This window comes from Clinocottus analis, unplaced genomic scaffold (genome assembly GCF_023055335.1).
Source record: "Clinocottus analis isolate CAN_PGR_092001 unplaced genomic scaffold, fCliAna1.0.p SCAF_11, whole genome shotgun sequence".
NCBI lineage: Eukaryota > Metazoa > Chordata > Actinopteri > Perciformes > Cottidae > Clinocottus > Clinocottus analis.
In genome coordinates this window covers 1,716,323-1,787,544 of record NW_027175832.1, presented here as the reverse complement: position 1 = coordinate 1,787,544, position 71,222 = coordinate 1,716,323, and the positions used below count along the sequence as shown (strand labels likewise).

The following is a 71,222-nucleotide window of genomic DNA, read 5'->3' as shown; positions in this document are numbered from 1 at the left end:
TGCTGCCCGCCTCGGCATCGTGTCCTCCTCCTCCTCCTCTTCCTCCTCCATCATTCCGGGGCGAGAGGAAGCCCCCTTGGCTGCGAAGTGCTCGGCGTCAGTTCGTACTTTCGGTTCTCTAGCTTTATGAAATTAAAACTCATACAGCTAGATAACCAAAGACACAAACTAACCCGTTGTCTCTTAAAGGGGCCGCCTCTCGGATACAAACAGAGAGGAGAGGAGAGAGAGAGGAGAGGAGAGAGAGAGAGGAGAGAGAGGAAAGAGGAGAGAGGAGAGGAGGGAGCAGCAATACTGGAAGCTTGTATATGTTATACTTTATAACACGTTTCTGTTTTTCCCCCATGTGTCACGAGATGGAGGTGAAATAAACACGTATGGTTCTTTTGGCTTCCATTAATAGTTTGAGAAACACACACACACACACATTATTATTTTTGAGTCCGAGTTGCCTTTGGCTGAACACACACGCAAAGTTCCCATGAACTGCCTTCACTAATGTCACTGCTATTCTGAGAATCACACAGAACAACACAACAACACACAAGAAGCATATCAAGGCTATTCCGACGCCAATACCAGTCTCATGAGGCCAGCATCACTTACTTACATATCAGGCTGACTCCTCTCCACTAGACAGTCAAATATCCTCCAACAAATCAAATCCCGAGCCTGAAGTCTGATGAACCCGACGAGAGAAACGGAGCAAAAGAGCAGAACACTGGAGCCACAAAGTGTCTCAAGTCTGCGTGAAGCTGCACGTGTCGCTCCCTCACACATACAAGCTGCTACTGACAAGTGAAGAGAGTCCACACGGCGAGCAGAGGGATAAACTCCGCCTCAGAGAGAGAGAGAGAGAGAGAGAGAGAGAGAGAGAGAGAGAGAGAGAGAGAGAGAGAGAGAGAGGCGGGGGATCCGAAATCATTAAAAAAAAAAGCCAATTTGACCATGAATGCAGGTGTATGTTAGTTATGAGTTTATTCCTCTGTTATCCGCGTGATTCATAACAGAGGAGCGCGTGACACCTTTTTGCAAATGGAGTTTGGTAAAACATGATATTTTGATATTTTGACAACAATGATCCGTATTTGTGAGAAATGAATTCTGCTTTTTTTTTTAAAGCTTCTATCTTTTGGAAGAGGTCAGAAAAGGTTGTTTTACTGTCACGTGTTGAAGCTTTCGCTCCTAAAATAAACGTTATGCTTCTGCACAGACATGAAATATAGGACCACAAACTTTATCGCATCCTTTTTTTTAAACAGCATTTTTATGCAGCAACGATTATTCCAATATTTTGATTAGAAATGAGGATTTATCAGTTAGAAATGATTCGGCCATAAAAGCTCATTTTCATTTGGAAGAGACAATGAGCTGAATTTGATTTTAGTTTCATTAAAGCAAAACAAAACGCAAAAAACTCTTATCAAGACAAAAGGATATTGCTATTTTAATCAGTCAGCTCTCATCTTTTGTGCATGTTTTATACAATGCTAAAAGTTGATTAAATTAAGTGTATGGCGAAATAAAGACAGTCAGTGACCTGCACGTGCTCGTGTCCCCTGATTATGGCTGCTGCTGATTATTGTTTGCTTGTTACATTCCTATAACAGCAATAACTTTGTTAGAGCATTTAACATCCCATAATAAACGCTGTTTATAGGTCGCAGGGAAAGGAGGAGAAGTTGTTGTGTTTTTCAGTTTAATAAGCTATAAACTCAGTGTTAAGCCACCGAGTGCAGGAATCCCAGTTTCTTGGTGCAGAAAGGCCAACGCCTGTAGCCAACCACGATAGCATATGCAGGCAATATGCAGCCTTATCGATTGTGATATTATGATATGAGTAATATCTGGACTGAGGAGACGAGATAGTGCGCGTGATAACGATCACACACTTTGATAATAAACCAGAAACGAGAGCCGAATAGCAACTATAGCAATATCTCCCAAAGTTTGAAAAGATATTTAAAGAGGTGTTGGGATTAGTGTGTGTGTGTGTGTGTGTGTGTGTGTGTGTGTGTGTGTGTGTGTGTGTGTGTGTGTGTGTGTGTGTGTGTGTGTGTGTGTGTGTGTGTAAACCAATAAAAGAGCAGCGAGCTACAGTCTGTGTTTCCAAACGAAGCTTGCATCAGATAACAGTTACATATCTGATTATTGCGCGGGGAATCTGTTCGTATATCATGGGCGTGTGTGTGTGTGTGTGTGTGTGTGTGTGTGTGTGTGTGTGTGTGTGTGTGTGTGTGTGTGTGTGTGTGTGTGTGTGTGTGTGTGTGTGTGTGTGTGTGTGTGGCTATATTGTATATTGTCAGGCTCTACTGTATGGATATTTCTGCATCGTTTATAGATAGATGTAATCATCTGTGGCCTCTGCTGCTGCTGCTGCTGCTGCATCCTGTAAGTGAACCAACACAACATTGTGTTGTTTCCCTGTTCCAGCAGAGCGGGAAGGCCACTGCGTTATTTTAACAAAATGAAAATAAAAATCATTGTTGCAGCATGAGAGCGGTCTTCATTTTGATTGGATGCAGAATCCTCATAGCTCTGAGCATGCGCGACCAGGGCGTGAGGTGCACGTGCATCCTGATGTCGTAGCCTATTTGCTTTGTAAACCATCATTCCACCTAATCAATCATAACGTGAGTATGTCCTCAAAGCGTGAATCAACAGAGTTATCATTTTTTAAATATGTATGTACCAGACTTAGTATTTCCCACGGTGTATCTCTGACATTTGAAGAATTGTTTGGCCCCCAAAAAAACTAAATCTTCTCCAGAGCAGCCATGATGCCCTAAAATAAATAATAATAATTTTAGAATAAAATAAGAGATATTTTTTGGTTTGTTCGTATACATAAGATTCCACGAAATGTAGATTATTAATGCATCGAGATAAACTGCATTCAGTCAACTGTGCTGAAGGCTGACGATCTGTTGAAAGAGGTGCCCGCGTGTGCGCGCGTGTGTGTGTGTGTGTGTGTGTCTGTGTGCGTGTGTGTGTGTGTGTGTCCTCAGATGGATTTTCCCACAATCAAGTGAGAAAAAAATTACACTCTCCTCCCTCCTCCCTTACCCAGTACCCCCCCAAAAAAAAGAAAAGAAAAGAAAAAAAGAAGTCAAAATCAAGTTCAACAACGTGCCGGAGAGACATTTCCATGACAATCAGGTCTGGGATCCTCGAGGTGCCCCCACCCTGAACAACAGAGTCTGGCGTCAGCCCCGCTACACTTTCCCAGGCTCACAACAATATCTCCCTGCTGAACTCTGCACTGCAGCGCTGCCTGGGGCCTCCTCCTCCTCCTCCTCCTCCTCCTCCTCCTCCTCCTCCTCCTCCTCCTCCTCCTCCTCCTCCTCCTCCTCCTCTTCCTACTTCTCCTCCTGCTCCTCTTCCTCCACCACCACCTCCTCCTCCTCCTCCTCTACTACATGAATACTTCTCACATGAGCACATGGCAGCGAAGAAGAGCCTCATTAAGTATTCCGGAGTTTGCGTTAACTCTGATGCTGCTAATTGAAATGCATCGTGAGAAAAATGGGTGCGAGTTTTCTGCTGATTAGAAACGAGTCTAAAATGCTTAAGAGGGAATGTAGTATATATTGTAATATACCATGGTGCTATTATCATATTACAGCTAAAATTTCTCCATGGTTTTGTGAAAAAATATTAGCAGCAGTAATAAAACTAAATACATGAATGGACAGCTTAGAATTTCTAGTTTCTTCTCTCAACATCTTCTACACACACAAACTATTCCCTGTAAATACAATTATTAATATGTCAATAACTGTGCAATTGAAAGGCTATATAATACAGCCCAATTTGACATCTTGTCCTTATTTGTGTAATGTTGTCTAAATATACTTACAATGTGTGTAATGCAATCCAAAAAATACGTCCTTATAGATTTTCTGCATTTTTAAAAATTTTGGAAATTCCATATTTTCTCCCAAAATGTGTCCTTCCTGCTCTCCATCCAAATCACCTGGGCTCGACATTCACAAGGAGATCTGTCTCCTGTCTCGTGGAGGAAAAAGTGCTCCACAGCGCCTGCTGTCACGCGCAACGTCCTTCACATCTTACATGTTGTTTACCTGCAGCATTAACGGAGAGAAATCACTGAATTATTGTAACAAATCCTCTCTTACCGGAAGAAGCAAGACAGGAGAGAGGAGCGGCTGCAGCGACAGAGGCGGGGAGGGATGATGATGATGATGAGGAGGAGGAGGAGGAGGAGGAGGAGGAGGAGGAGGGAATACAGCCGGCACAGGGCCTATCAAACGTGCCAACAAGCCATATATCCATATCTATGTATAAATATATATTTTAATGTTTATTATATTTGTTTGAAGATTTGAAGTGAATTTGAAGTCAGTCTAATGCTCAAAATGCCCTTATAGTATAATATATATATATATATATATATATATATATATATATATATATATATATATATATATATATATATATATACACACACACACATACACATTAGTATTTATATACAGTATATACATATTATTTATGTACAGTGTGTATATTTATAAATATATATGAATATACAGTGTGTAGTATGATTACAATAAGAGTAGATATAACGCGTTAGATCAACAAAACAAACGATGTGCTGCATGCGTTGGTTTAAAGAGGCAGATTCATAAATAAATACAGTTTGCAGTAAAAATATCTCCAGAGGACGAAACAGCGACACCTCTCGGCGAGAAGGAACATGGCGGTTTACGAGAGGCACTAATCTGGTTTTATAAGGATATTACACAATGAACAAAGCATTGTGTGTGTGTGTGTGTGTGTGTGTGTGTGTGTGTGTGTGTGTGTGTGTGTGTGTGTGTGTGTGTGTGTGTGTGTGTGTGTGTGTGTGTGTAATACTTATTGGAAGGTTTATAGATCATTATGAAATCTATGGTGTTAAGAAATTAAAGCCATGATGAGAAACCAGAAACCAGCTTTACTGGATTTATAAAATAAATGAATACATGAATGGGGGAAATTTGTGTTTGATGAATTTTGAATAATACTACTTTAGTCTTGATTTGAGTTTTAATCAGAGGTTATCCTGTTGAAAGTGAAATAAAAGGTTGAAAAGTTAAAAGATTGAATGAAGCAAAGGTTGAAATATTTTACATTACAAAGGCTTCTTTATTATTATGATAGTATAATGATGATTATTATTATTGGGATTATTGTTTCAGATCATAAACTTACAACACGGGTTGCAGGCTGAGAAAACTGTCAGTGTTACAATATGTATATATATATATATATATATATATATATATATATATATATATATATATTTATATGTATATATATATATATGTATATATATATATATATATATATATATATATATATATATATATATATATATATATATATATATATATATATATATATATCTTTAATCTTTATTCCTTTATTCTCAGTATTCCTAACACAGCAGATACAAATATGTTTGGTACTTGATTGTATGAATTAAATAAAAACTTAATTCATAATATAATTTTTCTTTTCCAATATCTGTGAGGCTATGTGTTTTAGATTATTCTTGATTCATAATTGAATATTATTACAAAATGTTGGTGGACATATTCTCTCGTCTTCAATATTAATTTACATTTTATGTTAAATTTGCAATAAAAGGCACATTTCTCTCTTCAACACTCACATTCACCAGCAAACCTCTATTGTAATAATTCAGCTGGCACTGTGAATTAAAAGTGGTTAAATATTATATTTTTAATGATTAGATTCTACATTTTCAACTAATTTTCACATCTTAAAATAAACGTTTTGACAATGATCTGTAGGATTTCATGCAACATGTGTTTTTTTTAGCAGATATCTCCAGAAATGTTCTGATTTAATTATCTTGAGACAGTTATAAATGTCTTCCTGATACAGGATCAGACAAGTTCTCCATAATGTGTAAAAACAGCAAATTATTTAGAGCAGAAGGGAACAAATCTGTTGAATGTACATCAAACATTTGTGCTGAGAGGAGAATATTATATCACGTTTTATTTAAGGTTTCACTCATCATCATTTCAAATAGTGTCTGCTATTTTAAATAAATGATTTGTGACCTAAATATCTAAATGTTTCACTTCTTTATTATCACCACGTCTCTGTCATGAACCCTGTGATGCTTCTTCAACTCACAGGCCTCAAACTCACAAGACTCAAGATGCAGCTTCAGGCTCCAGTCTGGCCTTCAGTGAAGTCATCTGAGAAATAGATGTAACTTTAAAAACATTTATATTATTAGTTATTCTGAGCACCTTCCAATAAAAAACCATTATTATTGTTTTTTTTACATTTATTACAAACTGTTGTAGATGACTTATGAATTAACAATTTATTTTCAAAGTCAATAAGATTATATTGATAGAGATAAATACAAGATTACATTAATACAATATGTTTGTAATATATAGCTCATACTATTAATAATTTACTATAATAGAATATAGTTTTAAAAGAATACACAATTTCTCTGTGTTGTGCAATGGAAATGCTGATAAATCTATTTAAACAATTTAAAGTTATATGGTTGAAACTAAACACTAAATTCACCCTTTTAACAAATAAACAATATTAAAACAAGTCTGTGCATTTATTAATATCTGCATGAGACAGTTAATGACACAGAATTAGAGATTATAATCTAACTGGTGGGGTACAAAAAGTTCTGTTCTTTTTTTAATTTTACAAACATTCCACCAAAAAAAAAACACAATATATTTGCCAAATGTGTTTTTACAAATTATGTGCAAGATAAAAATCACGTTTAAACTTTTAAAACACTTTATATTGAAGCATCTTTACAGGATAAGCTGCATGTTACAAACTTATATGTTTAAATACAATAAACAGAGTAAACTTCTTACCACAGCAGCTTCGTGTTAATTCCTCCTCTCCGCCTGGTGTGAAAGAGAGAGAGAGAGAGAGAGAGAGAGAGAGAGCGAGAGAGAGAGAGAGAGAGAGAGAGAGAGAGAGAGAGAGAGAGAGAGAGAGAGAGAGAGAGAGAGAGAGAGAGAGAGCCTTAATTTGAAGCAGGCTGGGTTTTATGGTAATCAGAGCTGACACCGACCTGTGCGCGTGAAAGCAGAGGGCACCTCCAGCCCGCGTTCCCACGAGCCGCATTCCTGCGGTCAAGTTCAAGCTCAATGCGCGAGCCGCCATTACTATGCGCGGCGCGCCGCGTGGCTAATTCCCCCCAAAAAGGCGCGCGCTCCCCGGCGTGGGAGAGTTCGTCACCTTGTGTTGAAATGCAGCAGCAGATAGATGGATGGACGCGAGAGAAGTGCACACAACACACAACAACAACATGCATTCAGCCTCTTGTTGTTTACTCAAACGAACAAATGGAAAACATTTACTTCTTACAGTTACTGTTTCTAGTGGGATCATTTTGTTGGTGCTACTTTTATTTGGACAACAGGACAGAGAGTTACTCTCAGACTGTTACTCCTGATGGTATTTGTCCTTTTGACTCGTTGCAGCCAACAACAATGAGAATGTACAATCATCAAAGCAATTACTTTATTTTGAAATTCACTGTCTTCAAATAGAAGCAAATGATCTCATGTTTCACAGAAAACAGAAAGAATGCCAAAGTTAATGTTTGTTTTTAAGCACAAGGAAACACGTTCCTGAACACATCTTAAGGAGGGAGAAGGTTTCTATACTGCAGAAGTGTATGGACAGATAATAACAATAATACTTTATCTTTATAAGATGCTTCTTGTCAGCATTGTGCTCTACGGTTTATCATTTCTGGGTAAATGTACTTTCTCCTCCAGTGACCAGAATTTGAACTTGTATGGTTTAGTTACATCATGTTAATGTGATTTGTAGAATATCTTTTACAGGTTGTGTTAGATTTTTTAAAGCTTCTTTTGTTTAAGTTTTTGTGCTTCAAGGTTGCAAGATAAAATTCCTTTTGAGGGTTCAATAAGGAATATATATATATATATATATATATATATATATATATATATATATATATATATATATATATATATATATATATATATATATATATTTGTGTGTGAGAGTTATAAGTTATAAGAGTTATAAGTAATTTCAGGAGAGATCCGTGCTGTTCAGATGATGTCATCTCTTTGGCAGTGAGGGGTTATTAATTTATTCAGTTCTAAAACACAACTTTTACATTTATATTAGTTGCATTAGGTTCAGTTTAAGTTAATTAAAACACACACAAACTGTTATTTTTTTGTCAAACGAAAAACGTAAATCATATTTTCAGCGTGCCTTTTAAAGTCCTATATATACAAAACACACAGGAAACAGCGTGTCATCTTGTCATCTTGCTCAGCTCAATATTTCTGCCTATTTTACGGCATTGAAATAAAATGGAGCGATTCATTTTCACATTCATGTCAAGTCGTCCCAACAAGAAGGAGTCAGTAAAACCAGAGCAGCTCGTGTGAGTCTGAAGTCAGAGGCAGAAGATTCCCACATGTGTGACATGTGAGTGTGATGTGTCTAGCCAGAGTATAATTGGCTGGCTCTCTCCCAGACGCCCCGTCCCACCTCCCCATGTTCCTGCATTTCAGGTCCCATAAAACGGTGTCTGGCTCGCTGATCCCACGACCCCCGAGGGAACAAGCCCTTCACTCATGATGTGGATAGTGCAGTTCTGTCTGTGATCGTGAAGAGAAGAGTTTAACAGATCAGGCAGTGACTCCACCATCGTCCTCACTTCACCTGTTTTCACCACTATGCTTTAATATGTAACTCCAAGAAGTGACTGTCACATCTGCAGCACAACTGTGGCTGTCAGCGCAGTCCTGCAGACAACAAAAACTAAATGAAACCATTGACTAAAGCTCTGAATTGACATGCGTGAATCCACTTTTACAAGCCCCATATACACCTTTTCACATCCCCGTAAAGCTCTGCTTGAAACGCTCCTGCAAAAAGGAACAGATTCATCAGCGGGGAGGGAAACATCTTATTATGTAATGACGACCGAGAGGGCAGGCCGGGTCGGAGGTGAGTCGACCCCCTGACCCCCTCTGAGCCCGCGGAGTGTGCCGGTGACCACGGGGCGGATGATGAACTCCTGGACTCGTGGACGGTGTATTTGCTGACCTTTGGTGTCACTGGCCGGACAGCAGTTGGACTCGTCTTTAACCCGATCGGCACAGATCAGCTGAGCTGCGGAGGCAGGAAACCACGAGGGATCGATGGGGAGGAATCTGATGAAAAGCAAGATGAGCGCCCGGCCGTTTTCCTGCTTTACTCACGTCCAGAACACACACAGACTTTATTTAAACCCCCAGTTGGCATCTGTAGGGACGACAACACGCTATATATGACACACTATGATTTAAAGTTTCTATTTATCAAACACTGAACATATCTCTCCATTTGTTGCACTGACAAATAGCAAAAAGATACAATATAAAGAACAGCAAAGATAGGATAATATGTGCATGCCAATATGAAATATTAGCCCAAATATGGCTCAGCTATAAAGTATAGTACACATAAAGAGATGAAGGGGGATATCATGTATTTATTTAACTCTTTATCAGCTTGGTGAACAGATCTCATCAACAAATTCCTACACAAGTATAAAGCGATTATTCAGACATATACGATTATATACTGGGGGATTTAAAAGTGTTTATGAATGTTTTACAATAGTTTGACTTTTTGTTTTTAACTCAAGGATCACATTCTCTCTTCCAGAGAGTATTTACAGACAAATAAATACACATGAACAGTATGATATGCTCCTTATTTGTTTGTACACAAGTTAACGTCAAGTAGAAGAGTTATAGTTATTGACAAATACCGTCATTCCTTTATTACTACACTGTGTTATGAATGTATTATTTGAGGGGTTGAAATAAAGTGTCACCAAACATATTTTTCCAGGCATTTATTAAGTTATTTATAATCAGTGTTTGTGATTAACGGGGATTGTTTCAGTACTTCTGGAGGGTTGGTCCCTCCACCTGAAGGTCGTCTGTAGAGGACACCGAGTCAGTCAGTGTCACATTCACATTATACATTATAATACTATACATTCATAATCAATGGAGTCCACTATCAACTTTACAAAGGATTTAAGATTTGTACCGAAAATATCGCCATCTTCCAATTTTCCTGGTTTTATCGATGTGTTTTTTACAGACGTTTAGATTTGATAGATATGAACTTGAGTGTCAAATCCTTTTTAATATTTCGCGACTGCATGATGGTCTTAAGCAGGACCGGGCAGATACTGGTGGGCAGACAATACCCACCCCCAACCCACCACACACACACACACACACACACACACACACACACACACACACAGACACACACCGCAGGGCAGTCATTTTTCACCCGGCCCTCCGGGCCCCTGACAGGTCTGGGAGAGGCTCTGCCTCGGTGTGAGGCCGCCTGGCAGGACTGACACCTCCATGTAGCGCGTTAATTATGGGCATCTGCTCGGACGCCCCAGTCTCGGGGTCTTGCAGGGTCCTTGGCTGTTGCCATAGGGACAGTGGAGAACCGTTGGTGGTTTGGGGTGCAGACAGAGACCCCGTTATTCTCCTGAGGGGTGGCCAGACATGACCCCCCCCCACCCTCCCACTCCACCCCCCATCCTCACGACTCACCCCTTTTGATTTGGCTGGGAAACAGCCCGCCAGGAGGGAGACGGATCGCTGCAGCTTCATTTTGTGGACTCTTGTCAGACGCACAAGAAGTGCCGGAAGACACTTTTTTTGTGTGTGTGGATTTTCTGTGAAACTGTTTTACTGTTTGTGGGCTGAACAGGTGCAAAATGTCAATGTCAGGATTTTAAAATACTTTTTCCCTTATATTCACATGAATGCAAAAATAGAAGGCACGAGTTAATTAAACATGCTAACTCATTAATGTACACACACACACACACACACACACACACACACACACACACACACACACACACACACACACTCGTATTCCTTAAATAATTTAAAAAAACAAAAAACATATTCCATCACGGCTCCTGACACACACACGGACACACACACACACACACACGCAGACACACACACAAACACGCGCGCACACACACACACACACACACCCACACACACACACGTACACACACACACACACACACACACACACACACACACACGCACACACGCAGACACACACACAAACACGCGCGCACACACACACACCCACACCCACACCCACACACACACACACACACACACACACACACACGTTGAATGCCTGGATTCTCTTTATTCCCACTTTGCATAAATTAGTGACGTGTCTGCGTCCTCAGATGCATTGTCGTGTTTTCCCGCTCCTCCCCGTTTGATGTCTCTTTTGTGGCCGTGAATAAAAGCAGCGTGATGAATGGAGCTGCAGCTCCACCACAGAGAGAGAGACAGTAAAGAGGCCGCAGAGGCCGCGGGGGCCGCGGGGGCCCCCTGCTGGACGACACGGGAACTGCAGCCTGAACTCTGGTCCTGTTCACCTTTAACCTTCAACATGTCGAGAACACCTGTGTGTTAGTTCATGAATAATATATAAACAAAAGCCGTGGTGAGAGAACTAACACCATAACAATAAGATTGCTTTCATTGTTACATTGTTATATGATTTTCTTAATGTTTTATTCTAATTGATCATTCAAACAAAAACAGCATTTTATCACTGTAGATGATCGAGATGAGTTAAATTGAACTACTTTAGTAATTTAATAGAAAATATTGTCCACCATCAAACAGTGGTGTATAGGAAATATTCAGATAGTTTACTTCTTTAAATAAATGATCTACACCACACTGTACACATAATGAATTAAAAGTCAAAGGGCCGTATTGATAATGTATTATTGGCAAAAACGTTGCTCTTATACATGAAAAAATGCCCCGTATAGTAAAGTAGAAAGTTTTAAATTCATTTTGATGTGCAGGAACGTTTGAGTTAAAGTTTCCACCACTCAATTAAAACAATAAACTATCATTTGATAATGGAAATGAATTGATAATATAAAATAAAAATGTAATACGTCCTCTCTTTTCATTGCTTATTGATATGACAGGATATTACTCCAGGCTCACAATTAAGGATCAACTCCAGTTAATTATCAATAACTGACCAAATGTTTGACTAGTTTTTCTTTGGCTGTCTTTAAATTTCATCTCATACATTTTTAAATCCTTCTTAAAATATCACCACTTGTTGTTTTGACAAGTGCAACGCAGTCACAACCAAGTCTCTCGTGTCACCGGTTATCTCCACTAGATGGCGCTCAAACATCACCATCTGAGCCGCTAACGTCATCTTCTGGAAATTTCTCCTCTTTTCATGTTGCTTTGTTTGAAAGAATGCAAGAGCATAACATATTATGTTTAAATAGAGAGCAGCAACCAAAGCTTTCCATATCTGGACAGCAGATCGGGATTGTCTGACGGTTCTGAACATATTAAATTATATCACCCTGGTCACATTGTCTTCAGTCATTACTAAAGTCAGAGGAGCCTTTTCCTCATCTCTGTCTGCCAGCCGGGTTCAACTGACCCTGAGGTTTGATTTACCAGAGCACCAATAAGGACAAGCAGCAGGAACTTGGTGTCCTTGAAGAACATTCCTCCAAACGTTTATTAGCAAAGAAGTGACAGCAGAGAGCAAGACAGGGAGCTGCGAGTGTGAGGAGACCGTGGTTGCGTTGCAGCGATGAGCCCATTAGCGGCTCAGCGCTGCAGAGGGAGCAGACAGAGGGCAAGAGGAGGTGACCTGAAACCAGGACAGTGAATGTCACAGAGCAGCACAGTTCAGCTCTCCTGAGGATGCAGAGCTTTCAATTAGACTGACCTTTGTACCCCAGAGGTTAAAGACTAGTGAGCAATGAGATTGTTGGACATCTGGCCAAGTGTGTGTGTGTTTGTGTGTGTAGGTATATGTAGAGCTTTGAACCTAAAAATCAATCAAATGTACAAAAATAAAAAATGGAAAGCCTTTGAAAATCTTTTACTTGAAGTTATCTGAATATTCAGTCAAGGACAAAAGGATAAAAGGAAGGTGCAGCATGAATATTGTTGCTACTGAAGGATTAACAGGCCTGTCTGCAAAATCTAAACAACTCGTCATCTTCTCCTTTCCTCTCCTCTCCTCTCCTCTCCTCTCGTCTCGTCTCCTCTCTTCAATAAAGGACGCCCAGGTTCCTCAAAAGGAAGCATGAAGGGTAAATTTGACAGCAAACAGCATTACTTATTCTCTTAGCGCTCATCCTCAGCTCTTCATCTGCAAAAAGTTGTGTCTTAAAGCTAATATTATATGCAGAAAAGGACTTTTTGCTGTGCTGTTACTGTAAATATGCGGCTACAGTCAGAAGCCAGTTAGCGTAGCATAAACAATTAGCTAGGCTAGTGCTATCCAGAGGTGAAAAGAAATCCACGTTGCAGCCACTCTGTAGTTTACCAAATAACATAATATGTGAAAAGCAAAAGTAAAAACATGGGTTTCCAGGCGTACTAACGATTATATTTGCTCAGAGCAGTAACTTCCTGGTGTCTTCGCTTGTCAGCGCTGAGAATTAGCTTAGCATGAAACCCCCATAAAAGGGTTCATTTTGGTTTTTACAGTACAGAGTTTTTTACGGATTCAAAAAGAAGCTGAATTCGTACACTTTTAGAAATGCTGTTGATAGATTTATTTTTCTTCGGACTGAGCCAGGTGAGATGTTTCCTCCATATTTGGTCTTTGTGCTAAGCTAAGCTAATGCTGTGTCTCACTGTACCAGCATGAAAGTCATCCGCCCTGCACCTGCATGGACCTGCCTGCAGACTTCTTACATTCTTCTTACGAGGGCAAACAGACGTTGTTTTGGGGCTTTTCGCTGAAACTACCGATGCTGTCGTGTGTAATCTCCCAAAAATGTTGAACCGTTCCTTTAAGGATATTCCATATTTCCTGTTACGTCGACCTGTCTGTGTAGTTGGTGTGAGACAGTACGGCACTAATTGGTACTTTAACAGTTGTGGGCCTTAAAGATGCACAATATTTCCAGTGGAGTTATGCGTTAAAAAAAAAAATGTTGGACTCACGCTGCGTTAATGCTCTGACAAGCCAAATGCCTTGTAATTAGGAAAAACAAACAGATGGGCATTTTCATTACAGGCGTTAAACGTGAGTTTGTGTGTAAACGAGAGAGAGAGAGAGAGAGAGAGAGAGAGAGAGAGAGAGAGAGAGAGAGAGAGAGAGAGAGCGAGAGTTTATTAAGTTTTCAGAGTTAATTTCCTGATTTTGTGAAAAAAGCTAATTAACACCACCAACCAAAACAGATAAGTTTTTCTGTGAAGCCTTTTTTTTGATTTTCAAAAACATTTTTACAGAAAGAGCCTTTTTTCTCATTGCTAAATAGTGTGAAATTGTCTTTTACATCCAATTTATTGCAGCATTAATCCCTGAGCAGAATATTTAGCCTCCAGAAGCAATCTGAGATGACCTTTATCAATATAATTGCATCAGATTTGCTTTTTTTTCGCTCGTGGGCTAAAGCTAATACCGCCTCACCTCAGCAGGGAATTAAATGCATTTCTGTGCGAAGCGTCCTGTGTTTGCAGTAATTGGAAATATCTCCGGTCCGTGTTTTCCATTTCAATAGGAAGCAGTAGAGAGAAAGCTGATCGGATACAAAGGGCATCATAAAAGGCCTCATGAGAGATGTTTACTCTGTTATGAAATGTAGTCTGGAACAAACGATGATGTCATCGGTGGGCACAGAGAGAAAGTGGAGCATGTTGATGCACGTGATGAAACAGGTTTAAAAGTAAAGTAGGCTAAGTAGTGAGTGTGCAGATCCACGGATCGTTTAGTGATATTCCCTTCAGTCGGGGAGGCAAAGTGAGGCAATGAGAGTGAAACACTTTTGTGTCAGGACAACTAGGGCAAGTCTTACCTGCAGCGATGAGGAGATCAGGAGCTCGACTACTGGTTACGTTCTTTTGTTATGCCGAGATTTAGAAATTATAAATATAGCTGAGTTACACGGGAGAGGAGTAATGATGAGTGGAGGTAGAGCGGAGCGGCAGCTGAATATTATAATGTAGACTGGAGTGAAAATGGAGAAGAGTTAAAGAGACACAAGTTGAATTTACTTGTCACAAAGAATACCGCATGTTGAATTTCATTGTGATTCTGATTTGCAAAGTTTGAAAACCTGGTTTGAAGATTTAATTTCAATATATATATTTCTATGTGTGTGACTTTTCCTGCTGTTTCATTAATCACGCTAATTCCGTTAGCCTTCTCAGTTAGCTTCAGTTTGTCCAACAACTTTGTGGAAAGTTTAAAAAACCAGTGTAATCTTGATTTGATGATTTAATGTTCAGCGTTTGTTGAAACTGTGGTGTCGCTTCAGCTGTGTGACAGAGCGGTGTGTCTGTGTTGTGGTCTTCTATACACTCTCTGTTAACACAACTCACAGCGCCGCAATCTACAGCGTCTAAAGTCCAAACCCGTCGATGCTTTCATGTGTCAGTCGGTCAAAGTTGAAGCAGGAAGTTGGTCTGAAGCTGCGACGTACGTTGTTTATGACGGTTGTGATGGTGGAGATTTAAGAGATTTGCTGGCAGTACTTCTGGTCACCTGACCTCCAATGCTTGTTGTATGGAAGCCCATTTTCACAAAAAGTCAACAAAAAAAAATTCATGACAAAAAAAAAAGTCAACCAAAAAGAAAAAGTCAATTATGACAACAAAATGATTATGAAAACGACAAAAAATGTCAGAATTATGACGACACAAAAAAAAAAGTATGACGAAAACAATAACAAAAAAAAGTCATGACAAAAAAAAAGTCAACCAAAAAGTAACATGATTATGACAACAAAAGTAATGACAAAAAAAAGTTAAAAAAAAAAAAAAAAAGTAAATTATGACCAAAAAAAATCGTTAGTATTTTTTGTCATCATTATTACTTCTTTGTCATAATTGTGTTTTTTAAATTTTTTGTGACGGAAATGGGCTTCCATATGTTGGACCTGCGTCTTAGCAACGTCGCAGCGATTCTTCACATCTTAGGTCTAAAACTGTAGTTTGTCTTTGTGGAACATAAAGTTATCACTGCAGAAGAGTAGAGAGCAGTAAAGTTAAAGTAAAGTAGAATAGAACAAGGAAGAGTGAAGGCCGAGGAGACAACACACCAGAGTATGTCATGTTCTGCTCTTTGAGTGTTAACGTTAAGTTGACTGTCCAGGGCGATGATACACTCTGTGTGTGTGTGTGTGTGTGTGTGTGTGTGTGTGTGTGTGTGTGTGTGTGTGTGTGTGCGTGTGTGTGTGTGTGTGTGTGTGTACTGTAACAGGCGAAGGCGTTTGACAGCACAGCTTCTTCTTTTCAAAGCTCGGTGGTTTTTATTTGCTCCTGTGAAGAGAGCGACGGCCTCAGATACCTGATGAAAGCAGCAGGAGAAGGACGGAGAACGAGGACGACACAGACCACAGATGCTGCACAGGAGAGCTCATTAGACACAAACACACACACACACACACACACACACACACACAAACACATAATTTTAGCGACCACACACCTCAATCATGCCTGAGAATGTAAACAATTGCACTCATAGACACAGGTGAACAAGCCTCAGCAGAACAGACACACACACACACACACACACACAGACAGACAGACACACACACACACACACACACACACAAACACACACACACAGCTGCTCCTCCACACATGACCTGAATTTTAACTGCCAAGGTGGATCAGCAATTAATTGAGCGTGTAAACGTTTTTTTTTCTTCTCATTTTTTCAGCATGTGTGTGTGTGTGTGTGTGTGTGTGTGTGTGTGTGTGTGTGTGTGTGTTATTGGGGGCTTTGGGGCTGTTAAAGCTCTCATTCAGTCTGAATTTCAGTCATCACACGTGAGACAAACTGTGAGACGAGCTCAGATGCACAATCACAGTTTCTGAAAACAAATAATGACAAAAACAAAAGCTTCATTAAAAAATGGTATTGTTCTGTCCCAGAAGCTCGAGCTCAAACATTTGTGTGTTCACTGATTTGGGAGTGTGTCGCTCCTTTTGTTCTCTCCTCCTCCGAACTCTTTCCTTGTTTGCTAATAGTCCCTCTGCTGCTGTCTCATTCTTTCCCTCCTCGTTTCTCTGACAAGACTTCCTTTCTCTTTCATTCCTGAGATATATTTTTCTTCTAAAACACATGAACTTATAAAGCAGCGTTCGGGCCCCGGGCTCAGTCACATGCTCCGTCAAATCTGATCGTGTGAACCTCTTCCGTTAAAACAGAGCAACTGATCTGACAGAAAAAAAATAAAATCATGGTTGTCTTTTTTCCGAAAGCTTTCAAACACGACGATGGTTCAATTCAGGTAACGTCTGACACGAGCTCACTAAACACTGAGTCAGCTGAATCATGGAAACACATTATTTCTCTGTTTATGGATCACATTCAGGCTAAAAACAAGTCGACTAAGAAGCTAAGTAGCCGATCTGACACTCTTATAGTTGAAGACAACTGAACCATCAGGTCGTCGTACATCGGTGGAAGATCGCAGCTCGTCTCTTTTAAATAATATTAGTGCCGTTCGACGTGAGCGGCCTCCTCCATCTTTCTCCATTTCACTCAAAACCAAAGACGTGACTCTCATGGAGAACATCTCTGATCACCAGTAGTTCACCCCTCAGGCGCCATGAGCGCCCCGTTGTTGGACCAACATGGCTGCCCCCATACAGCCGCGCCGCCATGGACATTTTATATAGAGCCTCGCTGATTTAACTTAGGTCAAACCTCGCTGGCTCCTTAAATTCAATATTTTTAAGATCTACTAAATCACAGAAGGACGTCGAACCTTGAAGCTTTCAGCGTGCAGCCGCCACAGATACCAGGAAATATGAAACTGCCGGTAATGGCCACCTATCTGGTCCCATGAATCTTAGAAATGGGGCCAAAGTATGTGCACCCGTGTGGTTAGACAGCGGGGAGGCGTCCCATGTGGTTATCGTCGGTGCCCGCCACGTCTCCTTGACTTCCTCCAGATGGGGCCCGTCGGCTCGCAGACACTTAAACGCAGCGTGGCGGCTAAACCGAGTCTGAACAACTGCTGAGTTTATAAAAATCCAGTTTCGTTCAGACCTCTCTCTACTGGGAGATATTTCCTCTGGTTTTATGGGGCTCGGTTACTGGCCTGTTTGATCTCTTCACATTAACAGCGTGCCCATAAAAACCAACACATGAAGGAAGTCTGCCGCTAAACTCTAAGCCAACACAGGAGCCAAAACACAACGACTCCATCAGCGTGAGGAACTCAAGACGCCGCCCAAAAGCTTCATTACGCCGTCTGATTCCTACTAAAAACCAGCGTGTGTCTCATCTTGCTCCCATTAAGAAGCGATAACAGCTTTCCAGAAGTCATGTTTGTGTCATCGTCCTCTTCCGGCCTCCCTTGTGTATTGTGTGTTCTCCATTGTGCGTGGATGGCTGCTTCCCTCGCCGAGGAGTGATTGACATTGTGTGTCTCTTTGGCGAGGCGCCTGACATTTCTAAAAGTCACAGCTCACATTAAGTCTGAGCCAAGCCTCCTCACATATGAGTGTGTGTGAATTAATTATTGACTATGAGCAGAGCATGTGCAGCACGCTGTAAAGAAGTTTCATTTGGTTGAGCACGAACATGCTCAGATATCCAGGATCACTTCCTGCAGGGAAATATATGTTTAATATTCAGACATTTTCATTTGTCCTCAACCACATGATCAAGACTTTAGCTTTGTTTGGGTCTCCACCGTCTCCTGAGGGAAATATCTGTCTCTTTCATTTCTAGCTGCTCCACTATGTTCACCAGCGAGCTAACTTTGCCTTTTAGCCTCGGTTTCATCAGCAGCTGCCTGCATGTGTACCACGATGACGCTCGGTAATGTTGCAGACTGTAAAACCAGAAAAGAAACACGTTAATAATCTCTGGAGGGCTGATGGGAACAGCAGAGTAATAATACTCAGCGGGTTCATCAGCGAGGGAGATTACGCGCAGTCTTGTCATCTGCTGTTGATATAATCAAACACAGAGCAGCTTGATGGGCAATAATGCTAAAATTGGATGTTAGGGGATATGGGAATCTTTAAAAAAGAAAGTGCTGATGATGGCGCTTCCTGAAGCCTGCAATCTTTTTTGAGACATTCGAAGGCGTAGAAGTAGTTTGAAATGGGATGCAGTGTTTCTTTCATGCACTCAGAAAGAGACAGCAGCTGAAGATGATGATGCATCTTCATACTGTTTGTTTGTTTTTAACTCTGAGGAAGGCAGAGCCGACCGGGTAAACAAGGCTGACTGTCGGTAGGAGGGAAAGACTAGAAATGTGTCCTCTGCAACTGGAGCAGAGGACAGATTGTCTTCCCACGTTGGCATCTCTTTCCACAGAGGTGTGGGCGTTTCCAATAATAAGTATTGATCCAGTCCATTACTGATATTGACGTCGTATCCTTACAGTTTGTGGTCGTCTGACATAAATGTTAAAAAGATTAACGATCACGGTCATTCTTTGTTCTGACAATGAAGAACAAATGTGAATAAGTGCACCTCTGGTCAACAGAAAGGCTTTTTCTTCCTGTCAGCACGTCTGCAGGATGTTGCTGCGTCTCCAGGAGACAACAAGGCACGAGCCAGCTCAACCTCTTCTCAACAAATGTTCGTGCAATCTTCTGAATACTTCTTTCTTTGTTGCACAAAATACCAAAAAACGTTCTTCCCAAAAAAAATCTCCATTTCAAGCGCAGAAATTCAGATTATGCAAATCTGTTTGATGTCTCAGAGAACATAGTTTAGTCATATTTAAATCAAATCCAGTGTGTAAACATAGTTCGCCTCTAATCCTATTGCAACAGTCATTTTTTTGGCCTTCGCTGTTGTTGGCATCCAAAAACAACGGCGCGTTAATACTTTTGTGAGACAGAAAAATATACGTGGGCACAAAACCGTCGGAGCAGAAATTCGAGATGCTGAAGCTTCTGATCCGGTCGGCGTGTCGGTTTTACAAGCAGACATATTTACGGGCGAGTTTTCTGACCCTCGGCGCCGCCGTGAGAGTGATGGGGAAAACAGACACAAACAGGGCAATGGGGGATTCATCCGACTTTTACTGGGTGTCCGATTCCCCCTGAACGCAGCAGGAGGACCAACAGGAGCGATGCCCTGAAGAAAAGCCTCAGGGCATCGCTCCAGGGATTTGGACCTGAACAAAACAACCATGCCGATGGAAATGGAAGTATTATAAATGTCTTGTGTGTGGAGGTGAAGGCTCCAAAGTGGAAGTGAATGTGTAGGTAGATGCAGGTCCAGATTATATCCTCATTAGGGCCAGATTATGTCCGGCACCTTGTTGGCCTCACTCTTTTGTCCTCTTTCATGGCTGCGTTTGGTCGTTGAATCACTTAACATGCACAAACTGTCTTGTTTCACGCTGCACATTCAGTTGATTGTCCTCTGTTTTAGTGTTGATCTGAGGTGTGGGCTGAACATTGTGTGTGTGGTGTCCTGCTTATCGTTTATGGTGAGCCCATGAGTTACTCCTAGAGGTGGTGAGTGTATTGTTTTAGCAGCATGGTGAGCCCTCGTGTCATGATTTGTAGTTTTCTGTTTTATTTTGTAGTCTTGTGTCCTGTGTGTCTCTGCACTTCCTGCCCTGGTGTTTGTGTGTCTGGTTCCTGGTTGTGTGTCCTCTTCAGCTGCGCTGCCCTCATCGTGTCACATGTGTCTCGTTACCTCGCTCTGGTATTTAAACCCTGTTTGTCTCCCTGTTGGTTCGTACTGTGTGAGCCTGTTGGGTTTTTCTTCTTGGTCAGTGTTTGCGAACCCTTTTTGTTTGAATTAAATATTCTTTGTACTTTTCTACAGCATTTCCTACTTCCTCCATCCCCTGATGTCGTAAGCACATTTCTTTTTGGAGGCTCAGCTGCTGCTGTTCTTGTTGTTTTGCCTGTATATCTGTCTTTTCCTTCAGTGAAGCATTGTCAGACCAACTGGGTTTGTTTTATTCTTTTTGTGCTCTCGTTCAATGAAACAGAGCCACGTTGTCGGGAGGCTTTAAGCTCTCAGGATGAAGCTCCTTCACCTTCTGGATTAAAGTAAAACTGCTGGGACACAATGCAGATTGCATTTCAGAGTCCACCAGCGGCATCTGGTCTGTTTCTGCTTAGTTTATAGTGAACTAGTAGCTTTGGAAGCTTAATGCTGTTTCACAGTGAAAATGTATTAAGGTCTTTAAGTTAATGTTTTAATAAAACATTTGTAATCCTTTATTCGGTTTTGGTTATTGATATTCCTGCGTGCCCCACCACTCAGTACCTGCGTGTTTGACTATTTCAATAAAACATTTAGTCCATTCGTGCCAAACGGTAATTCCTATAATTCCCCAAGTGGTTCATCCCTACGTTAAAAGAAACCTTTCACCTTTATTCGAAAAGACCTCGAGTACAAAGGAGTGAAGAGGAATTATCCCCAGAAGTTTGAGTCACTTTGATTCCCATGATAAGCTGCTCGATCAATGTACAAACCCACCCGGCCTCCATTACTCGAGGGAAATACAGGATTACATTACATTTAGCTGAGGCTTTCATCCAAAGCGACTTACAATAAGTGCATTCAACCGTGAGCACGAACTCAGAGCGAGAGCCAAGAAAGTACAATTTCTGCAAGAAGGCAAAACTACAAAGTGCTATAAGAGCCATTTATGCTGCTAAAGTGCTACTTTCTTTATTCAAGGCATAGTCGTAGAATGTGTTTTTAGTTTGCGACGGAAGATGTGGAGACTTCCTGATGTCACAGAGGAGTTTATTCCACCAGCGAGGAGCAGGACAGCAAACAGCCGCGACTTTGTGTGTTTATCTCTCTGTGACGGAGCTACGAGCCGATTGGCTGAAGCCGAGCGTGAACAAGCTTGTGTAAGGTGTTCCTGTCCTGGATGAGGACTGGACCCAGTGAAGGGTGCAGGCCATCAGACTGTAGGCCTGCAGCATGAGGCTGACGCTCTTTGGCTCACTTATTCATGGGTAGAAGACGTGGAGGAGCTGCAGCATGCGGTCGGATGGCCTTGGTAAAAGCTGCCACTGGCAACCAGAAAGCTTTTCATAATGTGCTAATGAAGACTGACTTGAGTATTGATCGTGCAGCTATTATGATGAACTGTTGGCTGTTGTGAGATGTGTGTGAGGCTGTTTTCACTCAACAGTTGTTGCACTGAATTCTGCTCATTATCCATAAAAAAGCATGTTACTCCTCCACTGGTTGGATAACATGCTTCATGTATTTCACTAGAACAGAAGGCCTGAGCTTGTGTGTGATGCTCAAGTTGAGTTGCTTAGTTGTGTGTAGAATCGCAGGATGTGACGTAAGGATATCAGAGGGTTTAGGTCAGGCTGTCATTGTAAGCTCACGGGTGAATTTCAATTTAAATCAGACACCGGATCCCCCATTGAGGTTTATGTCGGGATCGGATTACGGTCATAAAGTACACCCCTCCTCTCGCTCTCCTGCACCCCTCCTCCCTCCCTCTTGTCCCCCCTTTGCATGGGGGGTGCCGGAGCCGTCTGCCTGTCACTGCTTGCCTCTTTGTTCAAACTGATCTCGCTTCTCTCCCTCAGCGTTGCTGCAGGCGCGGAGGGGGTCAGAGGCAGCAGCTCGCGGTGAGCCGGTCCGCGCGCATCTCTTCCGATCTGGCGAACACCAGCGCGAGGATGAACGGCGCATGAAGCTGCAGAGGATAACGTCGGCGAAGGAGTGACCGAGTCCAAGACGTCTAGAGCTTCTGCACACACACACACACACACACACACTCACACACTCACGCCGGCTTCTTTCTGCCTCTGCAAAGTGCTGCTTTCGTCGTTCGGCCGCGTCTTTACCCCGCGGGAGCTTTCGGGAGCACCTGCACGGAGGCGCAAAGCTCACATTCCTGAGGATTGCACCACCGAGACCGCGTCTCCTTGTTCACAGGAAAAGGTAGGACTGAGAGCTTGGACGTTATTCTCTTCGGATGCTTTATGAAATCAGTCGTTTGGTCAGTGTGTGATAGCTCAAGTCACCGGGTGGCCGGAGGCGCCTGCTCAGCTGCGAGAAGCGTGGGTTCATTTCTTGGTTCAAAAGAATGCAAAAAAGGCACTTTCAAAAACTGAGTTTTTTTTTATTACATTGCTCAACCATGCAATATTGAATTATATGCATACACGCTGTATGTTATTCTCCTTTACCTATGAACGGAGGCTCAACCTTTAGACGCACACACATCGCACATGTATGAGATATCTTGAATTATTTACAGGTCAGAGCTTTTAATATTGGTCTATATTTACTACCCATGTAGGGGCATGCATAAATCATCAACCCACCAAGAAATGTTGTGTCCTTCCTCTGAGGAGATGTCTTGTCTTCATAAGAACTTTGACTACATACATTTTCAAGAAATCTTCCTTTACAGATGTCAAAATCAAAAGAAATCAGAGAGGGTGCCTTCTGTTGAGAGATGCAATTGTGGAAGCAGATCTGAACTCTTGAACAGGTGTTTGTGAAATATATTATGTAAATCAGAGTCATTCGGTGAACAACATGTGCTGCAGGACTGCCAACATCTGATCTGCACCTGGCCATGACATCAAAGATCTAGTGATGTATAGGAACTGGAATATCAGTGATCAGTCCTTCCAGTCTCTGTGCCTTGTGAACTAACTCCAAAAATACAACATTACACAAAAAAAGTGAGCAAATAATGATGTAATTAGTGATTGCCTGCACACTGAAAGACTTGTATTGATGTTTTCTCTGTAAACAAACACCGGCACAAATCACAGTGAAGGTGAACAGTTTGGGTCACCTTGACAAACGAGCTGAATTGTGTGAGAATATGAGAGCGCTGGAAAGCCCGTTGTGTTTCTATTCACGCAGCCAAGTCTTTTCTCCTTTGGCCTTGTTAGTGTGTCCACCACCAGCTGTGTGTCAACGCCACAAAGGAGGACGTGGTTAACCAAGGCAACGCCAGGCTTTAGACAAGAAGAAGAAATGTGTGTGTGTGTGTGTGTGTCAGAGATAGCAGCAGTCGTGCCTTTGGGATGGGAATAGTGACAAATGAGGCTAAGAGACCCAGCTGAAAGTTTACAGCATGCATTTTTCATCCTGTCCGGATGTGTGCGAGTGTGTGTAGCCTCTTTTGAAGGGGCGTCCATGAGCGCCGGCACGCATACAGCAGAGATGTGTAGATGTAGATGACTGCACTCATACGAGCGCAGGGATCAGAGAGAGCTGTGTTGTGGGGAGAAAAAAGAAAAGGTCTGACTAAAATAGAGCACGAGCTCAGATCGGCTGCTTCACTGTCTGTTGCTGCACACTTTGCTCTCAATCAGCCTCATTGTTGTTCATGTTCTGACTCTGAGATGCTGCAAGTGAAGGAGACACTTTGGATCTGGGGAAGATGGAAGAAGTGAGTGATGCGAGATGCTTTCAGAGAGATGAAATACTAGAAGTGAAACGATAACCCGATCAAAGGGGCCACACATTCCCACGTTTCTTTGTAATTGTAGATTTTCTTTATTTGATAGGTCGCTGAATATGTTTGGATTTGACTGAACAGTTGAACGAACTTAATGTAGTTTTTCAGTTTGAGAATCTTTTCACGGAAGCAGCTGTTTTCTATATTTTCATTTTCACTTGAATATCTTTGTTTTGGACTGTTGGTCGAACAAAACCGTGGGCTTCAGTACCAGAATAAAAGACACAAAAGGAATTGGTCCCTGCTCTTTCAGCGGTCTTGTTGATGGTGTATTTCCAGGAGACGCTGAAGGTAATTCTCAGTCAGGTTTGATATTCTTCTCTATGGTGTTGTGCCCACGCCAATATGTCACTCAAGTGCTGATGGGGTCCTTCCCCCTCTAATACAGTGCTAATAGCTAACAGAATAGCGCTATAAAAATGCAAATCAGCGCTCGTGCTCGCTTATAGTGACAATCAAAATAAGCTTCCCATCTCAGTCAGCCACAGGCGTGTTTCTCTTTTTTTTTTTTTTTTACGGTTATGCTGCCCTGAAAATGTGTTGACTGTGTTTGGATACCAATGCGATGTGTTCGGATGTACAATGCAGCAAATGTTTGGGACTTCTTTGTTGCGGTCTGTCACAGCAGTCATTCATAGACAGCAGATCCAACTGAGAAGTTTATGAGTTCTTTGAACTTTAAGGTTGATTTACAGACTTTACTAACAATGTCCGCACAGTGACGGGAGCTAAAACTGCCCACGTCTTCAGCACTGGACAGCTCCCAAATCTCAGAGCCCGATGGTCCGACAACAAACATTTGTCTAATAGAAAAAGAGCAGTGAATAGTTGTGTTTGGAGCTGCTGGATGGAAATGTAATTCTCCCTGGAATAGGCCTATTGAGACCAGAATGAGCCCCCAGCCGCCAAACACCCAAAAGGGATTGGACAAACCAATCCATCAATCAAGTTGTCTTTAGCCTGGGAGGGACTACAGCGGCCCACCAGGCCAATCATCACAAGTGTGTATGAGAACACAGCTGAACAGCTCACCCACACAAAGGGAGAGGTCCCTCTCTTTGTCTTTGGCCCGAGGCTCTCCTCTAAGGTAGTGACCGGTGAAAGACAAATGTTTGGCTTTGCAGTTGGCTGAGAAGAAGCTCTTTAAGGCCGAAGCACAAAACGTATATCCGCCTCTGCAACACAGGAGATGAGAATACTTTGTCACATTCAGAAAGATGGTTCGTCGTCATTGTGGTCCTGTGTGTTTTTTTGCTGAAGTCTCACAGTCTGGTGCTGTTGTGAGGCTGAGTCGACGGCTTGTGCGTCTGCGTGCGTTGGCTCTGGTTGTACTTGAAGGACAGAGCTCTTTGTTTTGAGCCTTTTCTCACCTCGTTGGTATTCCACAGACTCAGCACATCATTAAAGACGAGGGATCGCGTCTACGTTCCTCTATTCTTCCACGTCGTTTCACTGCTACTCGTGTTTCTGACCAGCTTTCCCAGAGGGTGACAATGTGGTCGTGTTGTGTTTATGGAAGCTCTCAATCTCCTGTGTGTGTGTGTGTGTGTGTTGTGTGTGTGTGTGTGGAGTCCTAGACTAATATACTCAAGTTGATAGCTGCGTCTCGTGGAGCTGATCCTTTATTGACGTTGTTACTGAGCGCTGACCTCGGCTCCGTCACCTTTGACCTCTGGTGTCTCTGAAACACAGCTGCTGCTGAGGACTCGTCAGTTCCTCCATGTCTTTGTTGTCTGACCCTGAAATCATTATCCTCTTCAATATTGCTATTTACTTCAACTTCTACTTCTACTTTACCGACCACACATGGGAGCTTCATCATTCTCTCACGCTGCTTCTATGATTATGTTGCATTAGATCACATGCTTTGTGATTAGCTGCAGTTCCCTTCGGTGGAGCATTTTAGCATCGTTCAGCTCATTTCAAACAAATGTTTTTATTATTATTGTTCATTGTCATCAGTTGTGTTTCTGGCCGGTGGCAAGGAGCCTATAAAAGAAGGAAAGGAAGGAAGAGAAGGAAGCATCATTAAGTCATTGATAGCGTATTAACTTTTGTTGGTGCTCAGTCTGTTGAAGTGAATGTAAGCCATACAAAATAATCTGATTTGTTTCACCTTTAACTGAAAAATGCTTTCACAAAGTCACGAAAACAACAACACATGGACACATGCCTATGACACATGCCTATGACACATGCGTGTTCGGTTTGGTCTCTAATCAGATCACGGCTCCAGATCGCTGCATCATGATAAATGATTTCATAATATTGTCTCAGAGTTCGGTAAATGTCCTTTAGGACTGTCAGCTACTATGTCTGCAGTTTTCCTCTGCAATCTACCTTCCTGCTTGTCATCCAGCTTCTATTATTATCTCGCACACATGTAAGTAATGCCAGCGGTTAAGCTTTACATAAATTATTGCATGATTAGTTACTTCATAAGCACATGGAAAAGTATCTATGAAGGCCAATTCTACCAGGAAAAAATACTAATACATAGATTGTTATAAATAGTATACAACATGGGATCATAATAGTCATACATGGGACAGTGTGATAAGTATATCTAAATTGTAGTTTCTCAAAAAATGTGTATATAATACTTAAGTAGTATGTTTTTGTCAGTTTTCCTGGCAGAACTGTGAATAAAATCCCAAAACATCAGCTTGTCTTTTCTTTTTAGTCTTTATCTAAGTTAAATACAAATGTTTTGATTTAAGTGAGATACATTTGATCCTTTTTAAAGCTCTGCAGAAAAAAGAGCGATGATTAATTTGACCCAAGTTGCTGTCGAGGACTTCCTGGTTTCTATTTCCTGTAAAAGCTGTTACAATGCTTCTCAAATATTGATGTGCAAACGTATGAATAGTTTTCTGTCTGCCACACTATACCTTTTGTTCATGCACACACAACAACAAAAAAATCACACATGACGGTGCCAGAAAGAGGCTGAGAGTGAAAAGGCGGCGAGAGAGAAAAAGAGCGTTTCTGAGATCATCTGCTGCAAGTCTGTTGAGTGTCGCTTCACAGCAGCTTAACAGCTCTTCAGGAATCTACAGATGGATGTTATGAGAGCTGTCAATCCCTCACATTAATGTGCACATTTGTGATACATGCATTAATCATGAAATCAATATATTTCCTTTTGCTGTTCAACACTGAATAATTAATGAAAAGAGCAGAATGGTAACTACCTCGTTACAACAAGTCTGTTTTTCACCCGGCTTGGCTGTTGAGGATCCTTCAGAGCGATCCAAATCCCCCCCGCCCCCCTTTCTGTGCGCTTTACTGCACACACATATAAAATCCTATCTGGCCCGTCCTGAGCGAGCTGGTTTAAATAACCTCTGTCTCCATGCCCAGCGAGCTCAATAGTGTCAGTGTGAGAGGGAAGAAGGAGTGTGTAATCCTGAATCGGAGGGACCGGCTTTCCAGAGTCCTCTTTCCAACTGAAGCCGGGGCCAGAGCTGCATGAGTCATTAGTTGCTTTGAATGTGATTAGTCACCACAAACACAATGCGTGTCTGCATGTGTGTGTGAGGTGAGAAAGAGTGTGCATGATGCATGAAGGAGCAGGAAGTGAATATGATTCAGCTTAGCTCCCTCTCCTCTCACAGAGTCTCTTTTTTCTGCTTTCATACACTAAGTGGTAACAAATCACCACTGCACCACTCTATTACCACTGTTTCATTTTGCCCTTACAAATACGACGTTTCTGCAAACAGCAAATGAAGTAGCTTCCGCCTCGTCTCCTCTGAAGAGCTTGCGTCACGTCAGTATTGTCACGAAGGCGATTCAACGACCTTTCTGTCGTTCCTCCACCTTCATCTGCTTCCTCTCTCTGCTCACCACTTTGTCTGTCACTCATCCGGAGCTGTTATTCTGCCGTACACTCGCTCGCTCTCTGGAGGTAATAGTTTTCGTGAGAGATGATTAAAGAAAAGGGGAAGGAGGGAAATCGTCTCGTCGGGTCCCAGGAGGGAGGAGAGGAGACTGACGGTTTGACTCCTTACTGTAAACTACGTTTCCATCCTGCAGTCTACAGGTTTCTCTCTTCTTGAGCGAGCACATGTTGTATTTTTAGACACTAAATCTGCTGCTTCTTCTCGTCGTCATGCCGTTGCCCAAGAAAGGTTCTTCCTGTAAAAATACCAAACATCCCATCTCTGAAATTCATTTCCCCGAGGAGCAAAACGAGCTTGTGTTTTATCTTTCTGTCGGGTGGAAAACAATATTCTTTCAAAGGCCAGGCAGAAAAAACACAATATTATTAGTTTATTTCACATTACAAAAATAAATATAGCATATAAACAGAGTTGTACTTACTTACTCCTTCAAATAGATTAGTAGGAAGAGTTACTTCGTAAGCTATTAGCTGTTAGTAAGCTATTAGCAACTTTAATGAGTTTGTGCGGTTTCAGGTTATTTGACAATAAGTCCGGTTCAAGATGGACGCAGCTGTTTGGAAACCAAAGCGCTGCTTCACCAGAGTTAAAGCTCACGTTGGCGTCTTTGCTTTGGGGACTTTTAAAATCCAGCAACTTCCTCCTCAAATCCTCTTCAGTGAAACATATTGTTTGGAAATAAACTCTAACACTTTGCCCAGGTTTGGTTTGTACAGTTTAGTGAACATTTAACGCTGACTTCCTGCTGGGAACGTGTAGCTTTCTCATGCTAAATTACTCAGTTTAGTAGCACAATGTGTAATTACTGTAGCTGTCGAATGTAAATAATACATATTTTGTTTTTTCCAAACTGGAAACATTAAAAAGTTTCAAGGATTTGTGTTAATTAGAAAGCTTTAAAGTTAGCGTTTTGCCAGTTAAAAGTACTTCAATCTTAATCCACGACCCGTTGCTTCCAAAAACCATAAACTTATTGTCTTATAATATTTTAAGGTGAGTTTTAGGGAACTACCTTGTGTGTTGGCTTTAGCTTGATGTGAGGCTTTATAGTAGCGGTGTGTGTGTGTGTGTGTGTGTGTGTGTGTGTGTGTGTGTGTGTGTGTGTGTGTGTGTGTGTGAGAGAGAGAGAGAGAGAGAGAGAGAGAGAGAGAGAGAGAGAGAGAGAGAGAGATGAATCAACATGGGACTCAACCTGACCTGATTAAATAAACCTTTGCTAACCATGAACACACACACACACACACATACACACACACACACACACACACACACACACACACACACACACACACACACACACTTCACTGTAGCATGATGGAGGCATTGTAAGCATAACGCCGTGCTCACAAACACGATTCATCCGCCGGCATGACGTCTTCCACACTTTTCATGTTTTTTTTTCTTCGTCTTCTTTCCTCGAAGCTATTTTCCCACCGACTGCAGAACTGAAGGAGATTTGGGTCGAGGGGCCCGTCTGGCCCGCGTCATGACGAGCATGGCGGCCGTGTCGGTCTCCTCCTGCAACAGATTGACAGCTCAGCGCTGAGCGGCGACGCGGTAACCGCTCGGCCTCGTCCGTTAGCGCTCTACGGATCGCTGTCGCGATGCGTCGCATTCAGACGACGTCGTGAAAATGTGTCGGGCGGACATCCGCATTGAAGTTCACTGAAGCATTTTAGAGACTTTTCTCCTCAAGACGCAGCTGTGCCTGTGAGAGGGAAGAGTGGCTTCTTAGACGAAGGCGTTCACAACGTCGGATGTCTCCTCTTGCACAAAAGGGCGGCGCTGGTTAGTATGCGGCCGGTGCGATCGGACGGCCAGTGCACTGTATGTCGTAAATCCCTCCTGGTGAAACTTTGAAAGGCGGCTGTCTATAGAGCGCTCAGTGTTATATATGTTGTATAGCATCCATAGAGATGTCCATATAGGCTGAACTCTCTGTATTCTGTTGCTGTGGATAGTGGCTGCTGGGCCCCTGCCAGTCCTCCAATACAACACTCTCTCGCGCTGCTTCTCAGAAGACTGGGCAATCTCCTCGGTGTCGTGACCCTCTCCAAGCCTTTAGAAATATCTTGTCACCCACCCAGCTCGCTCCACAAATGGTTCGGGCCTTCAACATGCAGAAAGTCCAACAGCTCAACCCCAATCTGTCACGGCCCATCACAAGGTCCTGACCCGCCTTCAGGGATTGGACGCCTCAAAGCGTGCGTCACAGCGGGGTCCCGCCCAGCACCAGGAACCAACTTGATTGCCGCAACCATTTAAAAAAAAAAATCACTCGACAGATTGTTGTTTAATTGGCAGGCGTCACTTTGCGCTTTACTTATCTGAGAGGAATGTCTCGCTCTGTCTCTCGCGCTCCAGCTTCGTGGAGGTTTCTACCGAGCGTTCACATGGTCAGAGAAGAGAGCGGCCATTATTCCTGAAATTTATAAGGGGTTGAACTGGTGTTGCGTAATCTTCTCTCTGAGCATCAGAGATGCTGGTGACACAAGTTGTTGTTACCTTGGTGAATGCAAAGAGCTCTTTTGCTTTCCTGGATACGTTATTACTGACATCCAGACTAATTTCTGCTCCAAGTACTTAACATTCTCCATGAGGTCTCTGTTGATGATGCCTTTGTACTCAGGATGGTAGGAAGAACCAATATTTTGGACGTAGATCATTTTGCTTAATTAGCATTATGAAACAAAATTGTTTTTTCTCCAAACAAACAACTCTTTATATTTCAAAGCAGCATCAGTGAATCTTTGTCTCGAGCGTCTTTCCATCGAGCTGAGGAGCTTTGGGCCTCAAGCCAAATCCTCTGGCAATGTCAACAGTTCATTTCTGATGTCTGGGAGCATTTCTTCAATGCTGTGCAGCAGGAATGCACCAGAATCACTTCTTCTTTTTCACTGCACTGTGTTAAAACTTAATCCAATTTTAACTCCAAGAGTGATTATCTTAAGAAACATGATGCTGCATTATAGATGTAACGCTGTCTGATGGCCAGTTTTAACTGCTATACAAGTGGCAGAGAGGGTGAATGAATGTAAATATCTGTGGACAATAAATGGAAAGCACTGAACACAAGTCGGTAAGCTGTGTCCTCTAAGTGCTCTTAAATATGCAGTATTATTTATCTCTTTCTGACTTTATAACACCAATGGACATGAAACATCCGTCTGTGATACAGAGCATTCTGCTAAACCGCCTTGTTCAAGGCCATGTTGTAGTATTTTATGTTCGAGCTGTGGCCACAGTGCCTGACTCACAATAGATTCTATACAAGCAAAAGAAAGTGTGAATAATGTACTCGTTCAAAAACCTGCTGAAGGTCTGTAAGATGTCATGCTGCTGTTTTACACGTTTTTTTTGGGAGGTTTGAGTTGGTGTAATTTGTTTTGAAAACAGCTGGACACACACACACACACACACACACACACACACACACACACACACACACACACACACACACACACACACGCCAATTGCAGCAAACTCTCATGCAAAGGTTAAAAACATGAAGTTTCATATTAACGGACATTATTATTAAAATCTAATTCTCTCCATGAAGCTTTAATGTTTAGATTTATAGTTCCAAATGATCTTCTATGTGTTTATTTTAACGCACATGCAGCTTTATGGCATGTAGCAGTAAAACAGACTTTATGTTATGCAAATTCATGTTGAGTTGTTTTATTCACATGTCAGACTCACATCATTATTTCTCACTGTGTGCAAACAAATACTCATTTTAAAGTTGTTTTTAAAGCTTCATGATAATATGCATTAAGGAAGATGGAGACTCCGACAACTGAAATAGCTGCGGATGAAAAGAAAGATGAACAAATATCTGCAGTTCATAAACCTTTGACTTGAGCCTGATCCTGGTTCCTTCCTGTTTCTCCCTCTGCAGGTCCAGCATGGCGCTCAGTCTGTGTGCAGCCGGGCAGCAGATCCTCTTCGCCCTGATGCTGCTGCTCTACTTCGGCTCAGGTGAGCTGTCTTCCTTCTCTTTTCTAAACTGCTGCATCTCCAGGTGCTGCAGAAATTAATCAGCAGTTTATGATCTGACGCAAAAATAATGTGACGAATAATATTAGTGCACAAGTAAACGGAACAAGGAAGCAGCTGGAGCGGAGTATGAAGAAGAAAAAACATCAGTTCTTACATTAATTTCCCATCGACATGAACACAGCAGACAGGTCTGCTAATGGGAGTGTTGTGAGTAAGAGCTGACATGCTCAGGATGTTTTCAGACATGCTCGGTGGGACCGAGCTGGAACGCCGCCAAGCCCATTTCTGCAAGTTTAGTCGACCATCTGTTCCATTACAACTGTGCATAAAATTCCCAATTATGGGAGAAAAAGACAAAACATCTCAGAGCCGCAGGTTTGATGCCCCACCTGCAGTCTGCCGACTGGCTGCAGTAAAGATAAGTTCTGCTCCTTAATTACTTTTCCTGCAATTGGCATGCGCGATAGCTGGTCTGTCTGGATGTTCATTACAAGGAGAAACTGTATCACTCAGTCACTAAAATAAAACCCCCCGAAAAAATACCTTACTGGTCATTATGCTCTGGCCGCAGAAGGTTATTACTCCACAATCCAGCCTCCAAAAGTAAACAACATAATCTAACTACTACTATTGGAACCCGCTGTTACTCCCAGATACGAGTAGTTGTCGTAGTTGTCGTAGTTGTTATCACTTTTCAGTGATTTCCAGGTTCATCACCACAAAGTTGCCCCTCAAGCAGTCAACAAAGTACCACAACAAACCGAACGGGGACATCTGGATACAGCGTGTACAGTGTGTGATGACGGACAGCTGGCACGCAATGTTCCAGGTTAATGATAAACCCTGCATCAACATCTGCTCTGTAACGTGTCGTTCACATTACGTTCCGTCTGCCAACAAGAACAAACGCAGTTTAAAGCTGTTTGTTTTGGATTTAATCTTGTTTTGACCTTGGGAACTCTTGATGGTATCACATCTATGAGGCAGATGCCCATCACGAGAGAATATCTGGCACAAACATGAGCTGATAAGAATCCCTTGGATGTGACTGTTGTCCATAAACTGTTTCATAGATTGTGGGATACAAGAGATGCACCAGTTGTGTGCAGCTGCATTTCCCTCTTAGAGGGATCATATTGTCTGACGTCTGCATTTCCTCTGCTGAAGAGTTGGTCCACATTTTGGGATGAAAAATATTGATGCGCTTCCTTTCTTGAGCGGTGGATCAGGTCATGGATATCTCTCTCATGTCTGTGCAGTAGAAAAGAAACCAGTCAGCTTTATTTAGCCCAAAGACGCTTGAAACCGAAGACATGGTGGAAACAATATTTATAACTTCACACAAGAAAGAAATGTTTGTTTTGTCTGTGAAGAAACTCTGTGAGGTGAAAGTAAAGGCTCCAGTGAAAGTCACAAGACCGTTAGTTCATATTTACTGTGATAATATAGATGAATGAACATCACAGTGCAGGAAGACACAAAAAAAACAACTGGGCTCATTTGAAGCCTCCATCTATATAATATATTAACATTTTACAAAATTACAAACATAAAATGAAAAATGCATAAGATAGACAACGAAAGACAGAAAAGAAAGAAAAATATGTAATTATATTGAGTCTGTGTGAGCATGTGTTCGTGTGTGTGTGTGTGTGTGTGTGTGTGCATGGCTTGTGTTTGTTCAGGGATGTGGGATTATTCATTATGAGTAAAAACAGCTAAACATTTTTGACATAACAGTTAAAACGAGAAAGACATGAACACTAATCCATAAAAAAATCGGACAAAACAGCAATTAAACTTTCTTTTAGGCAACTCTTGAAACATTTGAACTGTTTTTTCTTCATCATTTTAAACATGGGCCTCCCACACGCGTTGCTGTGGCGGTATTTCTTATTATGTCTCTATTATATATGTCTGGAAGCGATGTTATTCTTCGCATTAAATCATCAAATTTAATTAGCCAGCCCCATCAATGCAGAACACGGGAATGATCCTTGAAAGCCTCCTCGGCGTTTACCACGCTGGACGCCAGGAGAGGACTGACAGGAGGAGAGATGACATCTGGTCATGACGGAGAGTCCTTTCATGTCACTTGCAGACCTCTCGTCCTCTTTTGGGCTGCACGTCCTTTGTCCCGTCTGTCAGCACCACCTTACAGGTTCCTGTCATCCAAAGTCTCTCCATTTGCTACGTTCAGTTTCTTATCCTCTATCTTCCCTTTATCCCTCTTTCATTCCTGCTCCCTTGTTCTTGTTCTTGTTCTCCTGCCTTTTCCCCGGTATTTGTGATTCTGTGATTACATCTGATTCAGGGGGGGGAAGGCAGCGGAGGCGTTCGTTCTTCAGCTGAGAGAGAAAGAGAGAGAGAGAGAGAGAGAGAGAGAGAGAGAGAGAGAGAGAGAGAGAGAGAGAGAGAGAGAGAGAGAGAGAGAGAGAGAGGCGCTCTCAGGGGGTTCAGCTCGTGAAAGCAGTCCAATCTAAATGCAGATGGAAATATCTTTAGGGGATTTAATTCCGCCATGTGCAATATTCCAAATGAGGCTTTTCTGTATGTGTGTGTGTCTGTGTGTGTGTGTGTGTGTGTGTGTGTGTGTGTGTGTGTGTGTGTGTGTCCTCTTGTTACGCTCATATTAGCTTTTCACATTGGTGCATTTGACTAATGGTTGAGGGTTTGAAAGGAGAAGCTCAGAGAAGAGAAGATTTGTCAAAAATCTTTGGGCAAATTAGTCTTTTTTTTCTTTTTGCCAGCGACGGTCTCACATCCCCGACTCGTTGTCCTCTCATGTGGGATCATCCTGCCTCGCTCAGGACTCCTGGCATCACTTCCTAACACGCTGAGCATGAACAGCATGAACTAACTCGCTATGTGAATTATAAGTGAGGGAAAAAAATATAGTTTTTTGATCATTTTTTAATTTTTTTGTGAAACAAATGCATTTAAACACAAAGTCCTTTGGGCTTGCTGTTTCCACCGCATCCCATAATATCCACGGACATGGAATAGAGTATGATCAGTCGTCATGGTGATAACTCGGTTGTCCTTAAAAATGACATTTTGAGGAGATGACTTTATAGAAAAGGTCTTTTTTTTTATTTTCATATTTCAAAAAAATACATTTTCTACCTTTTTTTAAATAAACTATCATATACCATGAGTGCGCTTGGTTTGCACTGCAAAGGTGCACAGAGGCAGGAATACAGGTGATGCTGTTGTCATGGATACATCGAACCTGCACGGGTGCTGATATCAATCTGCGTCGCCGAGAAATTGCCTCACGTTGTGACATTGACTTTACATTGATGCATGAAATATCTTAACATTAATGCGGTTGAGTGACAGTATGAGTCATTTATGAGATGTAAGTAAGAGCCTGTGAGTTACTGTTTGTGTCTTCCTGCTCTTGTCTATCTGTGTATATGTGTGTGTTTGAGTGGCTGGGATGACGGGTGTTATGCTCCTCTGCTGGAATGATAAAACCAGTTCCTTGTTCTCGTGTGAAGGAAATCAGTGTGAACCTGCTAATGAACCCCTGAGGTCTCGTTACTGAAGCAGTGCAGCCTCCACTTTCTCTCCATGCGACACTCATTTACACTATAATGCAACACCGGCCTCATTCATATATCTGTCACAAAGTAGATGCAATAAAGGGTTCGTTGTTTTCTCCACTTGGATGCAAAATGTCCTCCAGCTTTTCTAATTGCATCATCTCATCCTCTCCGTGGTCCTCCAGGTGCAGCCTCCTCCATAGTGAGCATGCGCAGGATCAGGCATCCCACCGTCCAGCGGGCGCTGGCGGGCCGGGCCGTCCTCCCCTGTGTCTTCACCCTTCAGACCGGCTCCTCCGGCCGGACTCCTCACCTCCTGTGGACTCGCTTCGGGGTCCCGGCAGGAGGAGGAGCTTCTCCTCCGGAGCAGATTGTGCTTTCTGCTAAAGGTGAAACACAGTGATGTGGATCACGACGTTGTCAGATAACTTTTATTAGGGTGCTTAGAAAGTAAACCTAAACTTTTGGAAACCGTGTGAAAATCCTCCCGCGGCAATTTTTATACCCAGCATGCCCCATTCAGACAATCTTCTGGCATAAAATACGTAATTTTTCTCATTTTTTAAACCGAACGACACAGTTTTTTGACTGAAACTTCTTCCTAACAGGTCAACACTTTGTTTTATTGTGATTTTTGTTGTAGATTCTGATTCTTTAGGTCCTAATCTTTCCAAAAAGGTGTCTTATTGACACTGCAGGAGACATTTTTAAAGGAATCTGGCTCATATCATGCTGGATGTTCATAGTTACCATCAAAATATCCTTTAAAGAGATATACAAATTTTCTCAAGACTTTGCTGCACAAATAAATACAATAAACACAAGTATTGAATTAATTTTGGGTTCCTAGGCCGACTCAAACACAGGAGAAAAGAGGTCTGGAGACAAAATTGGTTTCCACAGTTTAGAGGCATTAAACGGTTCTCTTTAGTCAATGTTTCCATATTAATCATAACATAGTTAAATATGTGTGTTTCCACAGCCTCTCCTCAGCGTGTATTTAATGAATTCGTCTGAAGGCCTCACAAGTAAAACTGACCAAGAACTGATCGACACAGGAAGCTCCTGGAATTAACATGAGATAAACCCTCATAAAGATTTTCCACTGTACCTGTAAACGCTCCAAACCTCCAGAGTTAAAGGATTTCAGCAACAATTAAAGTCTTCACGGCTCCTTGAACGCGGTGTCTGAAGGAATCTTTCAGTTTTACGATCAGCAAATTTATTGATTTGGTTCAGTCTCTCCGCTCATGAACCTGGTTTTAACACGTTAGCTGTTATCTTTAAACGTTCACTTCAAACAGATCCACACAAACTAAATGACATTACCAATCACACTTTAAAGTGTTTGAGAACGTTTAATATTCTTTCTTTCACAACGTCAAATGAAGAAACAGATAAAGAAACTCTTTAAGGTAAAGTTTCAAATTACAACCTAAATTAAACTCAACTTATTGAGCTTGAAAACTCAAAAAGTGAGCTCTGCTTTGTCAGGTTTGTGTGGTTTCATCACATTATATTTGGGCCTGAAACTGAAGCAAACAACTGTCAGAGTTTTGCTTCAAGTGACGTCATGTTGTTTGATTTGAGCCCCGTCTCGTTCAGACCTGTGGGAAATAACTTTAAACGTATTTGGCACATAATTGTGTGTTCACATACCCAATGACTAACACGGAGGCCGACTGAGAGGATCCGTTCATCTTTAACTCAATCCGTGCATCCAGGGCCTCTTATACATTCATGCTTCATCTCTCAAACCTGGAGGATGCCAACAGACACTCATAATGAAGAAACTTCTCTTTTCTCTGCCAAAGGTGACGTAATCAAGGTGAATAAGGCTTTCAGCGGCCGCGTCATGATGCCAGGATACGCTGCCAACCCTCTGAATGCCTCTATGGAGATCTCCGGCCTCCGGACCAACGACTCGGGCACTTACCACTGTCAGGTTGTCATGGGGGAGGAATATGAGCGTGACACCGTGCCCCTGGTGGTCTCCGGTAAGCGCAGCAGCAGTTTAAAAAGAATTAAACAAAAGCTTTACAGTTTTTCTGAATTGATTGTCGTGTTTCACTGCAGTCCAGGATTGTTGTGCAAATGTCAGATTGATAATGTCAGCTTGAAATCTGCTAACCTATCGCAGCTTTTCTATTTAATTAATTAATAATAACATTGGTTCGCCATATCAATATCAAAATGACTTGATTCATGTAGCCTGCTGCTCTCTGTGTCAGTGTTGTTGTTGTTTTTTATCTAGTTTTCCACTTGAGTAATTGTGTAATTCTTTCAACCTTTTGGAAAAATCCTCCCACGGCCATTTTAATACCCAGCATGCCCCATTCAGACAATGTTTTGGCATAAAATACGTAATTTTTCTAATTTTTTACCCTAACGACACAGTTTTTTGACAGAAACTCCTTCCTAACAGGACAAAGTTTTGTTTTATTGTGATTTTTGATGCAGATTCTGATTCTTTAGGTCCTAATCTTTCCAAAAAGGAGTCTTATTGATGCTCCAGGAGGCTTTTTTGGGAAATCTGGCTCATATAATACTGGATGTTCATAGTTACCATCAAAATGCTGATATACATTTTTTCCTCAAGACTTTGCTGAACAAATACATAAAATAAACACAAGTATTGGAATTAATTTGGGGTTCCTACGACAACTCAAACAGGGAAAAGGAGGTTCCACAGTTCTCAACGGGTTAATTAAAGAGTAAGGACTGAAGACTAACGATCACTTTTCTGTCTGCCCTTCTTGGAAATTCCAGCTGAAACTTGCAGACGTGTCTGTTTGTGGCCTCAATAACAATCCCGCCGCTTTACACTGTGTGTCCCTGTGTGTACCTGTGTGTAGGTGTGGTGTTTCACTACCAGGCTCCCAGCACCAGGTACGCGCTCTCATTCGCCGACGCCCAACAGGCCTGCCAGGAAAACTCGGCTGACATGGCCACCCCGGCCCAGCTGTGGGCGGCGCACTACGGCGGCCTGGCCAGCTGCGCGGCCGGCTGGTTGGAGGACCAGACCGTCCGGTGAGGAAGCGATCGATCAATAACTTCCTTCAGTTGGTTGCTTACTTATTGTTTAGAGCCCTGCTGGGCTCTAAACAATAACTCTGAGACAGCAGGAGCTCTCTCCAACGATATTCTCAATTCATTGATTAGCAAATAAACACTTCACCTGTCACTTTCATATGTACTTACTTATTATTATTATTATTATTATTATTATTATTATTATTATTATTATTATTACTATTATTATTATTTTCTTACTCTTGCATCTTTACTTATTTACTTACTTGTTTTTATCTAAATTTGTATACTTTTATATTGTATATATATATATATATATATATATATATGTATGTATATATAATATTATATAATAATAATAATTATATATAATAATAATATAATAATTATATATAATATATCTAATATTTTAATTTATTTTATTTTATTTTATAGTTAAATGTTCATTGTTAGTGTTGTTGTTGTTGTTAAATGTTGAGCACCTTCTGCCCAGCTGTCCTGGGCAGAAGGTCCTGACTTGACTTAATTAATTGATTATCAAAATTGTCAGCTGACTATTTAATTAAACAACCAGCTTCAGTTTCATTTGAACTAATTCTCTGATACGAAGACGTTTGCTTTGTTTTGTTTGTTCTCTTTCTTCTATTTTCTCACTTCCTCTGCTTCAGATTCTTCTTCTACTTTTTCAACACTCTGTTTATTTGCTCCTAATTGCATTTCAATGTATTTTAGTCTCTCGCCCTTTAAAAGACTTTACGGATTATAATGTGTTATTAACTGACATTTAAAAGTCAACACTTTAATATTCGATATGAGATCACGTTTCCACACGACACTGTCACTTATTCCCCGTGATTAGTGGAATAAGAGCTTCGTTCTGGTGTGTGACTCCCACTCGTTTCCTTCACAGCTATTCGGTCCAGTTGCCAGCGCTCGGTTGCCTTGGACACAAGGAGTACTCAGCTGGAGTGAGGAATTATGGGAAGAGGGACCCCAAAGAGCTGTTTGATGTGTACTGTTTTGCAAAAGAACTGGATGGTACACACACACACACACACACACACACAAACACAAACAAGTATCAATAGAGCGCACATCATAATCTTTCTTTCAATGTGAAAAGACAAAAAACACTTTCTTTTGCATGTAAACATTTGTTTTCTTTTTTAAATATAAATCTTCTTTAGCAGCCAATGAGCGTGGAGCTGGATGCCTCTCCATAACAGAGACGTCTTTATCCTTTACGTACCGTTAGAAGTGTCGTCACAGTTCTCCATGCAGGTGTTTTCCTCTCTAGAAACCCGACAGACATCCCCTTCTCCGTCCTCCAGGTGAAGTCTTTCACTCGGCGGTCGCCGGCCGGCTGACTCTGTCGTCGGCCTCGGACCGCTGCGTGTCCCTCGGGGGCCAGCTGGCCACCGTGGGTCAGCTGTATCTGGCCTGGGAGGCCGGCCTGGACAGCTGCGCGCCGGGCTGGCTGTCCGACGGCAGCGTGCGCTACCCGGTGACCCGGCCGCGCCCGGACTGCGGAGGGAGCCGGCCGGGAATCCGCACCGTCGCACCGAACGCCACCGCGGACAACGGCACCGAGCTGTATGACGCGTACTGCTACAGAGGTACCTGAAGGAACACACACCGCCTCCAGCTGCACTGGCCTACGACTTCTATTTATGGGAAAGGAGTTTGGAAACTGTGTGCAAAATCCTCCTGTGCCAATTTTAAGGCCCGGCATGCCCCATTCAGACAATCTTTTGGCATAAAATACATAATATTTTTCCATTTCTGAACCGAACGACACAGTTTTTTGACTGAAACTCCTTCCTAACAGACCAAGTCTTTGTTTTATTGTGATTTTTGTTGCAGATTCTGATTCTTTAGGTCCTAATCTTTCCAAAAAGATGTCTTATTGACGCTACAGGAGGCTTTTTTTGTGTATTCTGTCTCATCTTATTCTGGATGTTCATAGTTATGATCAAAATATCTTTTTAAAAGTGATTGTTTTTTGCAGATATACATTTTTTTCACAAGAAAAAGTTATGTGTGTTTCTTTCTGCTAAATTAAAACACAGCAAAGCTTTGACACCAACTGCATACGACCTTTGAGTAACAACCATGTGAACCTCACACCTCAACTTGTTCCCCAGGTAAAGTGAAGGATTCAGGCTCCATCTCTCAGATCTACACCTCTCTGTGGAAGCCCTGGAGCTACCTCGCCGGCACCAGTGACGCCGACTCCTCAGGGACGGCCGGTCCGGACGGGACGACGCAGCAAACCTCCACCATCGAAGGTTTTACATTCGTCTACGAATAGCCGATTTATAGCCAGCTGATTTAGATCAGAGGATCAGTAAACACACACACAGTAAGACTGTCCTCGTCCTCACAGGGTCCACAGACACCAGTGATGTCTCACCATCAAACTGGACAGGATTGGTTGACCTGGAAGAGGAGGCCTCCGCCCACAACGCATGTAAGGCTGATTTCTAATGTCAAATTGATTATTCGTGTGTGGACCACAGCAGAGTGTAGATTTGTGTTCATGATTCAACTGATTGTGTCCTCAGCTTCAGACCCCTGGTCCTCAGAGTCTTCGGGGTCATTCGTGACCCTTCAGCTGATCCCAGGACAGCACCTCTCAGATTGGGGAGAGCCGCTGGAGCCCGGCCCCGACTCTGAGGAGTTTCTCCGACCGCCGGTCAACCCCACTCCTGCTGACAAGAAGGTGGCGCCTGGTTCAAGCTTTTATTTTGGGGGATTTAACGAGAAGGAGCAGCGTCACCGGTCCAGCTGACTTCCTGTGCGTCCATTTTATATTTGTAGGCGATCTCAAAGATTGTCAAGTCCATCTGGAAGCCCTGGAACTACCTGGCTGGGACCGGAGACGAGGAAGGAACGCGAGCACCAAGCGGCCAATCAGAGGAGGACGAGACGGCCACAAAGAAGACAGAAGACGGGTCCAATTCATCCAGCGCAGCGTCACCAAGTGAGTGGATACCGTTTATAATGTGTAGGGTTAATACACTAATAATATATATATATATATATATATATATATATATATATATATATATATATATATATATATATATATATATAATGAATAATGAATTTAAAAAAGTGCTTTTAACTGACCTGCATGGAAAATATTGCAATAATGATTTAATAGCTAAATGCTAAAAGGACTGCATGAAAAAAAGCCCTTTAATAATATAAAAAGCTGTTCATATCTTGTTGAGCCGCCATTATTCTGGTGTACAAACACTAAAGTCAATACCTAAAAAATGGATTATACTTTTACACTGATATTTATCTTTTCAGCTTGAAAATAATTAAGAATAATTACCCATACCCAAACGAGCAGATTATTTATTTAAACGTCTCCTATCAAGGCTTCGGATGTCGTATTAATTTTTGTATTTTTTAACTGATCGTTATTCAGCAAACAAGCGAGACATTTCATGGAGGACAAGCCGAGTCCTGTGTTTCATAAATCTGTGATTTATTTTAAATACTTATCAACAAAATGCAGCAACTCGGCTCTTTACGGGACGAGCAGTAGATCTCTTATCGCTCCGGGCCTTGCTGCACTGGCCTCAAATCAAGTTTAGGATTGATTTAAGATTATTTTAATCACTTTTAAGGGACTCGTCGGCCAAACCCTGTCGACATCTCCGAGCTACTAAATCCTTAAAACACCAAATGTCCACTTAGGTCGTCCAACCAAAACCAGTCGGCTGTCCCCTTAATAAAACATCGAAAGACTCACTGCGCTAAGTTGGCGTTTATATATATAGAGAGAGGTTTTAGAGCTTCACCTTCGTCAGTTTGGTCTTTGCCATTTATTTATTTGTTGTATTTTCCCGTGGCTGTTTTAAATGAACCGTTTCAATGAGTAACGTGTCAAGCTTTCAGAAAAAAATGTTATTTAATGCCCTGTAATTACAACAGGCAGAAATTAGTCAGCGGCTATGTGGTGTGTAAATACAGCATGTTATTGGTTTGAAAGCTCACTCTGCTGAATGTTGTGTGTTTAAAACATGCACCTTCTGCTGACAGGCAGTGAGACAGGTGAGTATTGACCTGTTTATCCCTGTGCTCATATTTATCTCTGCGACAATGATGTTAACATACCATATAGGGATCTGTTCAGACCTTTTATTAAAAAAAATAAATCTTTACAGTGTCCACAGAGGTTTGCTCGCCGGCTGTGATCATATATTAAAGTGTGGATGCTGCTGGTGCAGTGATGGAGGAAAAGCAGCTGATGGACAACTCCGACAGCTGAGAAGTGTTTGTTTTGTTCCCTCGGCAAAGCAGAGCGAATCCAATAGACAATTTCTGCTTTGTTAGTCAATCTTGGCTTTGCCTTCTGCACCTTTCTCTCTGTCTGCCGTAATTGGACTCCTGACTTCACTCGTTCTTTCAATTTTTATTTGTTTTGTGCCCTTTGCAGGTTTGTTTTCTTGGGGGAGTTCGTGGTTCAGCGGCCCCTCCAGGGAAAACTCCACACCGGTCGGTGAAGACTCTCCCACTCGTCTGGCATCTACTTCGGCCGCCTCCAGTGACTCCATGCCGACTGAGGGCACCAAGAGCTGGCACACTTCAGATCCACGCATGTCCACCGCCTCCAGCTCCTCCGCACCTGGAACCGCCTCCTCCAAAGGAGAGGCCTGGATCCGCGTCGAATCGGCAACCACGACCCAGGAGACGGTGACCTCCAGAGGCAGCGGCAGAGGAGGCAGAGGTCGGGGAAAGAAGAACAGAGGCGAGGACAGGAGCAGGGGAGAAGAGAAGGCGAGAGGAGAGGATAAAGGGAAAGGGGAAGAGGAGGGCAGCGGAGGAATCACTGGAGCGGAAGCGAAAGGGGAGATACAGGTTTCACGACGACCGGTTGGAACGAGCAAACCGAGAGAAAGATCCAGAGAACGGTCCAGAGACAGAAGCCACAGGAGGGGACAGACCACCACGACCACGACCTCGTCCGCCACTACCACCATGACTGGGTCGGAAAGCGCCGACTTATCCACATCCGAACCCCCGTCCACTTCACCGGCAAAGACCCCATCCCCATCAGGCTCACCAGATCCACGCCGACCTCTCTCCTCGTCTCTATCTCCTTTGCCCTCCGTTACCGCGTCCCCGTCTCCCACCTCCTCCCAACCACCCCCATCTCAATTCCTGTTTGAATCCCAATCTCCATCCCCGTCCAGTCCATCTTCCTCCTCCCCACCCCCGTCTAGTCCATCTTCCTCCTCCCCATCTCCGTCCACTTCCTCACCTTCATCCAATTCCCAAACCTCATCCATCTCGGCCTCTCCATCGACCTCCCTGCGTCCGCAATCCCCTCTTCAAACCTCTGGATCGGGTGACGCGGCTCCATCTCCTCACTCCGACGTCCAGCAGAGCTCCAGTAAGACCCTGACGTCGTCCCGCTGGATCCCAGTGGAGACGGCCGCTCCGAACAGCTCTCTGGCTCGTCCTCCATTACTGTCGGGAGCCCCAGACGTGGAGGAGTCCGCCTGGTCTCACGCCGTGGGGTCCGGGGCCCTTTTACCTGGCAACATGGAAGAGGAGAGCAGCAGAGGAGTCAACATCAGCACCACGACGCTCAGCCCAGCAGGTGAGCATCGGATGCCTTTTGTCTTATATTATTCAACAAAAGAAAACACAATTTTGACTTTACAGGCTTCAGTGAAAATTCAGATTGTCCGCAATGTGGGTCTTATGTTTGTATTGACCATCACTTCTATCTTCACTGGGCTTGAAGTCACTGGTGCTAAGCTAGCTGTGGGTTTTCAAAACACCTCCAAATCGGAGTTTGGCTGCTTGTTGAAGGAAAAGTTAGTTGTTCTTTTTACCCAGAATCAGATGAGAGGACGGATGTCTGAATATACAGATAAACCAGCGCTGCTGGCCAAGAAACAGATCGACATGCAGGGCTTTGCATCGCCAATGAGAGCATCTACAAATCACATTGTGCATAATCAATATGGAACAACGGAGAACCTTGGGTCCAAAACTAAGACGACAAACTTTGCTTCTCCATTCAACCTTAAAGATCCACTTCCTGTTCTTACCCTTCACAATAAGAAATAACAGTTTAACTCAAGTTCAATCAGAGCATTTCACTAAAGGAAACTCAAGGAAAACGCTCAGGGTAGTTCAGGCTATCCAACAGTTTACCTGAGAAGGTGAGCTAAGGTCAACAGGAGGTTTTGTCCGCTCACTACGCAAATCCATTCAAACATGTAGTGTCTCAAAGTGCCATTGATATGAATAGCTTTGATGCAAAATATACCCAGCCGAGCATTTTTGCATTTGCGTGTTTGTGTGTCACGGCCCTTGCGTGTGAAGATGAATCGATCGTGTGACTGTTTTGTGTTGGTCACACTCGGGTGCGTCGATGTGCCGACATCAGGAGTTACTTTGGTAGGTTCAGTGTTATCGTGTCTGATGGGAAATGAAGGCAGATGAAAATAAGACCCAAGCTGTAAATATATGCAAGTATCCTTTATTATGTCCTTTTCATTTCCTCCCCCTGACCTCGCCACTGGCGTGTTTATTCAAATAACTGTTTATCTCCTTATATATTCCCACCAGAAGCAGAGAGCTCGTTCCCGCCGACACACAATCGGTTGATTAAGTGCAGCTCTGCGTTTCTCGGTGAAGCTCCTGGATGACCAACCTGGTTTACTTTGCTCCATAATGAGCGCTCACACAGGGAGCATCCCATCACCTGGCGGCCATCATATCACAATTCATCTTCTTATGCTGATGCATTCTCCTACCTTTTCCAAAGCGGCTCATGTTTTGCGGCGTACTGAGGCTGTACGGCCTGCAAATGTATTGACAAGAAGCTCAATCACCTGGTGCTTCTGGCGTACAGTATGAGGGCTGATAAACCGACACGCCGGACTCCTGCAGGCAGAAGGCCACGAACACACGAACACACAGCGATATCTCTGCTACACAAACAGGAGAAGTGGATGGATGGACGCTCGTCTCCAGTTCACTCCCTCGTGGTTGAGTTTTCATGATGGCGGTCAGTGTTTTCTCTCCTGACTGGATCACGCAGCACTTCATCAGTCAGTTAAATCAATGAAGAGAGAGAAAAAAAGCCTGCGGCCAGATTCAAGGACCTTCAGCTGCAGAGTAAATTGATCAAAACACAAACAAACACATTCAGACACGAGGATTCAACACACAATGCAATCACCTTTTCTTCCCTTATCTGATCCTTTTAAAACAGATTTTTTTTTATCGCACCATCTTTTTTCTTGTGTCCACCTTCCTCTGTGTGCTTCCCTGCACCAACCTGTGACTTTTAAAGTGTTTATATTCCCAAAGTAAACCACATTTCTTTAGCTTTTCTACTCGGCTACGTGTGGATTAATACTTTGAGGTCTCCCACCGTTCCCTCCATCCCCTTCCTGTGCTATATCTGTAAACTTATTACTTGAATATTTGCTGTTGCCAGCTTATTGTTGTTATTAGTGTCGGTGTTATCGGCCCGCTGTGCAGAGCGAGGGACAGTCCACTCCGTCAACTCCTTCCTCCGACTCCTATTGATTTTTCTGCACCACTCGCTTTAATGAACGGCCAATCGCACAGAGTTTATCTTTCACACACACGCGCGGGTGTACACACACGCCGTAGTAAATCTGCTTCTCATAACAGTCGGTGTTTGTCACGCCGTCCCGTGACCTTGACTGACGCAGAGGGCGCATTCACACTCCGGCCTGGACGTTGAAATGAAACGCACGGCTGCTTTTAGCACCTCGCTTCAGCAGAATACAAACCCCCCGGGCCGAGGATGGGCTGATTAAACTCAACATTAATCTACCGACGCTATTGAGGATTCGTACTCTTCTGATTGAAAACCCTCAATCTTTTATTTATTTATTTATTCATCATATCCCTCCGCTGCAGCCGATATCGTGATAATCCAGAGGACGTGTGCTTTTAGATGTCTGCCTCTGGGTCGTTATTGGACAAGGCTTTACCTCATCGCCCTGTGTAAACACAAACCCGCTCACACACACACACACACACACACACACCGTCATCCTCACACACACCACCCCCTCCTCAGCGGTCCTCGGTGTCAGAGAGCTGGCAGAACAAAGACTCCCACAGCCGAGCTTTTCTTGGCCTGCATGGAACGAGTGCTGCCTTTCAAAGACCTGGAGTTGCTGTAACGAGCGGCGATGGCGAGGAACACGCGGTGGCGCGTCAATGGATATGCAAATGTGTGATGGTGGAGGGAGACCACACACACACACACACACACACACATTTTTTAAAAAAGCGGGGGGGTTGAATAGCGGGACCGAGGCGCTCGGCGGGAGGTCTGCTCGTTTCTGTCGCGGACGGCTAAATGTCTGAAGTTCTCACGCTGCCCGCTACGCCTTCGGCGCGGCGAGCCAAGGCCTCGCTTTTCCATATGGTAACCATGACAACTGTGGCTGCGAGGAGACGGCGAGGGGTTGAGGCGCTCCGGCTTCTGATCCCTTTCAGAAAAAATGAATAAAAAAAGAGTGTGAAATGGATACGCGGGTGTTATAATCACCACAGTGGTGGAAATTAGGGTAGCATATTTTTTTTTACTGAGTCATGCTTTTTATTAACCTTTTGGAAACCGTGCGTGGAAATTTTAAGTCCCAGCATGCCCCATTCATACAATCTTTTGGCATAAAACTCGTAATATTTTTCCATTTTTTAACTGAATGACAGTTTTCTGACTGAAACTCCTTCATAACAGGACAAGACTTTGTTTTATTGTGATTTTTGTTGCAGATTCTGATTCTTTAGGTCCTAATCTTTCTAAAAAGGTGTCTTATTGACTCTCCAGGAGGCTTTATGGGGGAATCTGTCTCATACCATGCTGTGATTTTTTTCTTCTCATTTACCTGCATGTTTTTTTTGTGTGTGTTTTCTTTCCTTGTGGCCCTTTTGGCCAGATGCATGGCTTGTTTTTTGTATTTTTGTATATTTCTTACCTTTTGAGTGACGTATTTTTCTGTTGTAGAAATAATTAAATAACATTTCAAGTATAAAATATATATATATATATTTTTTTTTTAAATATATATATATATTTTTGAAAAAAAAAATATATATATATATATATATATATATTTTTTGCAGATATACATTTTTTTCACGAGACTTTGCTAAACAAATACACACAATAAACACAAGTATTGGAATTAATTTGAGGTTCCTACAACGACTCAAACAGGGAAAAGGAGTTCTAGAGACAACATTGGTTCCTCAGTTTTCTACGGGGTTAATTAATAAAGTGAGGAAAATTGTTTTGAAGCCTTCCAACTTTAGAAGATCACCATGGAATAATCTCAGCTTCCATTTCCAGAAAGACAAAGCATTCTCCTGTACGGTATCACTCATCACCTCCTCCTTCTCTCATCCCTCCATCCCTCCATCCCTCCATCCGTCTGTCTCGTAGACGAGGTGGAGCCCTGCGTGACAAACCCGTGTCTGCATGGAGGAAAGTGTCTTCCACAGGGAACGGGCTACAGCTGCTACTGCCCACAAGGATACACCGGGGAGAACTGTGAGATCGGTGAGTGATGCGTACACAAACGCACACATTCACACACATCCCACACACACATCCCACACGAGCGCTCACACATCGTCAGGATGAAGTCAGCACTGCCTCAGTCCATATTGACGTAAGAGTCTGCTCTCCAGAGGCCTGTTGGCAGGTCAAAGGTCGAGCTGCACGTCACGGCGACGGGGGACTTTTAAAGGAGGCCGGAGGTCAAAGGTCATGATCAGACCCTCGACAGTAGGGCCATGATGTCGGACCCGCAAAGTCAAAGTATTGGTAGTTTTCACTGCCGAGGTTTTTCTTTTCCAGCTGAACTTCTGTCGTAGTGCGACAGCACATTGATTTATTAATTTATTGTCCCCGACAAAAAGACCTGAAGGTTAAGAATATTTAAATTTCTTAACGCGATGGCCTTAATGAGCAACAAACTTCAGAGAAATCCACTTGTAGAATTTGATATGTTGCTGACAGAAGAAGCAACGAACAAAAGAGGAACGATAACATCGTGCAGTGACACACATGTCTGAGATGCTCACTGTTGTTTGTGATCACACTCTTAAAGGTTAGAGATAAGATGCGTTTTACTTCAGGACGTCAAAACCCATCGTGACCTGTATGACCTGCAGGATGAAGAGCGACGGACTGAATCAGGATTCAAATTCTTCCTGATCGATTCTTCTTTATCTACATGTGATTTCCTCCCTCCCTCCGTCTTCCTGCTCTTGTTCTTGACCTGTGTGGCTGCAGCACAGCGTGGTCGGGTCTGAGTCATGTTTCTGCATGCAGGTGTAACTCTGAGTGATCAGGTGTGACTTCAAGGTGAGAATGAACCGCTGCAGATAAGCAGCTCACACTGATCGTCGGGGATCCGCATGCATTCGACACTTTGACTCGACAGCTTTATGCTGCATGTAAACAAAAAGTTACGGGGACCAGCCATCGTTGTAAAGAAGATGATGTTTCTATCGTTTCAATTTCAATAATTTTCCCGACCTCGGACCTGCTGCAATCATTTTGAGTTATGCCACATAACGAGCGGCACGGTGGCATAAATAAAACACAGCTGCAGAGAAATCTAATCTGCAGACTGTCCTTCTGTTTCTTCTTTAAATAGTTTCCCCCTGATTTAAACCCCCGTGGCGAGACCCACGCAGATGTTTTCACTGACTTCTCAAGACGAGGCATCTTCTCAGGAAAGGTTTCTCAGAGAAGAAACAGCTTATTGTTCGTCGTGCTTTTTGTACAGGGACTTTTCTAAATGCTCTAAAGATGAGGCCAGTTTTATTTCCATGAACCTGCAAACAAAACAAACAAAAAAGAGCACATACAGTATTAATTTTTGTTTTATTAGCACACATAAAATGCATATAATAAAAAAAAGACAATTAGGCGTACGAATACAAACCGTCTTGGGCTGTGAACGCCTTCCAGTGTGTTAGTAAGTTTTATCTGTCCAGTCTCAGGAAGATGGACAAACAATCGCGCTGACAACCAGCAGCTGATGTGTGGGCATGCTCGAGGGTTTTGTTATGGATTTGCAGAATTATCTCTCTGAGGAGCAGCTGCCCTCTGCACGATGGAGGAGAGAGACGAGGGGATCCGACTTTTTACGTTGAACAACAAAGAGCTTGTGTTTTAACTATGAACTAAAAGGTTGATAAGTCATTCAAGGTTTGGCAGCGTCGTAGCGCAGCATCGTCGTGGACGGCCGCCAACACGGGGGCTCGAACTCAGATCCTCCGGTCGGGTTCATCTTCTCTGCCGACTCGTCCTCCAAATGCAGAACTGCTGTCAAGGAAAAATAAATGCAAAGTGCTATTTCTCCCTCATGCAGCCTCTTTTGTGTAAATGGAGACAATGGACAAAAGACAAAAGAACAAGATTAGACATCAAGTCAGCCCTACACTTAAATGCATGAAGAAGGATGTAATAACACTTGAAGTGCTTTTAGAGTGTCTTCCTCAGAGAGAGAATGAGGACAAATTAGGAATGTGAAAGGGATTACAGCCTCTGTATTCTCCTCACAACCTGTTTGAATTACACTATTATACTTCTCTCGCCAAAATGGACAATTTCCCCGTTCAAAGGACCAAAGAGCTGCTCGCTGCGTCCGCATTTCAATGGAAGCAAACGGCCACAGAGGTTTTCTCTCTTCGTGAACACGATCAGCAGAATAAATCCTTTTACATCTGAACTCTCATGAGATCTGCAACCCGGCTGCTCTTGCTGGTCTTTTTCTTCCCCTCCAGACGTTGACGACTGCCAGTCTGAGCCGTGTGAGAACGGAGGCACTTGCATCGACAAGATCGACTCGTTTCTCTGCCTTTGCCTGCCGAGCTACGGAGGAGACACCTGTGAGAAAGGTGAGGATGAGATTATGCATCAGAAACATTCAGCCCGTGGATAACACAATACCTGAACCTGTGAGGATTATAATCTTGATCAGCGTGCAGCTGTCCGTCATAACACAATACCACAAAGATGCATCTGTCAGTACGTGTGTGGTTGGAGATTATTGCTGTGTAATGGATTGTATGCAGTTTAAAAGGTGGCATGTGGAGTTTTCTTGCTTCCCTAAAATGGAACAAACTGTGTGTATATATAACTATATATACATATATAACTATATATATATATATATATATATACACACAAAATATTAAAAGGAAATGAGTAAGATTAAAAAGGACAGAGAAGACAATATATAATAAAAATGAGCACAATTTAGTGGATAACACAAAACATATAAATGTGTAAAATCAAAACGAAGCCAGAGAAAACAACGCGGTTTTAAGATGCTAACCGTTCAAAGCTAACTAAAGTAAAATAAATATAGGGGGGGGGGGGGGCAGAAAAACAAGCCGGGGAAAACAAATATAAATCAGGCTAAAGCTAGCAATGTAAAATAGTTTGACGCAGGTAATCTGATATCGAGGTGTAATCAGGATTATCAAAGAGCAACCGACGTGGACCCGACGGCAAAAAAAACGCAATTTAGTTCATGAACATGAAGCAACCTCACGTGTGTGTGTCTGTGTGTGTGAGTGTGTGTGTGTGTGTGTGAGTGTGTGTGTGGCTTTAATCACCCCCGGTACCCCACGCTGCAACAACACACACATAAGCGCTGATTCATCACTTCTCTGGCTTCAGCCTGCAGACCGGCGCTCCTTGCACTCGTCGTAATGAGAATGAATGAATATCCAACCTTTGCTGTTTTAAATGAATCCACTGGCTTTAGTGTTATTAATGAATACTAATAGTGAAGCGAGAGGCCTGTGTGATTAGTTCATGCATTATGTGAGTCATGTATGTTTGTCTTTATTTGCCTAAAGGGATGCGACACTTGGTGCCAAAAGCTTCTTCTCTTATCTTACTTTGTGTTGCGGCTCATACTTCTACGCTTTTACGTGCCCTTAAAGAAATAAGTTCAGCTTCTCATATCTTCTCCATTTCCTCTTCACCTTTTCAGACGTAGAAGGCTGCGAGCACGGCTGGAGAAAGTACCACGGCCACTGCTACAGGTAGATGATGAAAGACTGTTAAAATGAATATATTTAACTGCAGCCACAGGTGCCTCATCTGTCTGCGTTACTCTTTTATACCCCGGAGTCGTTCGTGATTTAGTCACCGCGGCACCAGCACTACCATTTAAACTTCTTCTGGCTGCGCGATGTATGAAATATGTATTTTAATATCCACTTTCACTGTCCCACAGATACTTCACACACAGACACACCTGGGAGGATGCAGAGAAAGACTGCAGAGAGCACAGCGCCCACCTCAGCAGCATCATCTCAGCTCCTGAGCAGGAGTTCATCAACGGTGTGTACGCATGTCTGTCAATGACCTCCAGCACACATAAGACACTGGAATGTTGTTTGAATAGATTTAGACAAATACACATCCTGTATGACAAGGATATAGGATGCATACAATTGAAACAAAACAGGAAAAAACACTGAAAGTCAATTTTACTTATTTCCATCGTCTTCCTGATTTGTTCATTTGATGCACGATAAAAAATAAAAGCAGATCAGAGTCTCAACAAGTTGTGTGTTACAGGTCTGGGTCACGACAACGCCTGGATCGGTCTGAACGACCGCACAGTGGAGGAAGACTTCCAGTGGACCGACAGCAACGACCTGGTGAGTGACCTCTTTTAACTCTGCTGCTGTCTGACAAGCTTCAAATCCATTTTTTTTAAGGTTCCTTTAAATCCACAACCCACATCTGTTATTATTGATTAAAAGTAAAAACACAATCTGGTGGAAATCCAGCTTTTCAACATGAACATGATGTGAGAACTCTTAAATGTCTTTAGGTGTTTATTGAACAGACGCATCATTCTGCTGGATGGATAGAGATGATTCCACACAGTTCAGAGGTTTAACCACGAGAAAGAGATGAACAGAGTCCATATGCACATTATTTCACACCGAAAAACAATTGGTCAGATTGTACACAGAGCAGCTTTTCAGCATCAGCAGACTCACAACGAGTCACACCAGTGAGAAGATCGTCTTGGAAAACTCAACTAGATGAATCTTAACATCTGCAGAGAGATTTGTGTTCAAAAAGACCTGAAAATAAGAGATTATATGTTTCTTTTAGCATTCTAACTGTGCCTCTATTTGTGAAGTCAAAGTGTAACGTCACGGATGTTCTTCATCTGAAGGTGTTGGTTGCTTTCACAACAGAAAAGGTTGGAGTCTGGCGCCGCTGCAGATGAAAGCAACTGTTTTTGCTGTCGTGCAGGTCTACGAGAACTGGAGGGAGAGCCAGCCGGACAACTTCTTTGCGGGCGGGGAGGACTGCGTGGTGACCATCGCCCACGAGGACGGCAAGTGGAACGACGTGCCGTGCAACTACAACCTGCCCTACATCTGCAAGAAAGGCACAGGTACGCAAATACTGCGGGACTCCGTCTCGCCAAAGCAGGCGAGATGTACGTCCTGCGGGACCTTTTCATGAAATCAAAGCTTAATCACTTCACGAGGAGAGATTGTTGCTGTCTCACATTGTGTTTTCTCGCTGACCAGCTGGCCACCTCTTACTCATCACTGCTCATCATCGGTTCTCGTGCTCTTTGTGTCAAAAAACATTCAGCCGTTGGTCATTTGGACGTTTTTTTCCTCGCAGAAAAATTGCCAGCAGACACAAACTTCGGTGAAGATTGTGAGTCGGTCTCCGTCTCAGACCTGTATTGATTTTCGTGAGCAATATCAATCTCAATCTTCTGCTTATTGCCAACTCTCCTTTGGGCTCTCAGACGCTCGTCCAGACGGCAGAACTTTTAGTTGCAGTTATTGCCAATTACTGCCGCTGTCCACAAATATAAAAATAAGCCAAAGTTTGCCAAGTTTCCCCCAATACTCTCCCACGCCTTCCCTCTGTGACCCCGACTCGGCCGACCTGCACGCGAACGCGGCCAGAGGATGCAAAGAAAGCTCAAGACTGGAGCACGCCGAGAGAAACGAAGGATGGTCAAGAGCTAGAAGAGATGGAGGAAGAAGGGATTAAGTGTTTGTCTGGCTGCGGCCTCGTGGCATTGGGGATTGTCTGTATTGTCTGTTGTCGACTGCAGAGACCCATTACCTCCTCCTGGCCCCTCAGAGCACACAAGGCTGCCATCTAGGGCACATGTGCAGTATTTAATATGGACAATGCACTGATATGTCTAGTATGCATGCTTGAAATACACACTTTTAGCAGCATATGCATGTCTGGATTGATGAGACAGAGGTATTGTGTACACCTCTCATCTCTGTGACGGTTGTGTTATGTCCTGCAGTGTTGTGCGGGACGCCGCCCGCGGTGGAGAACGCCCATCTGATCGGTCGGCGGAGGTCACATTATGACATCCACGCGGTGGTGCGCTACCAGTGCTCCGAGGGCTTCTTCCAGCGGCACATCCCCACCGCTCGCTGCCGGGCCGACGGGAGCTGGGAGAGACCGAGGATCATCTGCACAAAGTGTGAGTGCCCAGTGTGTAGTTTAACGCGTTGTCGTGTTTCAGGGAAGGAGCTCAGGACTTCACCGGGTTCAGCTTCTTAGCTGCCGAAACCAAAAAAAATGGCTGCCATTTTTAGTAATTAGGATTCTATGGAGTTAATGTGTCGGCTTAATAATGGAAATGTGACGTAAAAGAATAAACGTGTTATTTCAGTCATGGAACAAAATGATTTCTTAACGTAGTGTGTGGGTTGTTCATCAAACTTTTTAACTCAGTCAAACTGGATTTGTGTCGCCATTGTCTCTAAAAACAAAAGCATTGTCTGCTTCTGACTGAAGATCATTAATGCGACACATTATTATTATTATTTTTTCCTTTGTGACTATTAAAATGTCGTTGCCACTGATAGCAACCAAAGGCCTAGAATTGGTTGCCAGTTTCTCAAAATGGTTGCCATTCTCCACTATCACTGTTGACCCCTGGCTTACTGATTAGTTGGAGGCTAAAGATTGTTAGTATCAGTTTTTAATCCATAATAATTCATTTCTGAATCATCTGATAACCTTTTTGTGTCAGTTGTAATGTGTTCATTGTTATCCTGCCCCCATTTCAAGGTTGTCATTGTAAAAGGTTATTATTAAGGTTACTTTCCTGATTACATATACCATAATTTCTGATTCCTCAGGTCCTTCAATACTCATGAACAGCAACTTACAACACAAAAAAAAAGATTTTTAAAGGATTTTATAATTGATATCAATACCAGAATCTATACTATATTATGGTACTTTAACATATTTCCTAATTTACCAGTATTAATGCAAAGTAGAAGCAAGAAACAGACGACAGTTGTGCATCTTCTACAGTAAACATCAAACATAAAGCGTGTGTGTTTTCCTCCCCGTTCAGCCCGGCGGTCCCACCGGTACCGACGCCATCACCACAATCAGCACAACGAACGCCGCGGCCACAGGAGACACGAGGGGGAGGGCCGCAAGGCCAGAGAGGACGCACACAGCTACTACTGAACCAAATAATACAACCTTCTTCAACGGCTAGGTGCTAACCGCGGCCCATAAAGAAAGACAGTAGCTCATATCATCGCCTTCCCTGTTTTCCTACTTCTAACCGCGCTCCGATTGGCTTCACGTCTCCTGATGAATAGGTTTTTCGTACACTAACATACAGTTTATCTCCCTGAGTTTGAGTTTTTTGAAGCTTTTCTTTCCCCTCTAACCCGCTTCATTTAACTGAGGTCCATGCGAACACTAACTGTACCACTAACTCTCGTTAACATCCCTCCCGAACGTCTCAATACAGTCAATCCTCCTGCTGTCTATGAACTAAAACCCTCTCTGTCCGTCGGACTAACAGCTGTGCGTGTGTGTGTGTGAGTGTGTGTGTGTGCATGTAAGAGAGAAACTTAGAAAAGTGCAGAGTCCCTTTTTTTTTTTGGTTGTTGCAAAGGTTTGCTTGTTCTTCATGAAGCCAGGCGCTCGTTCTGTTAGCGAAGCACAGATGTAATGATGCAAGTTAGCGTCCAGTCATGGCGACTCTGAGCTCTTTGTATGTGTAGCTGTTACTTTTATCCGATGAGCACCTGAATAGTTAGTTTTACTCTACTGACGTGCTTTTTTTCTAATATTTGCTATGTTCGTGTTGCGTTACTATTTATTATGAATTGTTTGCGAGTGAATATGCTTTCTTTTTTTTTACTTATACTTCAGAGAGACAATGTAACATCCCTTTTTCTATACCAGTATATAAATCAAACTATCAACAATAAATTCAGTTTATCATTTGATTGCGTCTAATCTCTGTATTGTAAATATCGTGGTGTTTGTTTTTTGGGTCCCTGATGAATAGCTTGATCTGGTCTCAATGGTGAATATGTCCCATACACACAGATGGGACAGTGAGGACGGGATTACACAACACTATCTTGAGATAACCACTTGATTGTATCTGAATTGCTAAATACTTTCAGTCTTTGCACGGCTACATTTACCTGAAGGGTAATACGTCACTTCTTTTTTTTTTTTGTGTCTTTGGTCCCTTTGATATTTGATCGGTCGTCCACTTTTTTGGTGTTCTTATGACTTTTTGTCCTGCTGTTGTGTTCCATTCTTAATAAAGTGAGAAAATGAACAGCACTGCTGGTGTTTTATTGTTTCGTTTTTTAATTCAAACCAACAAAACTCTGAGCAACGCTCGTGACACTTTGACTTAAATATCTCTACTGGATGGCTGACTGTAGATATTCATGGTCCCCAGAGGATGAACCAGGGGCAGGATTTTAATGCAATAGGTTATAATGACAATATTTCTGCTTCTGACGTAACAGAAGTTTAAAGTCTTTGCTCAGTATTTCCTACAGTGCTGAGTTTCTATTACACAATAGATGTTTCTCATTATTCACTCGTACACTGTAAAACCTGATGAGTAAAATCAACTCAAATAGTTTAAGGAAACCGAATAACTCGAATCCTTTTAGTGGAAAGAAATGCTTAACGGAGTACAAATAACTCAAGTATTTATTGTTAGATATACTTTAGTAATCTGTCTGAACGAACACATCCACTCTCTATGAAATCAATTTAGATCAAATGAGTTAATACAACATGACTTAACTTAATAAGTCTAGCAGAAGTTAAACTTGACTGAGTCTTCATGGCTGCAGTTAATTATGAGGTCACGTGAGTGTTTCACTCACGTGACCACAACTCTGTGCCCGTTAAGTTGGTTATTTTCCTTCTTTCATGAAGACGAGCTGGTAGCTTTTACAGCGTGGTCATGAAAATAAACACGAGGGGCAGTTTGAGCAAAATCCACTCACCGTGAACGACACGTCACATCCGGGTCCTCCGACGTCTCCTGGGAACAACAACGTCACGTGACACAGCTCCTCTGTGCCGAATGACTTGAACGTCAACTTTTAAGCAGTAAAATACACGTTTTTCTCTTCTGTTCCTATTTCTTCATTGGATCTCGGCTGGGTCTGTGGTTCCCTCCCTGCAGGCCTGCAGCGCCCTCTATGGGAGGTTTAGAACACTGCAGAATGAACCCCACAATGAAATGCATGCAGGTACACGTTGTTTATGAGGATTTGTATACTGACAGTTTTCTATATTGACTCGTAATTTTACTCGTACTTGTTGTACTTATTTGTTGCATGTTGTAAATGAATACAACTTTTAATCTGAAATCAACTCAAACCACAGAAATTAATCCATGAGTCTTCACTGTTTAAAGTGCTTTTATAGGACCGAAGCCAGGATTTTCATCATATCTCTTAAATCCAGACAGCCTCTTTATTATCTTTATATTTTATTTATTCATAATTTTTAGTCAATCTTTAGTCATTTAAAACTATTTGCATATACCAGTTTTCCTAAATGATGTTTTTTTTTTATTACTTGTGTTCCGCTTTGCTAAAATGACATGAAATCAAAATGTAATTATAAAATGTGAAAAGTGTGCCATGGTAAAATTACACTTTGGAACCAAAAGCAAAATAAGGTTTGCGCCATGAGGACTGACGTGGTTTACCTTAATCCAGGGTTCATTCCTTATCAGTTTGACGAAAGCAGAAGAGTTAACCGGGAAAGCACACGAAGCACAATCTGCTCAAGCTGTAACATTAGATTTATGATTGACTTTAAGTGCAGATAGACTTCAGTAAAACATTCAGACGTCGTCTGTCTCCCATTTGAGTTAAGAACAAGCCCAATGTAGTGCTCCATTTTTATTTACTGCACAAAATAAACATGAAACAAAAAGGAAAACACTGAGAATCTGAAATGGATTAATCTCTTACTTGATGGACAGAAGTATCTTGATCATCTTGTACATTTACTAACTGAATACGTTGTGTTTTAAACGACCAAACTTTGAAGATGCCACGTTGGGCTTTTTGGAAATTGGATCTTCAAATATTTTACACAATATAAAAAAGGCACCAAGTGGAGTTTTTCCTTCATCTAATCTCCACTTGATGAGCATCGGCTATAATCTCCCTTATCAGCACTCAGTGACTCTTCTTTCAAAAAGGTACTCAGTTTTTAAACAATGAAAACTGTCAACGTTAGATGAGTGAACATACACTTCCAGCTGTAGTGTGGATAGAAAGATGCACGAGGATGATTGGTGTTGCCAAACGGCATGATCCAGATTAATAGTCTTAATTTGGGTCGATACCAACCGGATATCTGCATGAGTCACCTGAAAGCCGAGCACAGTCCTCGACTCCATCAACAGCTTTCTTATCAGAGTCCAATAGTTCATGCAGGGAGTGCTCCCGCTGCGTGAGGTGACCCAGTGTGAACGGGAGCTTGAAAAAAAAGTGTGTTTTGGCAAAGAGAGTCTCCAGAAAACGCGAGAAGTGTTTCTCGTCCGGCTGCCGCGTGTGTGTGGTCTAGTTCTTCTTCTTCTTCTCGCTGTTGGTCCGTCCCTCGGGAACGGGTTTCATAAAGTAAGCGGGGTTAGCGTGGCAGCGCAGGGCCAACAGAGCCGGCACGGCGGCCAGCAGCACGTTCAGGCCGATCACCGGCCACCATTTGTCTGCTGGGACTCGGTACGTGAAGGGAGTGCGGGAGTGCAGAGATGCTCCGATATGGCACCACTGGGCCTGAGAGGACGGCGGGAGGAAGTCAAACTTTCATGCTGCATTTAGCTGAACAGCAAATGAAAAAAAAGACATAAACAAATCACAGCTACCTGAGCCACGGCCCCGGCGAAGAAGATCGTCCAGTCCAACATCCAGCTGCATCCAGGTGTGGTCAGGCCGTAGGTGAGGACGGTCAGCAGAGGCAGGGCATAGAACAAATACACCAGCATCTGCAGGAGGGATGCACAAAAATATGAATCATTTTGAACCAGAGTGTTGAGTATATGGGATGTAATGCAGTGTGCGTTTCTGCAGACGAACCGTGACCCTGGGAAAGCTGACTGGGTCTTTGAGGTAGGGCTCGTACTGGTAGATGTAGGTGAAGCAGCTGTCCAGAGGGCAGTCCAGCACCACCTGCAGCAGAGCAGCAGGGATGCTGTGAGTTACAGCGTCCGTATCCTCCCCCATGTGAGCTCACGGCTCAGGGAGTTCATTCACAAGCAGACGTGTTGTCGTTTTACTCACAAAGCCTCTGAACACGGAGATGGCCATGCATCCCAGTAACAGGACAGAGAGCAGCAGGTCGACAGGTCGGGACAGCAGACCTCTCTTCTGCTCCACCGAAACCTAATCAAACGTACATGAATTACTTCAAGGGGTCATTAAAGCCTATTTTAATAGACTGCATGAGTTATTCACATTTGTCTTTATTTATTCAAGGAAAAAAAACACACAAACGCCTGTTTCACAAAATGCTACGTTCATTTTAATCTTTGCTTTTTCTCTCACTGCAAAGATGAATACTCAAAATCAAAATGTGCATCTATCGCGTCTCTACCGACACACATAACACCATAAACATCTTCACCTTGTCTGCTGGGATGACTGGGACCTCTCTGGGTCGGCTGAAGAGCGAAGCGGCCGCCCAGAAAGGCGCCAAGAAGAACGGGACGTTCCTCCAAAAGGCTGGTCGAATGTTAGCCCCGTGTTTCCCTGAACAAATAAAGAGATCAATAACAGAAAACAGACACAAACGATGCAGAGGGTGTGATGAATCAAATCCCTCACCAATGACCACTCCTGGGATGTGAACTATCTGATGGGCGATGGAAGAGCCCGCCCACAGCAGCCCGAGGCCTCGATAGGACTTCCTGCAGGGACAGAAGACGCACCGGTGTCACTCAGAGGACTCGCTGACGTCACAGCGGACGGGTTACTGACGGCGCTGACGCAGCTCACCCTCTGAACATGCGGCGGATGATGGTGAGGAAAAGGACCAGGTGAATGACGCCGTCCCAGTATGACATCATCACAGCGTAGGCGGTACTTAAATGAGGCTCACCCTGAGACGACATCACACGATACATTTTAACTTCAAACCATTATTAAGGAGTCGACTCAGGCAGAGAGAAGGGGGGGTTGGCTCAGTGTGGATCCTCTTACCATCTTCAGGTAGAAGCCCATGAAGCCAGAGATGAACCCATCCTGCTCCAACGCGTTGGTCAGGCCCACCACGCAGGTGAAGGAAAACTCTGCAAACACTGAACACACATGAAGAAGCACAGTGAGAAAAACACATCAGTATTTCACCGATAGATGCGAATGTCTGCGTTTGACTGGTTTACCGTAGAATAAGGGGTCCACTTTCATCCTGTTGGGCACAGTGATGACGAGGAGGAGGAGGATACATCCCAGGACGACCATCCCCATCCCCAGGATAGGAAGAGGCCTGAGGAGTGAGGAACAATGGCGGGAGTTCATACACCGGTTTGCAAAATTGTGCTTTATTTCCTCAAAAATAAATCAGCAAATTTGTCAAAAATGTAAATATCCATTAATATATTATACATTCATCAGAAAAAAGGTGTGAGAAGTGAAAATGAGTTGTAGATAACACCATTTAATTAACGCCATAACACCTTTACTCCATTTTCTTTTTAAAACCTGCATTAGATTCAAAAGGATCCTGCAAGTGAAGCAACTGTTGTTCCGTCTTTGGAGCAGTTTGGATCAATGGCACTGATCATACTGATTCATTATTGTGATAGTGAGGAGTCTACACTCAATTTGTTGTCTTCCTATATTTACTTTTTCCTCAGATGTAGCCTTAAGGCTTCATGAATCTTAAAACCAGGTTACCTCCGGATAAAGACCTCCTCCTCCCTCCCTCGCATTATAAGCTTATTAATATCAGCGGCTTTAGGCCCAATGTGCAATGGTTCAAACAGCTGGCCGAGATGCGAGTGACGTTATTACAGCGCGTGCACACTTACTCCTGAAGCGCGGGCATGTTGTTCATGGCGTACAGGACTGCAGGAGCCAGCAGAGAAAGCATCAGCACGCAGACTTCCACCGGCGGCCTCATTGTTGACGCGTTAGTTTCACTTCTTTGAGAAATAAAAAAAAGTCCACACACACACACACACACACAAAGTGCATCTGCTAAACGCGCGTGTTTGTGACGGGAGGCATGTCAGAGAGTCCTCTCCAGAGGAAGCAGCTGATCCTCAGCAGCGGCTCCTCGACGCCTTTTAATCCGCCAGGAAACGACGACGTCGCTCCGATGTTGGCAATCTGGTGGCAGGTCTCAAAGTTCAGCACGGGAGGAGTCACGGCTGATGAGACACACTTTGAAAGGGGGGGATTGTGCAAAGTGCACAGAGTGGACTTTGTGCTAATGAGTAAAATATGGATTTGAGAAAACTGGCACTTTGATATTTCTTGCTGCAATTGGTTAAAGTTCAACCTGTCGGCTGTTCGGTTGCACAAGCCAGGAGGAAACCATCTGCTGTCTCTACCACCAGTGTTTGCTTGGACCGACTGCCACCTGGTGGAGGAGGTTATCTTGTTTATATATATTATATTCTGACTTGTTCCTGCACCTCTGTGCTTCTGCTTTCTCGTTGCATCCTGTTAACACATTGAAGGTAGAAGATGAGTCTGCTGCACATGTTTCGTGGCCTCTGGGCCTCGATGGAGGAGCCATCTGTCCTGTTTGCTGTAAGATTAACAACTCCTCCGTCTGATATCTCCAGATTAGTTTCTGGATTATATCTGAGAGAGAACATATAGTTCAGAGCAAGGATTATGTTTGTTTTCCAGTTACTGGGGTTGTTTGAGTCATTCTTGGGCATATCTTCACATAATACTGCCTCGTGGCGCCTTTTCTCTGCACACTGTGAAGACCGAGCTCGTACATTATGCATCACATTGTGTGCATGATCCTCTGTGAAGCAGGCCCACGTCTAATGCAACTTTATCTTCTGTAACAAAGCGGCTGAAGGGGATTACACACAGAAACTTAGTGACCAAGAGGAAAGAGAGAGTCGAGAGGGGAGGGGGCAGCACCGAGGAACCAGCTGAGAGGCGATTCAATCAGACACAACCTTCACCCACACGGCAGACACCAGAGACACAGTTTATCGAGGTGACGGATTCACCACCGAGCAGCAATGATTCACCCGTTGGTCGTCGGCATTTTGACTGTGAACACCTCCATCACCGCCATCTATTGGGCCTTCATCCTGAGCGATGCTTACTTCAAGTGGCTGATGAAGCAAGAGGACAAACCCAAGAAGCTGGTCACCCCGGCCTGAGGGAGCCGCGGGGAATGTGGACTGACTGAAGGATTAGGTGTCTTGGGTTTTTATTTTGCTTCTAGTGCTTTTTGTGGAGGCTGATTTTTTGCAATTGTTCTGCTTTCTGTTGCACCTGGAGAGCTCTCAGACCCCAACTTACTTACTTTTCACTGAACTGAATGGACCCTGCAAGTGAAAGAAAGAAGTCTGTCATACAGGTAATTTATCTCAAACTTTAGAGCAGGAACCTACATTCAAAATGCATGTTTGCTTATCTGTGGTTTGTGTAGTCTGGTGTTGTGGCTCACAGTGTGTATCAGCTGTAGAAACTGCACCACACCTGTCAAAAGATGCTTCAGGTGAAGATAAACGAGTTGCCTCTTCTGTTTGGCTGTCTGCTGACTCAGTTAAAAGCTGCGAAAGTGTCGAGCAAATCCTCTTATGGATTACTGAGGAACACCTTGAGGCTGACACACACAGCCCGTCGCACACAGACGGACACATCCAGAGACTTCACATTGCTTTTTCATTAGTCTTTTTCTTCCTCTGGCTCCTCCTTTACGGGAAGACTTGGTTTTTTTTGCAGCCAAGTTTTTCCCCTTGCACCTTTTAAACTTCTACACAACATGACACACACCTTCTACTTCGGCCTGCACCCGGTGTCCTGGTTCATCATCTTTGCGAATGTCGCCATCACGATGATAGAATGGCAATTTCTTGTGTCTCGGTTTTGCAAAGTTCCAGAGCCACAGAAAGACGACGAATCCAAAGCGTAGAGGAGCTTCCTGCACCGAGAAGATCTGAGTGGAGCTTGTTTTTGGATCGCCGCTACCTGTCCATTGATGGTGTGTTGCTTTAGTTTTCTGTGGAGAGCAGCACCTCCAGGGAGCTGGTTTTGTTTGCATGACCTTAACTTTCTGGACTGTCTGTGGTTATTTCCAGAGCTGTCTGTGGACGCCACGCTCCACTCGTGAAGTCCTCTCGATTACAAGTCAAAGAAAAGATCCGTGGAGAAGTTTTAAGTCTTGATTACAAGGTAAGAGTCTTAATTCTGCACCGTAGAACTGTTAGTTGTTTTTTATATCTAATATTTTCTCATCGTATGTGAGAACAATATTGTTGGTGTTTGTCATTTAATGATGTAGTTTCCTTACACATGGGAATATGCATTGGTGGCACATTGAAATATCATCATCTTCTCTGTCATCAAGCAATAAATGAGCCGTGAAAATAAAGTGTCATATCAATGAATTATGTGACAGAACATTTACACTTTAAAGCCAAGATAAGCTGGGTTTTCTCTAATGTGTTTCATATATATATATATATGTATATGTGTGTGTGTATATATATGTATGTGTACATATATATGTATGTATACAACTTAGTCATGAAGGACCGTAAGCCTCTTTGCCGTATTACTGTCCTCCTCCTCGCTCATATCTCTAATCCCTGCAGATGGAAAGCTGATATTGTCCTGTAACGGACTCAATCCTATTAACTCTGTCTGTCCTATTTTCACCTCCGGTCTGCCTCGCACTCCTCGCTCCCCATCTCCAAAACACCAGAAAGACCAACGCTGGGTTTTAAGTCTAGACATTAGATGAGGACAGGCGGCACATTTATGTACCACACTCCTCTTGTCGGGTGAACCAGAGTCTCTGAAGCACTATTTTGTGACAAGGAGCTGTCGCTTAAAAGAAACCGTGTTCTCATTCATCAACCATCTGTCCTGAACCCCTGGTTCCAGCTTCAGGGAATAATAAAGTGCAAATCGTACTGTTCCCCCCCCTCCTCGTCTCTGATGCGACTTTTTCATCCATTTTCCAAGTTTTCCCAGCGAGGTTAAGGAGCTTTATCTGCAAAAAGACAATAAATGACCCAAAGAAACCGCCTCAAAGCTTCATCCTGCTCCAGACTCGTAAAAAACAACTTCACCACAGCAACGTCACCATGAACCAACAACCGGTTGTGTCCCTGAACGCCTCAGGAGGAGCTCTGCTTTTGAACCTCACACAGCTGGTGTTTGAGCACCGACGGCTCCTCCAGCTGTCCAGGACGAAGGCGAAGGAGGAAGAGGAGGAGGCCTATTTCGTGGACTACGTCCCGCCAGCGAGAGACGCCATAACTCTGCCGCGCAACGTGGTCTACGTGTTCGTCGGGGTGGTTTTGGTAATAGTCGCCACTTACGCCATAGTGGGACATCTGATTAAAGATCTAGCTCATGACGTAGCAGGTAAACCCTGTCTGGTGTCTCCTTCCCGTCGCTCTCTCCACTCGGGGGCCTTTGAGTCCTTGTTTTTCCTCCTTCAGCTCTTGGGCTCGAGGATGCAACTGTGTTTTTGTCTTTGGCTTTCTCCCCTTTTGGTCGACCATGTTGTTTGATGACTCTCCTTTACATCAACCCGGAGGTTTGTGTGCTAAAGTCAACCTTCCCAACAGTTTCCTTGTCGTAACATCAAGGCCATGCCAAAGTATTGCTTTAAAGGGGTACTCTGCTGATTAGGGGGGCAAAACTATCCAGACTTGTAGTCCCTGTGGACACAACAGCATCTTTCATTTGTCCTTCGCTGCCTGGTTAATGCTCACTTCCTTTTTGTAATGCAGGCTCTGTAATAAATAAAAGTCTAGTATTCAAACCCGAGTTGAGATGACTCTGATGACATCATTCCCTCCCAGAAATGTTTTCCTCAGGCTCCATGACGAGTTCAACCACAGTTCATCTGTAAAATTGGCGGAGTGCCCCTTTAAAAAAAGACACTTAAGAAGTCGCCGAAAATCATTCCACTTCATTCTAACGTGTTTTTCCCTCCTCGCAGATTGCATCCTTGGCCCCAAACCAGTGGAGGATGATTCAGAGGAAGCGAGAGCAGAGATAGAAGAAGAGCACCGGCTGAGCGTTTGCAGTAAAGTGATGGCGGCAGAAAAGCTGCCGACGGAGAAGGAAAAGAACCAACCGCTGCCCGGCTTCCACCAAGGAGACGGAGGCTGCCGTCGGCCATCCATCCCGCCGCCGCCGAGGAGCTCCATCGTGGCGTCACACCCCGCAGAGAGAAGAACATCTCTTCATAGTGTGACCTTCGGCCGGGCCGCGACCCCTCATGCCACTTCCCTTTGAGTGTCCACCCTCGCACAGCGTTCTGGTCAGCTTTGGTCGCGTCTCTTTAGTGCAGTGATCAGTGTCGTGTCTTTGCTGTAGTGACGCATAACGCTAAGCATTTCGGTTTTGTATGAAACACATGTTGCGCAACAGTTATAGTTTACGCATTTTGCTAAGAAACAAAATGTGTGTGAACGTGGTGCATTATGTCACTCCAAACATATTGCACCATGTGTTCGCTGCCCAAACATTATTTGTTCATGCTAAAAAAATAAAATGATGTACCTTGCAAACTTCAAAAGGCTGAACCCAGATTCTATATGTATGTATATGTGTATAACCTTCATGAAAACATGAAGAAAGCTTAGTAAAATTGCATGTGTTGTCATTTCTGTGTGTTTTCTTCACCAACCAGTCAAACTGTAACGTTCCCACTGCGTTTGATCTGTTGTGGTGTTTACTAAGCTTCTCTCCAGTAAACAACTGAATAAAACAAGAGTGCTGTTATGTCTTGTCCGTGTCCTTTAATCCATCTTACCTTCCTTTAATACCTGGTCAGGTGAGGAGCGGTGACCTCAATTGTCAATGCTGAGGATTACCGTACATTAGTCATATTAAATATGATTGGATAACGATGTCAGCAGAAGAGAGAGAGAGAGAACAACAGGTAGGTGTGCATGCTTTTCTAGATGCATCAGGTAAATTCCTCTGACCTTGACTACCGAGCCGCTGCAGATAATCTCGTTCTCCTCTGCGTCGCTCCACAAACATGTACAGCGAAACAAAATGAAAAGCTTGTTAGCGAGAGATGCAGCAGCACTTTTAATTAAAGTCTGACTCGCTTTGTGTTGCCTGGAGTGTCAACACACTCAGTGATGTTGAAGGATCGCTTCAACGTGTTATATATTCACTGTCACATGATGTGAAGCAACGAGGTATTTCCTCCTGATCTGTTTGCTCTTCGTCAGGAAACGTCCGTATAAGATGAGACCTTTGCGCCAGCTTCTCTTGACAAAGCGATGACTCTGGGATATTAAGTGGATCTCCAGGCTGACAGCAGCTTTGAAGACTCTCAGACAGCTTCGGAGGTGATGGAGGACGGCTTTAATGGCCGCTACCGGGAAGACGACGGGACGGTGTTGTTTGAGAGCTACATACCTCCCTCTCGGGACGCCATCCACCTGCCGACCTACGTCCTCTACCTGATCATCGCCATCTTCGTGGTGCTGGGCGTTCTTTACGCCATCATCGGTCACCTCATCATGGACCTCGTTCATGACGTTGCAGGTTTGTTGCTGTAGCCTTCTGGTCCTTTTCCTCGCTGTAAGATACTCAAAGCGTCTGTTTTTTAAGCCGTTCAGAATCATCGCTCGCAGCTTTACGTTTGCATCGATTCTGTTTCCCTTTCCTCCTTCTTCCTGCTTCCCAGACTGGGTGTTTGGGGAGCAGCCTGAAGAAGTGCTGGTGAACTATTGTGAGGCCAAAGATAAGTTCATGGCAGACTGGATCCCAGAAACATCCCCCGAACTCGAGGCGATGGCCCGGGCGGAGGAGAACGACATGCTGGAGAAGGACGGCGTGAAAGCTCCCGCCATCTGGATCATCTCTGCAGAACCTCGGGGGAGCAAGTCGGGGCCCCGAGTGCTCTTTGAGAAGAGGACTTAGGGAAAGAAGATGACGTCAGATTAGAGACTTGTTGTTAAAGTAGCTTGTGTTTTGGTAATGATAATGATAACTGAATTTATATCGCACCTTTTCAAAAAAAGCCAATATGTACGGAGGTAGATTTGTGTCTTTTTATTACCCGAGCAAATTTCTTATTTGTAAGCAAAATTATATCGAAAATCTTTGCTCTCAATTCAAAAACCTTTGCTCTAAAAAAAATTGCTCTTAAAAAAAACCCCTTTGTTTTCAACACGTTTTTTTTGAGAGCGCACGTTTTTGTTTTTTTTGAGTATTTTTTTTGCGTTTTCTTTTAGAGCGTTTTTTTTTTTAGAATGTATTTTTTTAGTTTTTTTTAGAGCATTTTTTTTTGAGGGCAAAGAATTTTGAATTGAGAGCACTTTTCTTTTTTTTTTAGATCAAATGTTGTTTTTTTTTAAAGGAAATTTCTTTGAATTGAGAGCAAAGATTGATATAATTTACTTACAAACAAGAAATTTGCTTCAGTAAAAAAAGACACAAATCTACCTCCATAAAACAGGATCCTCTTTAGTTTTCAGCCTCGACTTTGCAACAGCCAGAAGGGATGACCTCTGAGCCTCAGACCTGAGGATCTAAGGCCAAGGGGTCAACATTTCCTCTTTTTATTTTGGGTCTAGACGCCTGAGTGCACGGTGGCTCATGAGGACATCTAGTGGCGAGTGAGTGCATTGCAGCAGATTGGCATAAATACACAGGAACCACATTAAATATAGAAGAAAAAGGGAAAACTAAATGTGCTGTCATTTCTGCTAAAGACTCTTCTGTAGTCTATGAGAGGTGTTCATGTGTTAATGTAGAGTTAAATGTGTCAAGTCTAGATATTGCAGTAGTCTGATTTTAATAAACACTGGTGGAAAAATGTCCTCAGTTTTTATTTTTGTATTTATTTTATATATATATATATATATATATATATATATATATATATATATATATATATATATATATAGATATATGTTCGTCAGGTGTTATTAAACAAGACATAATTGTCAACACTAAACACTAAAGTGTTTTGATTCAATAAATGTATTCAATAATTATACTAGAAAGGCTGGTGAGCTATATACAGTAGCACAAAAAATGTGTGAATTTGTGAAGATATTCCAACCTGTATTATCTGAATGTACTTACATAGAATCAGAAAGTCACGTCATAGTTTGTCTTCCATGTTTCAGAAGAGCACAAACAGAAGTCCTGCACAGAAAGGTCAAAGCTCTGTTGTTGCACCACCGCTCCAGCAGAGGGCGCCATGGTGGAGATGTGCCCAGAAGCTGCACTGATACTGTCAAAGAAAACCCTTCAGGCCGATGTGGACCTGCTGCTTGGTGACAACTATATGGGCTTCCAGTAGGAAGTTCATGTGAAACACAACTTATTATCTTTGATTTGTTAGTTAAGTGCTAAATGAACTGTGTGTTAAAGAAAAGTCAGAACTCTGAACAAAACAATCTGTCAGAATGTCACTAATATGAGTGATTCTCCTACAAAGCAGTGTCCAACAATAACTTAATGTTCTGTCTTAGTGCACATTGTGCCTGGAAAACATGGCTGTGATACTTTTATTTTGGAAAATGCAGCTGCCTTCACTTAAATCAGGAAATAGCAGATGATGACAAGAACTAGAGGGAGGAAAAACATGTAGTTTTTCATATAAATACACATGCATTCTTCCTTTGCTTTGTTCATTATTTTTGGAAAACGTTTCCACTTCTGAAGCAGCATATTCTCCCTCTCTTCTACACACACACACACACACACACACACACACACACACACACACACACACACACACACACACACACCTCATCGGCGCGCGGATGGTGGAGCGCGCGCATGAACGTGTTCCCGTGTGGTTGTATTTTCTCTTCAAATGACTTAATGGACGCGTGAATCTGAAGGCAGCGGCTCACCGGCTGGATGCCCGCTGACTGAAGGAGCAGCCTTTATGGATTGGAGCTCATCGCCTCCGGAGCAAATCTGGGGAGAGTCTGAGAGGTGAGGCGGCATTTTTATCCGGTTGTGTGCGGAGGAGACGCCGCAGCGGAAGACCGTCGCGCTCGTTTGGGTGTTTGAACAAAGCATGACGGGGTTTACAGCTCGGGTTTGAATTAAAATCCCCTTTTGGGTTGCAATGCCGGTATTTTCTCTCAGATGTTGTGTTCAGTCTTCTGTCACAGAGCATCCGTTACGTCCTCCGGTGTATTAAAGGCCTGTGTGTATGACACACAGTAGCCTCATGCCTTATGGTGCATATTGCTATTGAGGCCAATGGCGATACATGTAAAACTCTGATGCCACATTGCACCAGATGTCTGTCATCTCCCCCAAATACATTCATAATATCATGTTGTGATGACATCTATGGACAAAGACGCGATTCTGGAGGCTAATTTTGGCCTACTTTGCACAAATGAAATTGCATCGCAACACAGCAGCAAATATTTAAAGGACCCAAATGTGCATTTTGGTCAATATGGCTTGGGATACAATTACTGTTGCAGGCCAAGGAGGAATAATACAAAAAATTGCATTAATATATACTCAGGTGCTGAGGGGGCACAACAGAAGAATGACCGAATGCATGACTTTCAATAATCACAACCCACGTTATGCATCAAATACGTAAGTAAGACTCAGCCCACGTACTATTAAATCAGACTGAGTGATTGCAGTTCCCTTAGTTAAAATGCTCCATGGACTGTGTGGTGTTATGTAGGTGACTGCATCACCAAACCCCTCCTACATGCAGGGAGACTCACTCTTACTATAAATGGACACTGATATTGTGCACATTCCCGGCAGTCTTAAAGTAAAATAGTAGTGGTATTGTTACACAGTGATGCAGCGTGTAGGCTATGTATCCTCAGGGGGAACCATCAGCATGCACCAACTGTCTCTACATGTTCTGGTGGAGCAGTTGTTGTAGGAATGTACACACAGAGACTGGAAGGAGCGATGGGCCGAGGGAGATGCAGCCATGTTGCTGTGGTTCGTCCTCACAGTGCTTTATGGTTGTTTACTCATCAATCACTCAGTTATAACCAGATGGAGGGAAGAATAATTCTACTGATGGCAACTGTCAGGTGTCGGTGGTCGGCAGGTTAGGCCTGAGAGGTTAAACTTTAAGCCTCAGCGGCTCCTCCCATCCTTCCTCCACCCTGCTGGGACTCCTCATGACCCCCAATTCTCTAAAGAGGCGCAAATGAGATCATTCTGTTTCATTGAAAGGGTTTTAGTGCTTTGTAATTTCCAGAAGAGCTCTCACTTTAATGTGCTGCTGTTTGTTTCCTCTGGACAGCGCTGTGGAAAAGCAGACTTCATCCAAGATCCCAGGTCACATGACAGGTACATAGCTCTCTTTCTAGAATAACTAGCAGGCTTGTATATAAGATCATATCCACATTTACGAGTGATTAAAGGAATGTCGTCCCTCTGCGTAGATTTGTGCAGTGATGAAACAGACAACTCTCCTCCTCTCCAGCTGCACACACTCAAGGAGTTTGAACAGGTAAGAGTCTTGCTTTTGAGTTGTTGATGAGCTTGAGTGAACAGTGCTCCAGCGGTGTGTAATGGCCATGGGAATATGCTCTACAGCGCCACCTTGTGGCTTCTCCTCTTCCCATAAGAAGCAATGAGCTGATTTTGGTTTGCTTTTCATTTTTAATATTT

General features: G+C 43.0%; 4 protein-coding genes and 1 long non-coding RNA gene across 8 annotated transcripts in view; 3 read left to right on the top strand and 2 right to left on the bottom strand.

Annotated features, from left to right (window-relative positions):
- The window catches only part of LOC137801739 (uncharacterized), a 25,068-nt gene extending 17,939 nt beyond the window's left edge, over positions 1–7,129 (bottom strand). The window contains exons 1-3 of one of the 3 annotated variants that reach the window (XR_011079908.1): positions 7,103–7,129; positions 6,900–6,932; positions 3,860–4,085 (exon numbers count right to left, since the gene is read on the bottom strand). This is a non-coding gene — a long non-coding RNA (uncharacterized lncRNA). Of the gene's footprint in view, positions 1–606; positions 780–3,859; positions 4,086–6,899; positions 6,933–7,102 lie in introns of those variants that run through there. The other 2 variants (XR_011079910.1, XR_011079907.1) reach the window with 2 other exon arrangements.
- A 15,488-nt stretch (positions 7,130–22,617) lies between these two features.
- Positions 22,618–56,718, top strand: LOC137778879 (neurocan core protein-like). Of its 2 annotated transcripts, none has more exons than XM_068566240.1 (20): positions 22,618–23,010; positions 32,357–32,436; positions 36,191–36,394; positions 37,820–38,002; positions 38,861–39,035; positions 39,949–40,076; positions 40,370–40,654; positions 41,183–41,326; positions 41,425–41,508; positions 41,603–41,760; positions 41,859–42,021; positions 43,492–44,658; positions 48,505–48,621; positions 50,862–50,975; positions 52,082–52,133; positions 52,328–52,434; positions 52,675–52,757; positions 53,368–53,512; positions 54,404–54,586; positions 55,475–56,718. In XM_068566240.1, the coding sequence occupies exons 2-20, from the start codon at positions 32,364–32,366 to the stop codon at positions 55,591–55,593; spliced, it is 3,684 nt and encodes a 1,227-aa protein (XP_068422341.1). In that variant the 5' UTR covers positions 22,618–23,010; positions 32,357–32,363; the 3' UTR covers positions 55,594–56,718. The 2 variants fall into 2 exon arrangements, with proteins under 2 accessions (XP_068422341.1, XP_068422331.1); XM_068566230.1 differs by lacking the exon at positions 22,618–23,010 and adding an exon at positions 24,420–24,481.
- A 2,261-nt stretch (positions 56,719–58,979) lies between these two features.
- LOC137782231 (transmembrane 6 superfamily member 2-like) lies at positions 58,980–61,542 on the bottom strand. Its single transcript, XM_068571429.1, has 10 exons — positions 61,445–61,542; positions 60,797–60,900; positions 60,615–60,712; positions 60,411–60,514; positions 60,240–60,322; positions 60,040–60,164; positions 59,697–59,798; positions 59,493–59,585; positions 59,282–59,401; positions 58,980–59,192 (listed from the first exon to the last, which is right to left on the bottom strand). The coding sequence occupies exons 1-10, from the start codon at positions 61,534–61,536 to the stop codon at positions 58,980–58,982; spliced, it is 1,134 nt and encodes a 377-aa protein (XP_068427530.1). The 5' UTR covers positions 61,537–61,542.
- A 3,160-nt stretch (positions 61,543–64,702) lies between these two features.
- On the top strand, positions 64,703–66,345 carry LOC137802272 (small integral membrane protein 44-like). The gene is made up of 2 exons (XM_068600057.1): positions 64,703–64,985; positions 65,569–66,345. The coding sequence occupies exons 1-2, from the start codon at positions 64,703–64,705 to the stop codon at positions 65,865–65,867; spliced, it is 582 nt and encodes a 193-aa protein (XP_068456158.1). The 3' UTR covers positions 65,868–66,345.
- A 3,019-nt stretch (positions 66,346–69,364) lies between these two features.
- The window catches only part of LOC137782169 (myomegalin-like), a 35,960-nt gene continuing 34,102 nt past the window's right edge, over positions 69,365–71,222 (top strand). The window contains exons 1-3 of the mRNA XM_068571320.1: positions 69,365–69,548; positions 70,852–70,898; positions 70,994–71,061. Of these exons, the coding sequence (XP_068427421.1) occupies positions 69,499–69,548; positions 70,852–70,898; positions 70,994–71,061 (165 nt within the window). The 5' untranslated portion in view covers positions 69,365–69,498. The remainder of the gene's footprint in view (positions 69,549–70,851; positions 70,899–70,993; positions 71,062–71,222) is intronic.

Coding starts and splice junctions, on each gene's coding strand:
- LOC137778879 (XM_068566230.1), top strand. CDS start 24,435: ATGCTGCAAGTGAAGGAGACACTTTGGATCTGGGGAAGATGGAAGAA. Junction 41,761..41,858: donor CCACTCCTGCTGACAAGAAG/GTGGCGCCTGGT, acceptor TTATATTTGTAG/GCGATCTCAAAGATTGTCAA. Junction 44,659..48,504: donor CACGACGCTCAGCCCAGCAG/GTGAGCATCGGA, acceptor TCTGTCTCGTAG/ACGAGGTGGAGCCCTGCGTG.
- LOC137782231 (XM_068571429.1), bottom strand. CDS start 61,536: ATGAGGCCGCCGGTGGAAGTCTGCGTGCTGATGCTTTCTCTGCTGGCT. Junction 60,165..60,239: donor CATCCCAGGAGTGGTCATTG/GTGAGGGATTTG, acceptor TTATTTGTTCAG/GGAAACACGGGGCTAACATT. Junction 59,193..59,281: donor TCGCCGGGGCCGTGGCTCAG/GTAGCTGTGATT, acceptor CCGTCCTCTCAG/GCCCAGTGGTGCCATATCGG.
- LOC137802272 (XM_068600057.1), top strand. CDS start 64,703: ATGAACCAACAACCGGTTGTGTCCCTGAACGCCTCAGGAGGAGCTCTG. Junction 64,986..65,568: donor TCTAGCTCATGACGTAGCAG/GTAAACCCTGTC, acceptor CCCTCCTCGCAG/ATTGCATCCTTGGCCCCAAA.